A 64165-nucleotide genomic window follows, 5' to 3' on the forward strand; every position below is an offset into this window, starting at 1 on the left:
ATGGTGGAAACCAGATGGCGTGTACCTCCTGATGGAGTGCCATATGAAACACACAACAGCACCCAAAATGTATTCTAGACAAAATTTATTAACGTGAATTGACCAAGCTCTCTGATGTAACTTCCAATTTATAAGAAATACAGGGGACAGAGGAGCAAGCTAAGTGACCACATGAGGAAGCGATCAGACAAACATTGAGAAGGAAAATTAGTAGATGAAAAAACTGACTGTTTTAGATTAAAAATACCTAAGGGACATAAAACCATTAAAAATGCATGGCCCCCCAAAAAAATGCATGGCCCAGACCTAAATCCTGATTTGGACAAACCAGCTTTGGGGGAATAGCTGGGGAACAATTAGGGTAATTTCAATATGATTGCAGTATTAGATGCTATGAAAATTTATTGACAGGGAAAGAGAAAGATTATTATTAAAGGAAAACAAACTCTTTACAGCATCATGATCTTGTTTTAGTTTAAAAAATACATATGTGTGTATAAAAAGATCTAGAAATATATATAATAAAATATCAACACTTAACAGTTTCTGGTTGGTGGGTGTATTAGTTTTCTATTGTTGCACACGAATTACCAAAAATTTGGTGGATTAAACTTCTTCTTACTAAGTTACAAGTCCAACATGGTCTCACTGAGCTAAATCAAGGTGTTGGCAGGGCTGCATTCCTTTTTGGAGGCTCTAGGGGAGAATCCATTTCCTTGCTTTTTCCAGGTTCTAGAGGATGCCCACATTCCCTGACTCATGGTCCTTCCTTCATCTTCAAAGCCAGCAACAGCAGGTCAAGTCCTTCTCGTATTGCATCGCCCTGAACTTCTCTTCTGCATCCCTCTTCCACTTTTAAGGACCTTCGTGATAATCGCGTTCCATGAAGGTAATCCAGGATACTCTCCCATCTCAAGGTCAGCTGATTAGCAACCTTAATTCCACCTGCAACCTTACTTCCCCTTTGCCATGTAACTTAACATGTTCACAAGTTCTGGGGATCAGGACATAGATATCTTTGAAGGGCCATTATCCAGCCTACCACAGTGGGAACATGATATATATTTATCTTCTTATTGTTGCCCTCTGTATTTTCTGGTTTTCTACAACGCATATATACTGCTTCTGTAATAACAAAAGGCTATTCTTCATTGAAAAATAAGTATAGTGATGGGGGAGGAAACAATATCATTAAGTGGTAGTATTTTGGAGATCATGGCTATATACCTATAGTAGGAATAAAGAAAACATGTGACCTAATTGTATGTGAATAAGTATTGGTGGCTTGGAAAATTTCCACTGACAGAATCATATTAAAAAATTCTATAGTTCAAACAACGTGTATGAAATGGCAGATGACATTCTGGAAAATGCTGTGTATCTGAAAAATGACTCTAGTGATGACAAGGACACTGTGATCAAAGATTCATGTGAAAAGTGTGAATGACAATTTTCATAAAATGTGAGTTCAAGTCTCAGCTCTATCACTTACTACCTGTGCGACCTTGTGCCAGTTATTTAACCTCTTCTTGCTTCCATTACATTGTCTATAAAATGAAGGTAATAACTGTACTTTCCTCATGGCGTTATTGAAGGATTAAATGATTTAAAGCCTGTGGAGGGCTTAGAACCGTGCCCGGCACATGACACTCTGTAAATGCTGGTCATTTTTGTTTATTTTTCTGGCAGGTGTTTGTAGCCACCTGTCTCGGATGGAAAATCACTCTGGATTAGTTAAACTGGTACTTATAATCTATCACCTCTAAAAATCATGAGAGTCATGCACTGATTATCAATAGCGTTCTTACACCCACAGGAGACTAGAGTAATTACCCTGAGGGTTTCACTATTGGGAGTTTTTCCCAAATGGCTGGGTTCCCAGGAAACACCCCACCAGTGCCAGTACAGTGGCTAAATAATTTTGAAGCATCAACAATTACTTAGCCCAGAATCATCAATACGACGAATGGCACTTACCACTATGGGACTCTAACACCTGTAACCTGTTAGAAAGAGAAGTCTAATAATTTGCTAGTTTGACAACTTGGGGGCAAAGAAAACAAATTTTCCAGGAGGATGAGAGACTGGAGACAACTTCAGTATATATCTTCCTGCTCATTGTGAATTGATATTAAACCAATTGGATACTGTGAGTTGTTGAGATCAGTCAAGCACAAATAAAACACCACATTTGAAGAACTTTATCATTAACAAACTCTAGTGATACTGAATAACGTTCCACGGAAGAAATGCAACAGATTCTTTAATGTTTAAAGCTGGAAGGGATCTTAGTGATCATTTTAATTCAGCGTGTCTCAGACTAGATTCATGGTCCTACCTGCCACCTCCCATTTCTTTTTTCTTTTGTTTTCTGCAGGATTTTTTTTTTCCAAGCCTTGAACATGCTCTTGTACACTGTGACTCTCCAAGACCAAGACCCGGTATATGACCTACCCTGACCACAGAAGCTCCTCCTTTTTGCCCTTATAATTTTTTAACTTCACAAGGGCCGTTACTGGTGATAAGAACCCTCCGGGCAAACAACGAGGTATTATAGCCATTTCATAGAGCACGATGCCCAGAGCAGCCAAATGATTCACTTGGTGAACTAAATGATCACAGAGCTGGCTCAGAATCTAGGCCTGTTTGTAGAGCTCTCTGGAGAGAAGCTGTGTGCTGAAGACTTTGTGCCCTGGGCCTGAGCAGCCTGGAGTAGAGCAAAGGAACAATGAAAAGATGGAAACAGAACCTACAAGGAAAGGGAGAAGAAACAGTCACCTGAGAATGTGCCTCCCTCCTCTTTGCCTTTCTGCTCAGCCTAACATTTATTAAAGACCTACAATTTAAGAAAGGTATTGTTGTGTGTTACAGAGGATGACAAAAAGCTGTGCATAAGACTTAAGGTCTTGCTCTGGAGGACCTCAGATTCTCATTGAGAAGGCACACAGGAAGTTGAAATGTTAGCAACAATCCTATTTTCCTAACACTTATAGTTTGTAAGAGCTTTCACATATATTTCCCAAAACTCATATATTGGGCAAGTATTATTTGTCCCTTTTTATACATGAGAAAATGAACCACTGATCAGAGAGAGTGTGACACGGTTCAAGGTCAGAGACCCAGCAAGTGGACTCCATCTTCTGATCACCCCTTCCATATCACATGGGCAGTTTATGACAAATGTTTGGCTTTTTGATGACAACTGCAAATGCTTTGGGGGTTTTTACACTGCATATAGTAAATTGTTTGACTGTATCCAAGATGATTTACGTTATTAAGACTGATTTTTTAAAAGGTTTATAAGAAAAGCAATTTGTAGCAAGGGAAGGAAGACATGGCAGGGCAATGGAGAAAGCAAAAGTGAATATGGTATCATGTACGTTTTTACCAAAGATTTTTAACTGCAAAAACAAATGTTCAGGGACTTTTCTGGTGGCACAGTGGTTAAGAATCCACATGCCAATGCAGGGAACACGGGTTCAAGCCCTGGTCCAGGAAGATCCCACGTACCACGCAGCAACTAAGCCCGTGCGCCACAACTACTGAGCCTGCGCTCTAGAGCCCGAGTGCCACAACTACTGAAGCCCGTGCACCTGGAGCCTGTGTGCTCTGCAACAAGAGAAGCCACCACAGTGAGAAGGCTGTGCACCGCAACGAAGAGTAGCCCCCGCTCGCTGCAACTAGAGAAAGCCCATGCGCAGCAATGAAGACCCAACGCAGCCAAAAAATAAATGAATAAATTTATTTAAAAAAAAATGTTCATCGCAGAAAAGTTTGATTGCAGAGAAAAGTAGAATGGAAAAAAAAATACTGTTCTCTCATCAACCAAAGCAAAGCAGGGTTCAGCCATCCCTCACTCCCCCGTTTTTAAAGTCATACACACTATAAAACTTGACAATTTACATTAAGCTTTTGAAAATTCTTTAGTTCTAAATATCTTTAAATGATAACAACCACTTTTTTTTCAACCTACAATGTATCATAGCAGACAATAAAAAAGCATTCAAGTTTGAGGTATACCAATTACATTTTGGAAATTAAATAGGGATGCATAGAAGCTGAAGGAGTGTCCTTACAGATACATTAGCATTCTACCGACAGTAATGTTTGATCCTGCCTACAGCAAGGCTCCAGTGCTGTGGCTGGAACCTTTGATCTTGAGTCCCACTCAGGCATATGGTGCTACTAAGCATAATCAAAGTGCAAATCTTTATAGAAATTACAGAGACTGAAAAAGGGACGGATGCTTCCTTCCTCTAATTTCCTTTCCTGCCATGTTCCTGGTCTTAAGTAAAAAGCATTTGGTCTTTTGATGAAATCTGCAAATAGTTTGAGGGTATTTTACACTGTATACAGTCAATTATTTCACTGTCCAAGATTATTTCCATTACTAAGATTGACAGTGTTTCCTGCCAGAACAGAGTCATGGTTTTTGTGCCCAATTACCACACAGGTATGAAACTGCCTCCACTATTTTGGCCCCATACAGTGATGTTAGAATAAGGAGACATCTACAGTTCTGGGGGAGGTTTCTTGGGTGGGGAGTACTTGCCGCTTGTACATTCCAGATTTTGATAAGAAATCACTGAACATTTACAGGATGAGTTGCTAATCCTTGAAGTTGATACTCTTCAAAAGAGGTGTCTTCCCTACAAATATTTTTAAGCCATTAGTTATAACAATTCGGATCAAGTTGTGAGAAAAATAGTATTTTTTTATGAAATTCCCTTCAAATATATCTGTCAGTCCACCAAGACAGTGGGAGACAATTTCTGAATTAAAATATTGAAAACAAAACTCATATTTTGTCAAAGTGGATCATCTGTGCCCTCTCACCAACACCCTGCTGTTAGGTTTGAGTGACTGCAACGCACCAGGCCTCAGGCAAGTTTGCAGTTTGGAAGAAACGTGGACCCAGGAAAACTTTGTGTGTTGCTTCTCATGGTTACTGATTATTGTCCCAAGCCTTACATAAATTGTTTTTAATAATGCAGTTATTAAGAGAAAAAAGAGATGCCTAAAGCACCATTCAAAAAGTTTAGTCAGGGCTTCCCTGGTGGCGCAGTGGTTGAGAGTCTGCCTGCCGATGCAGGGAACACGGGTTCGTTCCCCGGACCGGGAAGATCCCACATGCCGAGGAGCGGCTGGGCCCGTGAGCCATGGCCGCTGAGCCTGCGTGTCCACAGCCTGTGCTCCGCAACAGGAGAGGCCCCAACAGTGAGAGGCCCGCGCACCGCAAATAAAATAAAATTAAATTAAAAAAAGTTTAGTCAAGTGCAGGCGAGTGCACCCTCAGCTGGTGGGCACTGGCCCGGCCTCTGTCTCTCCTGACCAGGCAGTGCCAAACCTGGTTAGCAAACCTTGTTGGCTGGTGCTCTCATTGGACCAGTTGCTAAATATTTTGACTATCACCCCGAACTGGCCTCATTAGTTGTACACATAGGCTTGTATCAACAGGGAGCCCAGCGAGGTCTAACTATAAAATCCTGGGGTCAGAAGTCAACAGTTTAGATTGTGGTCTGAACTCTATCATTACAGTGGTGGATCATTCCAGAAGTTAGCTAATTCCTTTAATTCTTAGCATCCTTGCCTCCAAATTGGGGATATGAATATCCCTCACCTAATTGCCTTATGAGACATGTTGAGGTGAAATCAGATATTAAATATGAAAGCACTTGTTTAAAAAATTTTTATTAATTTCAAAGAAATCCATAGTAATTGTATAGCATTTAGAAAATGCCAAAGCATAGGGTGTAAACAATTATTCATCTTCTCACCGTGTAAAGATAACAACTGTTAACATTTCAAAAATTTTCTTCTAGCTTTTTTTTTGTCAACTGTTAACATTTCAAAAATTTTCTTCTAGCTTCCACCTTGTAAATGGCCTTAGACACATACAATATTAAGTGGACTGATGCTTTCTACAAAGGTTTTAGTTCTTTATTATTTTCTTTCCAAAAGATAATTGCTATGAGCATAGCAAATGGTGCTCATCCTGTTTATGATGGCACCATGCTCCTGGATTTTTATATGCATTTAACTCCCGGGCCATGCTAAGCTCCCAGAAGGCATGGACCTTGTCTACTCTGTCAACCCCTAGGCTCCTAGAAAAGGAGACATTGAAATGTTTGAATAAGCCCGTAAGAATTCTCGTTCAGTCACAATACCTAAGGCGATACCTGGGAATGTGCTAAATAAAGATCGCTAGGCCCTGTTCCAGAGGTTCTGAATCAGATTCTCTGCGGCTGGGCCTAGGATCCTGTATTTTTAATAAGCTCTTCGGTTTCTTCTTCTGTAAAATGGGGATAACGGTAGTTCCTACCTCCCTAGGTAGGTGTGGAAGTGGATGAGTTACTTTATGTAGAGTGTTTAGGCTACTGCCTGGCACTCAGCATTACATCAGTGCCAGCGTTACTACTGTTGTTACTAGAATATGATCAGCCAATCATGAACAGGTGTTCTGGAAATAGTGTCTATTAATTTTCTCAAACTTAAGTGTGCATAAAAATCATCTGGTGAAAAAAAAATCATCTGGTGGCTTATAAATGCAGGTGCTGGGGCCTTGCCCCCTGAGATTCTGATTTAATAAGGCTAATACCTCTCCAGGAATCTGCATTCCTTAAGGGCAAAAATGGAGAATCAGCAGATATACAGTAAACCAGTGATTCTCTCATTCACATTGCTAATCCCCAAGGCAAAGAAACTTGCCTCTCAGACTGGGGCTAAGATGAGGCTCGATTCAGATAAAGAGAGTTTTGGGGGTCATTTGATAGCATGCCAAGGAACCACTGGGACTCTTGGTTTCCTACTTCATCTGTGTCAGGGGCCACACTGCCTGTCTGGGGTTGGCTCACTAGGGATGAGGAAACAGCTGCCGTCTCTGCAGGCTGCCCTGAATAAGCTAAGCACTGCCGCTCCAGCAGGGAGTGGCAGGCCTACCTCTCCCTGCAGCGGGGAGCTAGGCCTGAGCTCTTCTCGCCTAACCTGTCCTGCACCAGGGCAGCCTGGGCCAACTCATGCCAGCTCCAGGGGCTGCTGAAGACATGGCCTGGGATCCTTCCTGCCTCTATATCTGAAGATCAAGGTTACCACAGGTTGCTTGGGAAGGAAGTGTGTACATCCCTGGCAAGCCCAAGATTCCATGCCTGGGCAAGAATAGCTGAAAACCTTTAGGCCACATATATGTATCATGAAACCAGCCCAAAGTTGCTTGTGCTTCTGACCTCTGAAACTACCCCCAGAGTGCTTGAGATTTAAAGGGCAAACTTTCCAAAAGTGAAATGACAAAACTCTTGTTTCTCTTACGAATAGCTTTCCTTCCTGGGCTTCTCTACTTGTGATTATGCAAATTATACATTTAAGCATAATCAATACTTGTCTCTCGTGGAACCTGATCAAGCTGGGATCCATCCATAAACAAAGACATTACATAGTTAAGAGATAGGCATTTAAATGGAGACAACTCTGTCCTTACTCTTACTAAAAATTATTGCTTTTTATAGAAAATTAGGTATAGGCTATATTATAATAAAGTAGAATTTATGTTTTAAAAAATGCTTTCCTTCAAACTCCCGTAATTTTTCTCCTTGTTCTTTAATCCAAGTACATGTACTTTCTTCTCCTAAAATGCTACATATGAACAGACGTCTCCAATGTTTGAGAAGCCTGGGGTTAGAGCACTGGTCTATGGTTCCTCCTCTTAGCTCTGGGTCCTGCGTTACCAGGAGTCTCCTGGAGGTCTCCCAGGCATTAGAGTTGAAATCCCAACCCACACCTCCAGATTCTTTTGACAGCTACCCTTTAGCCTTCTCTTGGCCCTAGGAGTATACACTTGTGATATGATTGGTCTCCAGGAGGACAGATAGGAAAAAGGCCTGCACAGACTTAGGCAATTAAGTAAGGAATTCCAGGGTCCCAGGAACCCTGAGCAGGAGTGGGGATGTGGACAGTGGGTGGTTACATATCTCTGGAAGCCTGAAATCAAAATCCTGCTCTTATGGCCCTCTAAAGTGTAGGGTCCAGGGTAGGGACCTAGGTTGCCCTGGTCCAAGAGTGTACTGTATCTATAGTATCTATATAATGCCTGCGTGTATGTTACATAAGGGAATACCTTGGTCTGGACGTTCTGTCAACACGTGTCCCACACAAATCTGTCAGAGATTTCAAGGTTCGAGGCGGCAAGAACTAGAGAGAGAACATTTTCTTTGTGTGGCACCTACTTTATTTAGGCAGAGATACCTCTTGATGTTGCAGTGCAAATGTGATCATGTCAACTCCCTGCTGAAAGCCTTAAAGGGGAATGAGGGACTATTTATTTGGAAGTCACTGTATGAACAGGTTGTGTGATACTATTAAAAAAAACACATGTCAAAAGAATCTCACCAACAAAGATTCAGACAGAAGATTTGGAGGTTTCTAAGTCAGTCTCTTGCACTTTTCCCCAGGCTCCCCGTCTTCCTGCCCTGCTCACCATCACATAGGTAGTACTCAGCACTTCCCTCCTCTGGAAGCCTTCCTCAAGCTCTCAGTCCAGCCAGGTGCACCTCCTCAGGGCTCCCACGGCCCTGAGTCATCAGACTCCGCACTAAGTTGTTGCACCCTAAGGTCAGGCCCTGTGTCTTATCAGCACTGCCTTCCCAGGGCTCATCCTGGGATTTGGCACATGCTAAATTCTCACTAAATGCTTCTTGCCTGATCACCAGCAGCAATACGGAGTTACTTTTATAGCTCTTCCCTACCAGGGGCTCTAAGACTACAGAATTCAAGCAAACTTTTAACTCCTGAAGAGAGGCATGGTCTGAGATTAAATCAAACACCTGAACACATAGCACCACAGACATGGAGACCATTGGGGGCACATATGGATGTCACATATGCGTACTCTGAAGTTTTTTAATGTCATTCATTTGTAAAGTTGACCTCAGGTTATATGCCTTTAAAAAGGGAAGCATTTCTTAAAAAGATGGCAATCACGCTTTTTCAGAAAGAACGTATACGCACCCATACACACACGTACTTTACCTGCAGATCTCAAAATTTTACCCTAACTGAAACTAGATTGAGGGTGCTAGCGACACCTATCAGAAACTGTTTCTACTTATTTGAAATCTGGCATACTATTATCTATTTTAAGCAAGGCTAACTACATGGGGCAAGAAAACTGAACGTTATGGGAAACCAATCGTCTTTTGACATGAAACCATGGAAGATGTTATTTTTACCTGCAATCCAGGACTACTGGTAGAAATATTAAGCACTGGACAATAATACCCAAGACATTAAAAATAATACTGAACAACTGCAGGGGCCTGATAACTTTGTTAATCTTACTTAGAGGCATCTACAAAGGAACAACACCCTCAGTGGAGTAAGTGATTAGTCCAAACTGTAGTGACCTCTGAGGGAATGCCCCTCCCGGCCTCGTTTACTCTGAAGATTTTCTTGGAAGAGTCAGGAAAAGAGGAAGCTTATGCAAAGGAGGAGGGTCTGATTTCTGCTTCCACTTCCACGTCACACCTCTCGGTTTCCGACCTCCTTCCCGCTCAGAAGGCCGTTTGTGTGTCCCAGGGCTAGGGCCTCAAAAGCAGACACTGCTACAGCTGCATCCCAGGTAGATCTAGTGGCTCAATTTGAAAGCCAGCAGCTTCTTAGTGTTCTTTCCTCTGAACAATCGAATGACCTCTGTTGCCACCAAGGACTGAGGTCCTCCTCGCAGCTTCTGGGGCCCAGATCAGAAATTGTGCTACATGGTACAAGCTTGGGCCTCACCCTCTAGGGCAGCCAGACCTTCATAAGGAGGACTGGAGTCAAGAACTAAAGGATTTCAGAGGTTTCTCACAAGGAGAACTAAAACCCAAACTACAAAACTGCCTGGGCAACTTCATCTTTCATCTTGTTCAGAAAGATACTTGGTTCCCCAAGTTCATCCTTTATTAGAAATCTCAAAACAAATCACAAGCAAACTTGCTCTGTGCACTGTGCCCTGAATGGACATTTCACTACCTACCTACCTTCCATTCTCCAGCCCCATCTCCCTGGACCCAAGGTCCCTGCTCATCCATAAGTGTTCACTGACTATGCTGCCAACGGTCTCATTTTTCTTTAAATTCACTTGCCTATATGAATCGTTAAAGGAGGCAATTAATCACCATTGAACATTGGAATTATTCAAAATCATTTGCATCTCAGCAGCTTTCTCATACTACAGCCTTACACTGTTATTTGACCTTTCCTGTCTTGCCCTCCCCACTAGATTGTCAGCCTCCTGAGGTGAGGATATGTCTCTCTCCTTTAATTTTCCACACAGTAGGTCCTTAAAATTACATTTTCTGAACACCCTGGGATGAGGGTAGGGGGTAGCTTGCAGGAACAAACAGTAATTAACAGCTCTTCCTTGCCCATTCTCCTTCTCAGCTGGGGCTGCCCTGAACGGAGCCATTAATAAATGTTCCACTCCCTATTGATAATAAGTGTTAAGACTCCCCCAACTAAACCAGGTCTGAAAAATTGTGGGCAAAATTTTTGAAGATCACTGCAAGTCCAGGCATAAAGGGGGAGGGCCCAGGAGGTAGCAGTTACCAGAGGGTCTGTGAAGGTTATTATATATACATGCACACGTGCAGAGCCTGCCCCAAAGGCTCTAAGACTGGAGGAGGATTAATGGGACTAAATCACCTAAATCTGACAGACTTTCACGGTGGCAGAACCAGTTCTGAGCTTTCTCCATGCTCTTGCCTACAGCAGGGCCAAGCAACTACTCAGTTTAGATCCCTAAGAAGGGGCGGTGCCTCTCCTCGGCTATTGGCCACCAGTACAACGATGTCAAAAACCCAAGCACGCAACAGCCAGGATGGCTTGATTTAGCCTCTTCTGACAGTAGCCCACCGACAGCTCTTGGCAGCCAGCCTTGTTGCTGCCCGAAACTTCCCGTAGAACGCTGGCAGGTTCCGTGCTGCCCCAACTTCTTGCAGGGGGCCACCTGGAAAAGCAAGTGTCTTAAAAACGAATAAAACGACTCGCGATCCCATTGCTTCGAAGCGACTGGTGTGCTCGTCTAAAATAAAAAGGTTTCTGTCTGCAAATCCCGTTTGCTCGCCCGGTAATCCACCCCCGTCCCCAGCCCGGCGTGTCCGACTCGTACAGCTGTTTTTAATCCCTACTTTTCTCACTTGGCGTCCCGGGCTCCGGTTGACCAGACGCGGAGCCACTTAGTGTTTCCTCCTCCCCCTACCGGGGTCTGTCCTCCCTCCGCCATCTCCTTCCCCCCACCCCACCCCCCGCCTGCATCCCCGGGGGGCAGAGTGTGGGAAGAACGAATTTCCGCCCGGTTTGCTCGCCACTCGCAGACTTGGGTCCCTTCCGGACGCAGCCTGCACACCCCCGGCTCCTCCCGGGGCTGTTCCACCCAGGCCGCGCTACCGGTCCCGGACTGGGAGCGAGGAGGCGCGGGCTGCGGGGGCCGAGCCGCCCCGGCGCAGCAGCCAAGCCGCGCCCGGAGGAGCTCTTGGAAGGGCTCCCGCCTGCAGCTGGGGAATCCGCTGGCGGGGAGAATCCGTGCCAGGGAATCCAGCTCTCCGGACTCAAGCTGCAAACAAAAAGCTCAGGTCTTGCTCCCTCCCTCCACGGCCCCCCCGCCCCCGACGCGCACCCGGAGAAAGTTCTGCAAAAATGCAACAAGTAGCACCCGGAGCTCGCGGAGCGCCCTGCGCCGCCTGACTTGGCCAGGCAAAGCCCGCCTGCAGAGACCCGGGCCAGCCACCGGACAAAGGGCGGAGGAGGGGCTGGACGGCGCTGCTAAGTCCGAAAGAGGCCATTTAGCGACTCTGGCCAGGCCAAGGGGAATGCAGAGGAGACACAGAGCCGGCGGGCCAAGAGGACGATCCGGCCGCAGAACGCAGGGCGGGCGGCGATGGAGGCTGCCCGCGCCTTGCGCTTCCTGCTCGTGGTGTGCGGCTGCCTTGCGCTCCCGCCGCGGGCCCAGCCGGTGTGTCCGGAGCGCTGCGACTGCCAGCACCCCCAGCACCTCCTGTGCACCAACAGGGGGCTCCGCGCCGTGCCCAAGACCAGCTCGCTGCCGAGCCCGCAGGACGTGCTCACCTACAGCCTCGGCGGCAACTTCATAACCAACATCACGGCCTTCGACTTCCACCGCCTGGGGCAGCTCAGACGGCTGGACCTGCAGTACAACCAGATCCGTTCTCTGCACCCCAAGACCTTCGAGAAGCTCTCGCGGCTGGAGGAGCTCTACCTGGGCAACAACCTCCTGCAGGCGCTCGCCCCGGGCACGCTGGCGCCGCTGCGCAAGCTGCGCATCCTCTATGCCAACGGGAACGAGATCAGCCGCCTCAGCCGAGGCTCCTTCGAGGGCCTGGAGAGCCTGGTCAAGCTGCGGCTGGACGGGAACGCCCTGGGGGCGCTGCCGGACGCCGTCTTTGCCCCCTTGGGTAACTTGCTCTACCTACATCTGGAGTCCAACCGGATCCGTTTTCTGGGCAAGAACGCCTTCGCCCATCTGGGGAAGCTGCGCTTCCTCAACCTCTCTGCCAACGAGCTGCAGCCCTCCCTACGCCACGCGGCCACCTTCGCACCGCTGCGCTCTCTCTCCACCCTCATCCTCTCGGCCAACAGCCTGCAGCACCTCGGGCCGCGCGTCTTCCAGCACCTGCCGCGCCTTGGCCTACTCTCGCTCAGGGACAACCAGCTCACGCACCTCGCGCCCGAGGCTTTTTGGGGGTTGGAGGCCTTGCGCGAGCTGCGCCTGGAGGGCAATCGGCTGAGCCAGCTGCCCGTGGCGCTGCTGGAGCCTCTGCACAGCCTGGAGGCGCTGGACCTGAGCGGCAATGAGCTGTCCGCTCTGCACCCCACTATCTTTGGCCACCTGGGCCGGCTGCGCGAGCTCAGCTTGCGCGACAATGCGCTCAGTGCCCTCTCCGGGGACATCTTCGCCTCCAGCCCAGCCCTCTATCGGTTGGATCTAGACGGCAACGGCTGGACCTGCGACTGCCGGCTGAGGGACCTGAAGCGCTGGATGGGTGACTGGCACTCGCAGGGCCGGCTTCTCACCGTCTTCGTGCAGTGTCGCCACCCTCCGGCCCTGCGGGGCAAGTACCTGGATTACCTGGATGACCAGCAACTGCAGAACGGGTCTTGCACAGATCCCTCACCTTCGGTTTCCCCGACTGCCGACAGCAAGCGGCATGCCCTACCCACAGCCCCGGGGGAGGAGGTGGCGCCCCCTGCAGGTGCCCTCGCGGAGGAGCCGCCGCCGCCGCCACAGCCACAGCAAAGGGGTCGATTTCTGCCAGGGGTGGCCTGGGATGGGGCCGCCAGGGAGCTTTTGAGTAACCGCAGCGCCCTAAGGCTGAGCCGGCGGGGCCCGGGCCTCCAGCAGCCGAGCTCCAACGCCGCTGCTGCCGCGGGCCCGGCGCCACACCCCCTGGACCTCCTCGAGAAGCCTGAGCGGAGACGTCCGACTCCGTCGGATCCAGCCCACACGGAGCCCACCCCGACGGCCACGCTGGGCTCTGCGCCAGCCGGCGACCCCTGGCAGCGCGCGGCGAAGCAGCACCTGGCTGCGCAGCAGCAGGAGAGCACCGCCCAGTCCGACGGCGGGGTCGGCCTGCCGCCGCTGGTATCCGACCCGTGTGACTTCAACAAGTTCATCCTGTGCAACCTGACCGTAGAAGCAGTGGGCGCCAACAGCGCCGCGGTGCGCTGGGCGGTGCGCGAGCACCGCAGTCCCCGGACGCTGGGCGGCGCGCGCTTCCGCCTACTCTTCGACCGCTTTGGCCAGCAGCCTAAATTCCACCGCTTCGTCTACCTGCCTGAGCGCAGCGACTCGGCCACGCTTCGCGAGCTGCGGGCAGACACCCCCTACCTGGTGTGCGTGGAGGGCGTGCTAGGCGGCCGGGTCTGCCCGGTGGCTCCCCGGGACCACTGCGCGGGGCTGGTCACCCTGCCGGAGCCTGGGAGCCGGAGCAGCGTCGACTACCAGCTGCTGACCTTGGCCCTGCTGGCCGTCAACGCACTGCTGGTACTCCTGGCCTTGGCGGCCTGGGCGTCGCGCTGGCTGCGTAGAAAGCTGCGGGCCAGGCGGAAGGGCGGGGCCCCCGTCCACGTTCGCCACATGTACTCTACCCGACGGCCCCTGCGCTCCATGGGCACCGGCGTGTCTGCCGACTTCTCTGGCTTCCAGTCGCACCGGCCGCGCACCACCGTGTGCGCGCTCAGCGAGGCGGACCTCATCGAGTTCCCGTGCGACCGCTTCATGGACAGCGGGGGCGGCGGCGCGGGCGGCAGCCTGAGGCGGGAGGACCATCTCCTGCAGCGATTTGCCGACTAGGTAGATCCGGGCCTCCAGGGGTGTGGAGACCATCTCACTGGCCTTGAGGAGGGGAGCCACCTCTCCGCGGGCCCCCGCAGCCCACCTCAGGGGAAGATCTCATTTTATCCGACCTCCTCTTTTCCCCCTTTTGTGCGCTTGCCAGAGAGGCCAAAGGGGACAGATGGCTAATTCTGCACCACCTTCCAATCCCAGTGCTCACTTGTGAAGTAAATGGATGGTATTGGTGGTCAAGAGCAAGAGTAGGGGACAAATGGATGGTGGGGTCCAGAGGTAGGAGGCCTTAACGTGCAGACATTGGTGCAGCTATGAGAATGGATGTTTTTGGGGGTTTTTTTGGCATTGTAATGCAGTAGGCTGGCCCCCTTTGGGATAGAAAAGGGTGCTCCTTGCTCCCTACGTGACCAGAAAGAGATTTGGATGCATGCTTTTTTTGTTTGTTCAGTGTCAAACAGAGGAGTTTTGTTTCTATTTAAGGAAAAAAGAACTTATTACCATTACAAAGGAGGCTTGGCAACTGACTCCACTGGCCTGGTGATCTCTGCCAAGAAGGGTGATGTTGTAAACAGGTGGTAAAGTTTAACACACTCGCAGAGGAACTCTTTGTTGGTTGATAGAACATTCAGGAAAACTTAATGTTTAAATAATTAGAGACGCTATTTTTTTTTTCAACAATGTGAAGAGCTCTAACATTTAACACACTGACCAATAAACTCAAGGACTATTTTAGTTGAGCCGGGCAGTTCAACTATTTTCCTTTTGACATTAACACCACAAAAACTTTTGCTGACCTTGGGGTTAACTAAGATTACATAGTTTCTCAGGAGAAGGCTGCATGCAAGACTTCTCTGTCAGGGTTGCTCCTGTGGCTTTTTAATTTTATGTTTTTAAACCTATATGTGGAAAAGGAAATGTCAATGCCAGACTCGATAGAAGAATGTAACGTGTACATAACCGATGACCCCATAGGGAATGGCAGTGTTCTAGTTCACTTACCACATCTCTGACAACCTGTCCAGATTGGAATAAATGTGATGTGGTACCTCTCACGTTTTCATCAGTGACACGCAGTCGACTGTGCCCTACTTCTCTTGAGTTGCACAGTTAAGTGATCAAGGTAATTTCCTAACAGGAAGTGAGCAAAAGGTGACTTGCAATTGACAGTATAATATTTAATCATGTTATTGTCTTTATATGAAAGAGTAGAGGGGGAAAATGTGAAAAAATGTACATCGGTGGTTGTATGTTTCTACTAAAACCAGAAGATTATGAGTACTTAAACCTCACTGTGAAATAATTATATATTTTGCAAATGAATCCCTCCATTACCCAGTGTTTTTTTCCATGTTATTAAATCTTTTAGTTAATAATTGCAGTATTTCTTTTAAATGTTTTTGTTTTAAACTTAGGGTTAGGTGCCTTTATTTGTTCAGTTGTTTTCAGCTGTTTGGGTTACTTTCATTCCCTGATATTTATGAAGTAGATGTTTATCACTAAATGTAGTGCTTTGGTTTACATTAATAATTTTGTGTGTGGTCAAAAAACGCAGTCACTTGGAAGATGTACAGGATGGTTGTATTCACCGTGGTTATAGATTCATTGGCAGTGGGGTGCCGGGGAGGCCACTGCAAAGGTGCTAAGGCTAACAGTGAATCTTCTGTTTAGGGCCTTAAGCCCCCGAGGGTCCTGAAGACTCAGGGAATCTATCATAGTCCAGGGATCCTTCAACCCCATTCCACTCCTTTCATGTTTGGCCTCCATTGAGCCAGGCCTGCCGTTGTCCCAACAGCTGAGTCGGGACACAGGGATTTAAATGAGCTGATCTTTGTTTATGTTCAGATGAGTAAATGTCCAGACCACTTAAAGTACAGCTGTTTTTCTGGCAGTCTTATCTGTGGGGTCCAAACTTAATAAGCCACAGGAAATAGACTGTTATTCTTAGTTTGCTGCCAGGGCTTGCTTCAGATTCCAAGCGTATTGGTACTTGGGAGAAGTGTAGTTGTTTGCTCTTATGTGCAACCTTTTGGTTATCTTGCACCTTTTGTGCTCCTAGCTTTTTCATTCAGAGAGCAATTGCATTTCTTAGCTCTTGCTTTTACACAGTAGTGTAATAAAGTGAGTCCCATTGAAAGTCTGAACAAGACCTCTGGTTCTTCCCACCACCTACCCTTTCAACTGCAAAAATCACTGAAAATGCTTAATGCCTAAATCCATGTAAAAACACTTTCACTGGAAAGTCTTTCAGTGGGAAATGAATAAATGTTATACATTGTTATGTTCAGTTATGTCAATAAACCCACTTACTAATGGAGATGTTTTCTTGTTGGAGTTTCCAAATATCTTATACCCTTTGTAATGGTACACTGCATTTTTCTACAGCAGTTTTCATCAATGAAAATGAAACATAAGCTGCAAGTCTTCCCTCTTTCACTCTTTTAATTTCCATTTCCACAGTAGAGTGTGGACTTAATTTTTAAGAAATGCTGTGTGACCTTCTAGCCAAAGAAACAGTGAGATGACTCTAAAAGCAGGTGGTCAGCTGTGGTGTGAAAATGCTGTTAAAACACCAGTGACAGCAAAATGATGGGTCTCAGCAGGATTCAGCTGTTTAAAGGACACTGAATTAGAAGTCAAGCCCTTTGACTCTCATGGTCAATGAGAAGGAATTACCTTGAACTGGAGGCCATCTTTGCCATTACGAAGTACATGAAAAATAAAATTCCTAAAGAAAAAAAGAATAAACTTTGTAAGAGGTAGGAGTGTTCAATTAAAGAGCCATTGACACAGTCTGGAATGTGTTGGGGTCCTCGGCTCAGCCAGTAAGATTATTGCTTTCATGAGGGCAGATCATTTTGTGATGCTGCCAGGTAATAATTAGCGTGTGATCAGACCACCTTCACTGATTTGCCGAACACCTGGTTTTCACCAGAAGTACAGTAACATGGGCAGCTACTGTATATTAAGAAACTATTACAGTAGACACTGGATTACCCGGTGTTTGTACTTAACCACTCCCCCCTTTGCCTCTGAAAGTTGGGGATAAGTGATAATGAAGCATTCTCATGTCAGAAATGTATTCAAAATTCCAGACCATGACCCGGGATGAAGACAGATTCCTACCCAGCCTCATATCTTCACCATCTCAGAGAATTATAACATCACTAAAGTTCAGAATGATTTTAAAGTGGTGAAAGAATTTTAAGTCGTCTGAGATTGCATTCTTTCCATTTACTTAATCTCTTTGTGCCTTAGCTTCTGCAGCAGTAAAATGGGAATCCTGGGTCCTGACTCCATAGTGCAATTTTAAGGAATAAATGGGTAAAAAGTGTTAGCACCGGTTACAGGGCAAGTGTTCAATAAATATTAGATGTATTATTGGTAGCATGACAATTGTATGCTACATCTTAGAAGTTTCACGGCCAAGGCATTCTGCCGTAACCAATTAGAAGATTCATGTAATGAGATTAAGGTGCCTCTCCCGTCCCCTTGTTTTGTTTAATTGAGGCTCTTCTATAATTTAGTGTGGAAGGATAGCTCTTGAAATACTTTCTCATTACTTAAAAAAATGAAGTGAATATGCTACTACTTGAGCAAACTTTCCTATGTTTAGTAAACTGTTGGCGTAAGTTAATTCATCCTTTAGATAGGAACTAAGGCTGCGTAAATGGTCTTGCTTACCTAGGGCCCCTCTTCCTGTTAACTTAGTGATAACATTTCCAAGTGTCCTTTTACTCTTAGTTTACTCAGAAGGATACTTTGCACACACAAGTGCTTTTATCCTAGGGATTTCAGGTCACTTCGTCCTTCTCTATCATGTGGCAGATAGTGTTCTTTTCATTTTGCACGAGAGACTGAAGTATTTGGAGATTATACTTACTTATATTGACTACTGAAATAATTAGGAAAAAATGTAGCTTCCTGAAACCTGGTTGCTTTAACTTGAGGCAGACTACCAAAATATCCCATTACATATGTTTGAGAGATTTTAAGCTCCAGGCAATGTGATTCCGTATGGACACAGAAACGTGGCTTTGTAATTTGGCTGTGAACTGGCATCGGACACTAGAGAAATAAATTGTCATGTGCCAACATTGCAAGCAACAGCATCTCCTGGCTGTGTAACTTCATAACATTTCTTTCAAACTCACCAAAGTTTCATAAATGCTAGCTCTGTGCCATAGTTAATGCTGAGACAGGCAGCACTGTTGTATGTTTAGACCAGCTGTAGCCAAGTAGCAATTATTCACCTTTCCAAGTTACAGTTTTTGATGAAGTAATGCTTACAGCTGACTGTATACTTAACTCTTAGTATATGTACACTGTAGCATGTGCAGACATACTTTTAATGGTGCCCACCCTCTTACTCCTTTCTTTCTCAATTGTGGTGTCTTTCTAAGGATTTTTATTTTAGGAAATTAAACCGAGTGCAAATAATAACAAACACCCATATTAGCACCACTCAATGACAGTTAACATTTTGCAATGTTTGTTTTCAGCCTTAATAAATGTCTTTATTGACAAAACCCCTGATTTCCTTCCCCACACTCTGTCTTCTAAAGTAACTACCACTGTGAGTTGGATATGTGTCCTTCTAACAGTCAGTTCTCCTTATTCACAGAAGTTATGTTGTATAAGGTCACAGCAAACATTGAATTAGCAAATACTGAACCAGTGATCCCAGGAGAAATTCAGGGTTAGTTTCCTGTGAGCCTCTGGTCACAACATTTTCATCAGCCTATCAATATATACCCTTATTTTATGTGTGTTTCTGTTTAAAGACACCTTATTTAATATATATAATTAATTTATTAACATTGAACTCATGCCCAACAGCACCATAACTTGTGCCTGAAGGAAGTGTATCTAACTTGTGTGTTTTCCCCCTAAGACACGTCACAGCCTTTCTGCACTTAGGGACATTAGCCTGCACTTCTGCACTGCGCTTGGGAGCCCTTTTAAACAGCAAACTTACCAACAAAAAGCAGGAAAATGCAAAAAATGTGGCACTAAGAAGATCCCCTTCTTTTTATGGCTAAGTAATATTCCATTATATATATATATATACATATATATATATATGTATATATATATATATATATACCACACCTTCTTTATCCATTAATCTGTTGATGGAGACTTAGGTTGTTTCCATGTCTTGGCTACTGTAAATAATGCTGCCATGAATATTGGGGGTGCAGGTATCTTTTCAAGTTAGTGTTTTTGTTTTCTTTGAATAAATACCCAGAAGTGGGTAGCTGGATCATATAGTAGTTTTATTTTTAGCAATCTTTTGTCTTTTAAATGGTAACCACATCATGTGGTTGTATTGTTGATGATGGTGGCTTTGGGTGTGTGTGTTGAGGCTGGAAGTGGGAAGGGTTTCTTTTAAAACAATTTTAGTTTGATATTTTCTGGTTATTCTCTCTGAAGTGTTTTGCTCCCTTGCTACATGTGCAGTATCTGTATATTTCTTCTTTAGGACTGCTTATCATACATTTAAACTGTACCTATTTGTGTGTCTTTTCTTACCTTTGCACACTTACTACTTCCCCAATTCTCAGGAAGGGCTCCACAAAGAAAAAAGGGCTAAGTACATCCCTGGGCTAAGTATATCCCTGACCCCACCTGCTCTGGAACCACTTTTCAGAAGGTGTTGACCTCTGCTTCCCATCTCTTTTGAAAGACTTTCTGACACTCTTTGTGCCAAGGAAAAGGGTGACTTGCTCTGAGAAGAATATAGTTTGCTTCTTGGAACATCTCATTTACGTGCTCTTAGTGCTTTCACACACCTTGTTTGGTTGTATGCTTTTTCTATTTCTGTTGTGATTGCTGGACACACACACACACACACACACACCAATTTCTGTTTGTTTTTGCCTTGTGCTTAATTCTGCTTAGGCTGTTCTTTCTTATACCTTGTTGGTGTCTCTCATTATAACCATAGTACAATTATCAAGATCAGAAAAGTTAATGCTCATAAAATGCTATTGTCAAATCTACATTCCATATTCAAAATTTGTCAATTGTCATAATAATGCCCTTCTTAGCTATTATGCCCTTGGATCAATGTAGAATCATGCATTGCATTTAGTTGTCATGTTATTCTCTTTTTTTCTTTCTTTCCCTCTCTTTCCATTTTTCAGTTTTGTTTTCTTTTTTTTTAAAGTAAGGTTTATTGAGGTATAATTTACGTAGAGTTCAATTTACCCTTGAGTACAGTTCCATTCGTTTTCACAAATGCATACAGTCATGTAGCTACTATCCCAATCAAGATATAAAGCATTTCCATCGACACAAAAAGTTCCTTTTTAGTCAATCCCCTTCCCCCTGACTCCAGCCATGGGCAATTACAGATCTGATTTCTGTCCCTGTAGTTTTGCCTGTTCTATAATTGCCTATATATGCAATCATACAGTATGTTGCATTTTGTGTCTGCCTTTTCCCCTCATCATAATGCTTTAAGATACATCCATTTTATTGTGTGAATCAGAAGTTCATTCCTTTCCGCTGCTAAGTAGTATTCCATTGTGTGGATGTACCACACTTTGTTTATCTGTTTGCCAATTAATGGATATTTGAGTTGTTTTCATTTGGTGCTGTTATGAACAAAGCAGCTAAAACGTTTGCATACAAGCCTTGGTATGGAAATGTGTTTCATTTCTCTTTAGTAGATTCTAGGAGTGGGATTGCTAGGATGTTTGGTAAGTGTGTGTTTAACTTTATAAGAAACTACCAAACTGTTTTCCAAAGTTGCCCTGCCATTTTGCATTCCCACCAGCAATGTATGAAATTTCACGTTGTTTTACACACTTGTCAGCACTTGGTTTTTCCCTGTTTCAATAAAGCCATTCTATTAGGTGTGTAGTATTCTTTTATTTGGTTTAATTTGTATTTCCCTAATGACTGATGATATTGAGAATCTTTTCATGTAAGTATTTGCCACTTGTGTATCTTTGGGGAAGTGTTTGTTCAGATCTTTTGTTTTTTATTGGGTTCTTTGTATTCTTATGAGGTTAAAAGAATATGTGTTTTGGATACAAGTCCCTTGTCAAATATATGTTATGCAAATATTTTCTCCCAGTTTGTGGTTTACCTTTTCATTTTCCTAGTGGTGTTTTTCTTTACATTTAGGACTATAATCCATTTCAAATTGATTTTTATATGGTGTGAGGTATGAATCCAGCAAAGTTAACTTTTTTTGTGTGTGTGTGGTAGGCGGGCCTCTCACTGTTGGGGCCTCTCCCGTTGCGGAGCACGGGCTCCGGATGCGCAGGCTCAGCGGCCATGGCTCACGGGCCCAGCCGCTCCGCGGCACGTGGGATCCTCCCGGACTGGGGCACGAACCTGTGTCCCCTGCATCGGCAGGTGGACTCTCAACCACCACGCCACCAGGGAAGCCCATAACTTTTTTTTTTTTTTTTGCATAGGTATATCTACTGGTCCAGCAACTTTTGTTGAAGAAACAATACTTTCTCTATTGAAAAATCTGTGCAACTTTGTTGAAAACAATCTGTTGGCCCTATGTGTGGGTCTGTTTCTTGACACTCTATTCTGATCCATTGAGCTATATGTCTGTCTTTGTGCCAATACCAAATTTTCTCGAAATCAAGTTGTGTGAATCATCCAAATTTTCTTCTTTATCAAAGTTGATTTTGGCTGTTTAGCTTTTTTAATTTTCCATAAAAATTTTAGAATCAGCTTGTTATTGCAACCAAAAAAAGTTAAAAAGCCTGGTGGGATTTTGATTTGGATTGCCTTAAATTTATAGATCAGCTGGTGATAATTGACATCTTAATACTGACTCTTGATCTGTGAATACAGTATATCTCTCAATTCAGTTCGTTCTTTTAAATTCCTCTAACAAATGTTTTATAATTTCAGCCTGCAAACCTTGCACCTATATTGTCAGCTCTATCTCTAAGTATTTCACATTTTTGATACTTTTGTAAATGGTACTTTTTAAAAACTTCAATTCCCAGGTGTCCATTTCTAGCATATAGAAATCAAATTGGTTTTTAGGGCTTCCCTGGTGGCACAGTGGTTGAGAGCCTGCCTGCCGATGCAGGGGACACGGGTTCGTGCCCCGGTCCGGGAGGATCCCACATGCTGCAGAGCGGCTGGGCCCATGAGCCATGGCCGCTGAGCCTGTGCGTCCGGAGCCTGTGCTCCGCAACTGGAGAGGCCCCAACAGTGAGAGGCCTGCGTAACGCAAAAAAAAAAAAAAAGGAAACAGCAACCCAATGTTGAATAGAGGTGGTGAGATAAGGTTTTCTTGACTCATTGCTAATCTTAGGGAGAAAACAGTCAATCATTGACATTAAGCATGAGGTCAGCTCAAGATTAGTTAACAGATTCCCTTTATCAGAATGAGGAAGTTAGTTTGCTGAGTTTTTATCATGAAAGTATGTTGAGTTTTGTCAGTTGCTTTTTCTCCATTATTGAAATGATCATATATTTTCCTTTTTAGTTTGTGGATATGGTGAATTAACATTGATTATATTTGAGTTGAACCAATCACAAATTTCTAGGATGAATCCCACTTAGTCATGATATGTTATCATTTATATGTATTGCTAGTTTCAACTTCTCCATATTTTGTGAAGAAGAATTTTTTCATTTATGTTCATAATGAGTATTTGTTTCTAGTTTTCTTGTAATGTCTGTGTCTGGTTTTGGTGCTATGCTAGCTCCATAAAGTGAGCACTGTTTCTTCCATTTCTATTTTCTGAAAGAGCTTGTGTAGAATATGCATTATTTCTTCCTTAAATGTTGGTGGTTCACTTCTTTGCCTGAAGTTTTCTTTGTGGGAAGGTTTTTAACTACGAATTAAATTTCCTAAATAGATATAGGACTCTTCAGATTATCTAATATTATTGAATAAGCTTTGGTCATTTATGTCTTTCAAGGAATTTGCCCATCTCATCAAAGTTATCAAATTTATTGGCATAAAGCTGTTTAGACTATTCTCCTATTATTCATTTAATATCAGTATAATCTATAGTGATGTCCCCTATTTCATTTTGGATATTGGAAATTTGTGTCTTCTCCTTTTCGGTTTGGCTAAAGGTTTGTCAATTTTATTGATCTTTACAAAGAGTCAGCTTTTGATGTCATTGACTATTGTTTTTCAGTTTTATTGATTTATGCTCTTATCATCATCATCATTCTCAACTTTCTCCTTGCTTTGGATCTCTTCTTTTTCTAGTTGCTTAATGTAAAAGCTTTAGATCATTGTGACCTTTTTTGTTCTACTAATATAGTCATTTAGCACTATAAAGGCTGTCAGTTTCCCCACAAATTTTGTTATGTTGTATTTCAATTTTGATTCAACTGAAAATATTCTCTGATTTCCATTATGGTTTCTCCTGAGAAGTGTGTTGTTTAATTTCCAAATATTTGGAGATCTTCCAGATATCATTCTGTTGTTGATTTCTAGTTTGATTCCTTTGTGGTCAGAGATTTCAATTCTTTTACACTTGTCGAAATTTGTTTTATGGCCCAGGATATTTTCTATATTGATAAACGTTCCATGTGCACATGAAAAGAATATATATTCTGCTATTTTATGTAAAGTATCTAATAAATGTAAAGTAAAAACGGCTGGTTGATAGTATTGTTCAGCTCTTCTATTTCGTTGCTGATTTCTTTTGTCTATCTGCTCTATTACTGAGAAGGAAATGTTGAAGTCTCCAATATAATGTGGATTTGTCTGTTCCTTTCAGTTATCTCAATTGTTTTTGTGTATTTTGAAGCTCTATTTTGGATTGTTTTTTCTTATTATCTAACAAACCCTTTGCATTATGTAATGTCTCTCTTTATCCTTGCTAAAAATATAGCCAGTTCAGTTTTCTTTGGGGGAAATTATATAAATGTTTATATAAAATAATATATGTACTTATATATAACATTATATGTTTTATAATACATACATATATTCTTATTTAAAAAAATCATTTCTGGTACTCTATAATTATGAGAGTAAGTCCCAGTTTCCTTCTACCTGAAGAACTTCCTTTAACATTTCTTGTAGTTCTGTTGGCAATGAATTATCTTGTCTTTTGTTTTCAGAAAATGTCTTTATTTTCTGAGATATTTCTTTGGGGGTGTAGAGATTTCTTCATTGACATTTTTTTCTTTCAGTACTTTAGAAATGTTTCTCTATTGTCTTCTAGCTTGCTTAGCTTTTGGCGAGGGGTCTGCTCTAATTACATTGGTTTCTCTATATAATGTCTGTCTTTGTTCTAGCTGCATTCAAGATTTTTCTCTTTAAGTTGTCTTTCAGCAGTGTGCTTGTGATGTGTCCATGTGTTTTAAACATTGTTCAAACTGCTTAGGTCTCTTTGAGCTTTTTGCATCTGTGGTTGTCTTTCAATAGTTTTAGGAAATTCTTAGCCATTTGAAATAGTTTTTCAAATATTTCTTCTGCTATGGTTTCCTTCTCCCTTTTACCTGGAAATCTAATTACGTGTATGTTAGACCACTTGTTATTGTGCTATGTACCTCTTGGATATTCTCTACTCCTTTTTCTTTTACACGTTTAAAATCTTTGTAATTCAGTTTAGATAATCTCTATTGGCCTATCCTTAAGTTTACTAGTCTTTTTCCAACTGGCTCTAGTCTGCTAATTAGCCCTTCAAGGAATTACTCATCCCTGATACCTTTTTTTCCCCCTAGCATTTTCTTTGGTTTCTTTTTCTTTTTTAATAAATGCTTTTTAAATTTAATTAATTAATTAATGTATGTATGTATGTATTTTTGTCTGCACTGGGTCTTCATTGCTGCACACGGGCTTTCTCTAGTTACGGCGAGCAGGGCTACTCTTCACTGTGGTGTGCAGACTTCTCATTGTGGTGGCTTCTCTTGTTGCGGAGCACGGGCTCTAGGGCATGCGGGCTTCAGTAGTTGTGGCACATGGGCCTAGTTGCTCCATGGCATGTGGGATCTTCCTGGACCAGGGCTCGAACCCGTGTCTCCTGCATTGGCAGGCGGATTCTTAACCACTGCGCCACCAGGGAAGCCCTGGTTTCTTTTTAAAAATGTTCCTCTCTGTTGAAATTCCGTATCTGTTCATTCGTGTCATGTAACTTTCCACTAGATCTTTTAATATGTTAATTCTTAGTTGTAGTAAAGTCTCTGTCTAATAGTTTAAACATCTAGGCATCTGAGTCTAGTTTTATTGATTGCTTTATATTTAAACAGTAGGCTGTTTTATCATGCTTTTTTCTTCTGAGCTTTATAAGTCTTATAAATGAATGCTAGACATCATGTCAGAAGAATATGCAAGATGAAGACAGATAGTATTTATGCCCAGAAGTGGATACAACTCTTCTTCTGTTAGGCTATACCAGTGAAGAATTGAATCAACTAAGTCAGTATTTGAGCTGAGTTTGGATTTTCTTGTTGCTGTTAGTGTACCACAGACTTCAAATTTATTCAGTCATATGCAGATTTATTTGTCAAACAGCATGTTTAACCTTGATTTTTAAAATTGTTTATTTTCAGAAGCATTTATTATGTGTAGTAAATAAGAAATTTCCTTGATTTGACAGACTGTGTTTTTGGAGATTTTATACACCTGGATGTTTTTAAGTTAAGTTTGTTTAATAATTTATGTTAATATAATGCAAATTAGCACCCAGGAATATTTTTTACTTAACTCTTAACCCCCCAACATTATATAAAACATGGAGACTCCTTTCTAAATAAGATTAATGTGAGATTTCTTTTGAAATGAACAGCTCTATGAATTGGATTACATGCAGGTAGCATCGGAAAGAGTTCAAGTGAAGGAGAGTGAAGAGTTGTGTACTTTTTAAAGCCCTATGTTTGGGGCTTTCAGTGTCAACTTGAGAACATCATCAATCATGGTATCATGAATTCTCAATTAGACATTTTACTATATACTTCATTTGCTTAGGAAGAAGCCCTGTCTTGTAAAAGCCAATGCCTTTCTATTGTTCACATTGAACTCTAAACAAATACTTTAACCTGAAACCAAACTGATAGAGGAGGAACACAAAGAATTATATACAGTAGGATTCTTGTTTAGTGGAATAATCCACAGATGCCCCACTCCTGGCAAGGATTGTGCAAACCTGATACTGTGTAATAATCACCAGATCTCAAAATTTTAGATAGAAAAAAAATAGCTCATTGTCACAGAGAAAATAAAAAAGCTTAGTTTTAATATTGCCTATTATTAACTGACAACGTGGAATATCTTACAGAAGGGAGATGCTCTATTTGAGATTTTTATCTTTGTTTTTTTTTACGTTGCCAAAACTTTATTTATTTAGTAAATTTTCACAATATTTTTCTTCCAAAGTGCTACACAGTAACAGCAACTAGGCAAGATCCAAAAGGCACTTAGTCTTCCGTCTTCAGTTATTTTCACTGAGCTCTTTTCTAAGAGCTAACTCCAGTATCCAGCAGCTGTCTGGTTTAAGATGCAATGCACTCTCCGTTTTTGCCTTACAGACCCTCCTGTCTAAATCTTTTTTGTTGTTGTTGACATCTTTATTGGAGTATAATTGCTTTACAATGGTGTGTTAGTTTCTGCTTTATAACAAAGTGAATCAGCTATACATATACATATATCCCCGTATCCCCTCCCTCTTGCGTCTCCCTCCCACCCTCCCTATCCCACCCCTCTAGGTGGTCACAAAGCACCAAGCTGATCTCCCTGTGCTATATGGTTTTATATCTGTATCTTTTCCTGTATGTAAAGATTTAAAGTGAGTGTTGCATAAAGTGAGTATGTAAGACTCAAGTATTGACTATTTGGGGACAGAGGGCATTTAGTTTTGTTTCAGGCACTATTTTAAGAGCTTTCCCTACACTGATTCATTCAGTCCTCACAGTAACTCTCTGAGGTAGGTACCATTACTATCCTCACATTAGAGATGAAGAGATGGAGGCACAGAGAAGTTATACATTCAGACCAAGATCCCTGAGTGGGGAGGTGTTTGAGTCTTGATTGGAAGCCAGGCTGGCTCGAGTCCTAGCTGTCAATCCTGACACTCTGGGGCCTTGCATGCACACAGGACAACTGATAAAACATCAGGGGATTGTTCTCAAGGTTCACTGCAAACATTTCTTTTTTTCCGTAATACAACACTTTAAAAATCATCTGTAAATAGTTTGGCCTTTATTGATGCCTGTTTTTCTTAACCTGTACTATACGTCAAGGACAATACCCAGAGTTACATTATTCATCTGTAAATATTTAATGAGAGACATGTAGTCCATCTCACAGCCACAAACGCTTCCTTCTGTCTTGACATGGATGGGTCACTGTCTTATGCTGTGAGGTTAGTTCTTTCCACTGGTTTGTGAGCTCCCTTAGGACAAAAGTCCCATCTTGCATTTCTCTTTGTGTCTCCACAGAGCCTGGCGAGCTTAAAGTAGAGTTCCTGGATACCTGCTTATTAATGAGTGCTGCAAGGCAGCTATTCAACCTTTCCCACTGAGACACACATGCCAGACTGTTCACGTAAGTCATATACACTCGGTGTATCAGGGCAAGTCATTTAATAGCTGTAATTCCATCCAAATGTCCATTTATATGGCAATGGTTGAAAACTGATGGGTGCTCTAAGATGGTATATTTGACTCAGGGTACCATATGATTCTACTTTTTCTACCTTTAATATAGGAACATAGTTCTCAAACAGTGAACATTTGGGAAATTTAACATACATTTCTTCCCTTTGTGTACTATGTACAGATTTCATGTTGCTTAGAATAAATCTGGAATTGTGTCTTATTTATGTTGGTATTCCTATCATCTAATGTGGTGCATTTCACATAGTAGTTTCTCAATAAAAGCCGGTGGATTTTTTTTTTTTTTTTTAATTTTAAACATTAGTCCTATTAGAAGAGAGTTAGGCTAGGAGGAGTTTTCCATCGAAGATCTTTTGGATCTACTGAAGCCTGAGTTTTTGCTTTCTAGGATGTGGAACAGAATATTTTTGTCAACACACTGATGTTATTTTCCACCTAGTCCCCATTTTCTGGTAACTTCCTCCCCCACAAAATCATGACTAAGACTTTTAAAAAAAATCCAAAGCAAAACAATCATTATGAATTTCTTTGCGCACCAGAAAGACACAATAAGACAAGTGTTTTTGTGAGATAAGGGACATTTCAGTGATATGGTGAAGCATGAATTGTCATATAGGCAACCAGTCTCACCAGGTAAATGATTATCTGCAGTTCCCAGAGCGAGCAGCTTCCATGGCTGATGGAGCTGCTGACCTCGGCATATTTATCATCATTACCCCAGGGGACAGAAACCAGTATCTGTATTCTTGTGAATACACATCCATAAAAGGAGACACAAGCTAGTGGAAAAGAATTTGTGTGTATAGGTGGCGTGTGTGTGTGTGTGTGTGTGTGTGTGTGTGTGTGTGTGTGTTGATAAGGGGGGGGGAGCTAGAGATGGTTTCTTGCATTTTCTTTCCTCTTTTAACTTTTTTCTATTTTTACTGAAAAGAGAGGATGACATCAGTCTCTCATCTGCAAGCTCAGATTTATAATAGCTACTCCAGTTTGCAAGAGTTCTAGGGGCATAGTTTTCCCTTATAAGGGAGCTGAATAAGGCTGCAAAACATGGATAATCTATGTTATCATCTCTCAGGCTATGATAGCCATCTAATGAGGGGAGGCCAGGGGTGAGGGATGTGACCTTGGATGGTGTTGGTGCTGTCTCCCCCCAGCCCCCTACACCAGCATGGTACTAACTGCTTCCTGGCCTGGAGTTTAGAGGCAAACTTTGGGACCTGAGTTCACAGACACCACCAAGCCTGTTCCATGAAGGTGTTGTGGAGAAGGGGGTGTGGGTAGCAGGGCGCTAGGTGCTCAGGTCACAGTGGTCCTGGAACAAGGTTGAGGAGGTAAAAGAGGCTTTATTTCCGTAACAAAGGGGTTGCCATGTGTTTTGGTTTGCTGGGGCTGCTGTAACAAAGTACCATGGACTGGCTGGCTTAAACAACAGAGATGTCTTTTCTCATAGTTCTGGAGACTATAAGTCCAAGATCAGGGTGTCAGCAGGGTTGATTCCTTCTGAGGGCTGTGGGGAAAGTCAGCTCCACACCTATCTCCTAGCTGCTCGTGGTTTTCGGGCAATCTTGGGTTTTCCTTGGCTTGTAGATGCATCAGCCTGATCTCTGACTTAATCCTCGTGTGACATTCTGCCTGTGTCTAAATTTCCCCCTTTTATGAGGACACCAGTCATATTGAAGTAAAAGCCTACCCTACTTCCATATGACCTCATCTTAACAGTAATGACAACTGCGATGACCCAATTTCCAGATGACGTCTCGTTCTAAGGTACTGGGGGTTAGGAGTTCAACATCTGAATTTTGGGGTCAAGGGGGAAAACACAACTCTGCCCCTAACAGAATTCAACGTGTTGATGGTTGATTTAGTTGGGAGTATTTTTCTTGATTATTACTTAAAGGATATAGGGAAGGGGCATGGAAACAGGGGAGGAGATGGTGGAGCAGTTGCTTTTTCTCTTCTGACAAAAAATCAGGACTTGGGAGACTGAAGCCTGTGGGGAGGAGTAGTAGGATTCCCTAACTGTGCATCAGGATAGTCATGTTTTTGAGGACACAGGCGGTATCTGAGTTGAAATATGATCTGTGGGTCAGAGCACCTAAGTCCCCATAGCTTTTGCAAACTCCCAGTGGTGTGTATTTCAGCCACCCAGACAAAATTACCCAAAATCTTTGCCTGATGCCTTCATAAATTTGGTGATGCTCACCTGAGGGGCCTTTCTCCTTTCCTGGGCTCTCAAATATAGTGGGAGCTATTCGAGAAGGATCAGGTCCATCAAAACAGTCCTATCCTTTCAGCCACTTATTTTCCTAGTAGTACAATGTTTTCAAGATAAGTGACCTCTTTCCTTAACAAATGCCAAGGTAGAATGATGTTTCACTAAGACTGGGCGCCGGATGCTTTGTGAGATATCTTGTATGCATTATGTCCGTACTCAGAGAAGCCAATAATATGATTATTCCCATTTTCCAGATGAAGGAATCAAGCCTTAGAGCTCAGTGACTTGCCCGGGGGCTTATAGGCATCAAGTAGCAGTTGATTTCTGTCTGTATTCATTGCACTCCGCCTCCGTGCTGCCCTAAGGTTTTTTGTTGTTGTTTTTAATAAATTATTTATTTATTTTTGGCTGCGTTGGTGTTTGTTGCTGCATGCAGGCTTTTTCTAGTTGCGGTGCATGGGCTTCTCATTGCGGTGGCTTCTCTTGCGGCAGAGCACAGGCTCTAAGGCTCTAGGGCGCCCAGGCTTCAGTAGTTGTGGCACATGGGCTCAGTAGCTGTGGCACACGGGCTTAGTTGCTCCATGACATGTGGGATCTTCCTGGACCAGGGTTCGAACCCATGTCCCCTGCATTCGCAGGTGGGTTCTTAACCACTGCGCCACCAGGGAAGTCCTGCCCTAAGTTTTTGAAGGTAAATCTTTGAAAGACGTGGATTTTTAAAAAACAAATCTTAAATATCACACTGAGATAAGAATTCTTTTTTTTTTTTGCCCTATGAGCATCCTGTGTAAAATGAGGAGACTGGATTTATTTAGATGATCACCATGTGTCCATGTAGCCCTAAAATGCATCTAAATTTATGATTTTTATTTTCCTGTTTTGGATGTAAAAAGGAGAGGGTGTAGGCTGTCGATCTGCTTTTTTTTTTTAAGATGGAATTTCAACATCTCCTTGTGGAATTTCCTGGTTCTCAACCAAGTATGTTGATCCCGCCTCTCAGAGCTCGTCTATTTTGGACTGCAGTGGGATAATAACCTGGTTATTTGGGGGGTCTGGTCTTTGGAGCCTCCTATTTTTCTTTTCTTCTGCTCCTACTTCTCCCGCAGATGTTCAGAGCTGACTATGTGCAGCCTCCCTGGCACCCAGCAGTAACCAGTCTCCCTGGCCAGAGAAACATGCCCGCCTTTCTATGCTGAGATCAGCTCCCACTCTGGGCACATCTCCTGTGGGTCAGCCAACAGGCTTTGACTGATTTAGTTCAGGAAGACTCTCTTGTTTGTGGATATGGTAATGACGCCAGTAAAATTCAATTACTGGATCCCAGAGGACTGTAGCAAGCGATAATAAATTAGGAAACATGAGCTTTGGAGTATCTGAACTGAAATTATAATGGGGCTATTGAAAAACAAACAAACAAAAATTCTAAGCATTCATTTAATAATAGATGCTGCTGCTTCCCCCACCAAAAATTAGTTCATCAACTAACCCTTTGTTCTTGTCACAAGGAATATGCCTGAGACACAGCCAAGAACATTTTGTCTTAATTACTTGGTATTATTGTCACCCCCCCAGAGCACACCTGGCTTGGGGGGTAATTGGTACACAGGGAGGAAGCAGCCGCCTGGAGGGGCCTCCCAAGGCCACGGCACTAATCCATGCCGGGCTCACAGATGCTCGCTGCCCATGGCCTTGGGTTTCAGGTTGCCATCCTGGGCTGAGGTTTGAATGGAGGTTGTAACCTCAGAAGGTCCGGCTAGCACTTAACCACTGACATCCATCAAGAATGTCAAGGCTCGCATTGTCTCATTAATTTGAACCAGCTTTCCTGCCCTCAGATCCTTTTTCATTCTTATCCTTTCCACTCTGTCTTTCTTCCTTTGTGAGCAGTTTATAGCCTCCTGTGTTTGTGCCTTCCGCCTGTGAGTTGTGGCCTGGAAGGCCAACTCCTGGGGAAAAGGCACCTTTTCCCCCCTCCATGCCATAAGTGGAACTTGCAGAACTGACCGCTGTTTCTGCTCCAATATGAATTTCAAGCGCGTGAAGTGAGAAAAAACATTGCAGGCGGTCTGGATATCTCTGTTTCGCAGATAATCTTTAAGTTAAAATGGTCTGTCATTGCTATCTTCCTTCACTTTATTTCCTTTCTCGTCCAGATGCCAACATCCTAGTGTGCAGCACAGAACTGATGAACAGAGGAGATATGAAAAAGAGGGCAAAGGTGCTAGAAGAAATTTCTGACTTTAGCAGCACAACATTTTCACCTGCAGTAAATGTCTTTTGAGGTATCTACTGAGACCAAGCCCCTTTCTTGGAGAGTTGGTCCTGACCTCCCATAGCACAGGAAGGACTGTGCGTGTGGATCATGCTTAGTTTACGAGACCCCACAAGGCTGGTCGACTCATGGCCCAAGCTGGGCACAGTAGACTCTTGCTCCCGGAACCGGAAAGTGGGCTGGTTGGTTGGTTGGGCCGGAGCTTGGAGAAGGCAGAGCTCTGGAGTTTGGGGACACCATTTTCAGCCATGTGTCCAGAGAGGTAGAAAGCGAGGGGGTGGGGGAATTCTGCCGTGAATCAGAGACGGTGAGGGAAGCAGATACCAGAGACTGCCCATCCCTGGAGAGCCAGGCGAGGCACTTCCTTGATTCGGAGTGACTATCCATTTCCTATTTTCAGACCCTTGTGAAGCCTGATTGCCCTTCATTGGGAACCCTTAGGGTCTCCCAGTAAAGTCTCCCTTTTTACTTTGGTTGCTCTCAGTAGGTTAGTGTGTGTGTGTGTGTGTGTGTGTGTGTGTGTGTGTGTGTGTGAACTACAACATTACCATCTAACATTTCCTTGGGCTTGGATGGTATCTGAGAACAGTGTCATGATTGGCTATCTATCATGAGACTTGGAATACGTAGGCCCCATTACATATGTGTCGAAAGGATGGTTAGAATAGCCCCGGCATCGAGGGTGGTCTTACTGTAGAAGGGGAAACCTTCTATAAAGGATGACCCTCCATTTCCTTTTTGGTCTCCCCCCAGATCTTGCATGTGTCCTCTCTATAAGACCTTGTGCCAGGCGCTGCCTCTTTTTTAAAAAACATTTTTAATTTAAAAAACATTTTTGTTGAAGTCTAGTTGATTTACAATGTTGTATTAATTTCTGCTGTACAGCAAAGTGATTCAGATATATATATATATATTTAATATTCTTTTACATTGTGGTTTATCTCAGGATATTGTGCTATATAGTAGGACCTTGTTGTTTATGGATGTTACCTCTTAAGCTTCAAATCTTCATTACCTCTTCATCTCATTTGCTTCTTGGCCAATGCCGGCGACATGTCCCTCTTCTCAGCACCATGAAGGAGTTTTTTCTAAGATGTGCAGACATGATACAAATTTAATGTATTATTTTATCAGGGGTGAGAGAACCAGCATTTTGTGACACACTATCTTAGGGCTTGTCTCAGTTAGGGGGCAGTTCTTTCCATCATAAAGAGACCAGAAACTTCAGGACATCCGGAGACAAAAGGCAGCCAAAGGATTTTACTGTCTTTTTATTTCCCATGAAATAAGCGCTAAGCAGTGTTCATATTTTACCCACACTGCTTCTTGGCCTCTGTCAAAGGAGGGATTTCCTCCAGTGCCCCAGCTGTGCTGGGGCCTGCACTGGGGTGGCCGGTGGGGAAGGAGGACACAGAGAGGGTTCTGCTCCTGCCACAGCTGTGCTTGTGCAAGTGACCTTCCCTCAGGGCAGAAGCCTGTGGACATGTCCAGTCTGACTCTCTTGTCATTTGGCATGATGAAGGGCAGCTGTCTCTCTATTGTCTACCAGAAAATGAACGAGCAAGCCAATCTCTAAATAAAGGGACACTTGAAGAAGAGATTATACCCCCTATTTTCTTGGTGTTAAGTTATCTTCTGGAAAAAAGGCATGCGTCTTGGTGTAACGTGTTTAAAGAACTATGGTCACAGTTCATTAACCTCACGTTCTCCTTAGAAGGAGAAATCAGAATACAAGGTGTTTGTGCCAATTATAACACATGGCGTGTCAAGCCCTGTGCTAGGTATTTTTGTAGGTACTTCATTTAAATGTTACTATGGTAAGGCCCTATTACTACTAATTTTCTAAGAAGTTAAGTCAGTGCTTAAAAGTTACATAGCTGGTAAGTAAAAAAATCTGGTAAGAAAAGGCCACACAGCTGGAGTGTGGCCCCAAGTTTGCCTGACTCTTAAAACTATACTAGTTCCACTGCACTCTCACGCCATATTTCCCGAATTTGTCGCTAAGACTTCTCAGCGTGAGGGCTTGTTGGAAATCCCATCCTGATATACATGTATGTATAAGTGATTCACCTTGATGTACAGCAGAAAGTAACAACATTGTAAATCAACTATACTCCAATAAAAATTTTAAAAAAATCCGATCCTGGGACCTGCTACAGATTGAATAAATCAGAATCTTCTAGGAAGAACCTTCTAGGTATAGGAATTCATCCCAGGTGAAGCTTATCAGGCAAGTTAGATAAATGCTGCTGTCATGCCTTAAATGCTTTTTTTTTTCCTTTTTAACCCAGTAATTCTTGACAAGGTGTGTGCTGCAAAAGTCTTTTCTCTTTTTGATAAGCTTTTTACCTTGGAATAATTTTAGATTTACATATAAGTTGCAAAGGTAATACAGAGAGGTCCCATATACGTTCTCTAACCTATTTCCCTCTGATGTTATGATCTTACACAACCATGATACATCTGTCAAAACTAAGAAACTAACACTGATCAGTTATTATGAACTATATGAGGCTACTACTTACCCTGGACACAATAACAGAGAAGGAAAGGGAAAGACAGGACAGCCTGTATTTCCTTTTTCTTTCCTTAATTCTCAGTAAGCAAAAGGCAGAGAGCATTGGTAGAAAGCCTGTGATCAAGAAGCGATTTGAGTTCATTTTGTGCAACATTTCCGCCATTCTGGTAAGAATGAAACACATATGCATGCATGAGCTATGAAACGGAAGCTGTGTAATTTTGATGGTTTCATGTATGAGTTAAATGCACTTCTATTTGCCTTTAAAACTAGCATTGCATTGTGTGAAGATGAACAGTGAAATTCACATGAACACTTTAAATTTTAAAGTTTTCTTTACTTAGCATGGCATTAAAGAGCAAGTTAATAATACCATAACAAGTTGAGGTAGAGACTAGAGAAGAACGAAAAAAAATTATACTTTAGTTCAACTGCACTTTTTCCCTACCTTTTGGACAAAAGGGCCCCGTATTTTCCCTTTGCACTGGGTCCAACAACAAAAAAAATATGTAGCCAGTCCTGTTGCCCCCTAGTCAAGAGCCATTGCCTTAACTTAATGAAGTCACCAGTGGTGGTGGTGCTGGTGGTAACCAGGCAGATGTGTGGAAAGATGTCAGGGACAGAGAACTTTCTGCCATCCTACGCGATTACAGCCATGGAGGGGGCTTACATTAACCAGCCCTGCCTGCCCAGATGGCTACAGGCCTCTCAGGGTGATTCCTACGCTCTGAGCACTCCTGCATATGGCCCAGGGGCAGGAAGATTCCTGCTGCATCTTCTCAGTGGCCAAGTGCTTTTTGATGCAGAAAGCGTAACAGCAAATGCCACATCAGGAAGCAGTTAGACCTTTGACCTGCCCCAGACATGTGGCTTTTGTGTGGACCACTCGCTATTATACTGCATCATTATTTCTGTGCTCCAGTGGGCGGTTTTTCTTGTTTAGCTTGAATATTAAATCAAAGAAGTATCGTCTGCCTCTACCAAACCTGCTAACTCATTCACCAGGGAATGGGGTGTTTGTGTGAAGAGGCAGCACAGTGGGTTCGGGACATCAGCTCTAATTTATATCTGAAAACAAGTTAGCCTAATGGAGCAGAACTGTACAGCAGCCTGCCGCAGCAAACAAAACGTGGCTCTGGTAGTTAACAGACACAGTGGCATTCTCCTCTCCTTGGAAATTTTCATTACAATGTTCCTCTTAGGATAGGGTGTTCCTTTCAAAATAAGCAAGATTTCCAGCTGGTGGTGTGGCTGCATCCTTCCCCAGGGACTGAGGCCATGCTGTGTGACGTGGAGAGATGCTGACCACAGGCAGGAAGAGTAACCCTTCATGTGCTAGGGTGGCTGCTGGCAGCCCTGGGTGTGGACTGGCCCTTCTTGTTCTGGTGAGAGCTGTGTCCCTGCTGGTAAGACATGTGACCAAGGATCGGGCAAGGTTAGTAGGTGGCCAACTCAAACACGCCCCATAGACCTCCCCTCTGTGAGAATCAGAACAGGGGTCATCGGAACCTCCATCCTCCCTCCTCCTTCCCAGCCAGTGTCACACGGATCCTACCAACTTGGAGCTCTTCTCTGTATGTTCTTGCACTTCACCCCCCTTCCCCAACTCCTTCTAATTTATACCCTTAGAGTGTCTTTTCTGGAATTGTTTCCCAATTGGTCTCCCAGCCTCCTTCTACCTACCTGCTGTATAGAACTATGAAAGTGGTCCTTTACAGACTGAAATTTGATGGTTTGGATCCTTGGATTAAAATCCATTGTTTCCATAGCTGTGAGGACAAAGGTTTCCCTCTTAGTATGCGAGGTCCTAAAAGCTCTTTCCAGAATGTTTTTCCCCCAGCTACCAGCAAAGCTCATTCCTCTCTTCCTTCAGAACACGTTTCAAATATTCAAACTGAAAGCAAACACCCTTGACACTCCTTATCTGTCTCCCCACCCCTCATTCCGCCCCCGCCCCCCGCCACTGGTGTGTTTCGATACCGCACAGCACTTGTCAGTTTGTTGGTTGATAGACTCTTATCTTCATTTGCCTCCTTTATGGTCTCTTTCCTCACCTGCGCCAAGATAATTTCTGCCAAGTTGGGTATTTTTCTCTAACTTATTCGCTGCTGTATCCCATCCCTGGCACACTGCCTGGTACACAGTAAGAACTCAATAGTTATGTGCTGAGTGAATTGTCATATGGATCTGAGCCTCACCTACTTCTCTAGCTGTGTCCCCTGGCACCTCCCTAAAACACCCTGCGCTCCAGCCGTGTAAGATCCGTGAAGATCTGTATCACGCTTCCATAAATTTGTTCATGCGGTTCCTTCCCCCTGCAGTACCCTGTCTCCCCTTTTTACACATGCCACTCTCTTCTTCATCCTTCTGCATTCCCCTGGGGCCTCAACAACCCCATCATGCCTTCCATAGTGCACGTTCCGCACTGGACCACTCTAAATGGGGCCTGGTTAGTCAGCATCCTCTCCCAGAAATGCTGAGCAACCCAGGACTAGATGGTGCCATTTGGGTCTTTCTCCCCACCTTGATGTTTCAGATGTTTGATGAATAAATACACAAATGAGATGCCCAAAGACAGACAACAAGTTAATGGTAAGGACCAGAGTAGTGCCCAGGCATGCCGGTCTTCCATCCATGGTACTTTATTTCCATCAGAGAACTCCTTTGAGAAGACATTCTGCCAACTTCCTGAAACCCACAATGTAGTTTCTGCACTTTACATCCTCCTTTACCAGCTTCCTGGTACCCAGCCTCTATTTTTTCTTTGAAAAAGACATTTTCCTTCATTTGTCATTCTCCTAATTCCCTACATTAATAACAAGATCACCTGATTAATCAATTTTCACGAAGTGCCTGTTAAAGCACAGAGATTTTAGGCATGAAGTTTTTCTTGAAATTTGTTTCAGATGTTTTGAAGTTACTCAAACCAAAGGAATATATCCTGGGCACATTGGCAAGTTTTTTTGGTGTCTGTTCCATGAATACGTTTTATTTTTCACGATGAATTTCAAACACACATAAAAGTAGTAGGGATAGTACAATAGTAGGAATAGTACAAGCCTCAAAGATTCATTACTCGGATAAACAATTATCAATGATTTGCAACATTTCCTTTTTCTTTTTTATTCTTTGTTGAATTACTTTAAAGCTTATCCCAGACATCACATCGTCTTATCCTACTTCAAAATGTCTCTTTTTAAAAAGAAAAACATAAACACAGTATCTTTATCACCCTTTACAAAATTAAGAATAATTCCTTGGAAATATAATACAATTTTCATGGAGGTGTTTGAGGTGCAGCTTCTCTGCATCTCTCTAATTGTGTAACAGAACAGAAATAACCCACACTAAGGAGGGATAGGGGTATCCATTTTACCTCCTCACACATTTTAGTTGGAAGTTTGAAACGGCCCATACTTTTTTCCCGGATGGATGGGCCTTTCTTGGGGCTTTCTTACTAATCTGGAGTTTTCTCCTGTCAAGGGTCGCAGTAGACTTTGGCTTTGGACAGTTGCGTTCTCTCTCTGGCCCATCCTCAGGCCATGCTTCCACAGTCTAGTCCCTTTGAGGGCTGGCACCTCTGCTCACCATCTACAGGCCACCTATATGCCGAGGTTAAGTTGAACTTAGATGACCAGGGATTTCTGTTTTCTGCCTTCCTTTTTGGCCCTGGCACCTCATAAGCATAGTGACCAGTTGAGAAGAATAAGGAGAAAGTGTTCAGATTGGTTAAGTGAATAGCATTCAACTTAAAATGTTCAAGATGCCAGTATCACCTATACCATCCATAAGGCCAGGGAGAGAGCACCAAAGAGACATAGGGTCTGGATGTCAAAACAGATGGCTCTGTTAGCCTTGTCATCCTCCAAGGCCAGCAGGGCCTTTTTTGCTTTACAGGAAAGCCCTTGGCAGTGGGCGTGACCTCCCCACAGGATCCTCTCCTCGCTTGCAAGGGCCGAAGCCCACAGTGCCCATCCCGCTCACAACCTCCCAGATTTGGGGGGGTCCAGCCCCTCCCCCCGCCTGCCCTCTTTCCTCCACCCACCCCTGAGGCTCATTTCCCTTCCTTCTGGAGTACCCCTTGTTTTCCCCGTTGCTAAGTAGCGTGGTGCACTCTGGCAGTGCTGCCTGTCCACCCCTGCCTGATTCAGATTATTCAGATTAACCCTGTGAAGCCAGACTTAGTTGAAAAATCTGGGGCTGTGTCACAGTCCAAAGAGCCACATCGAAGCGTCAGTAACAACCCACACCTTGCCTTCCCTAGCAGTCTGTCCTTTCCGGGAGGAGGGAAGCGTGGTGGCTGCGGGCTCCATGCCCACATGCACTTGACTTTGAGTTCCGACCCCCCACTTAGTGACCGAGTGACTCCAGTAACTTCTAGGAAGTCACTCACCCTCTCCAGCTAAGTCTTGGTTTTCTCATCAGTGTTAAGGGGATAATCACACAACGGTTTCTGCATTTGTGTGCTCTGAGGATGAAATGAGTTCACGTGTGGAGAGTGTGCAGGATCGTGTCTGCTGTGTCCTCAGATGTTTCCACCCGCATCTCACAGGTAAACGTCAGTCACATGGTCCCTCCTGACTGCAGAGGGAAGGGGAGCAGAGTTTTGTGGGATATTTGCCAAGCACAGCTGCTTCTGCCACAAGGATGGAAAATGGAAAACCGATGTTGTCACTTGCTGTGAATAAGGGATGGTCATAAACAGATGTAATGAGGACAGTGTATTAAATTCTTGGTAGATATTTTTGCCTGCTAAACATTCTGATTCTTAGGTTTATTTAGTTTGTCTGAGATGTTGGCGGTGGGGGGAGGGGAGAGAAAGAAGAGTTGAAGACATCCTAAAACATATTAGCACAAATGGAAACTTTCCCCCTGAAGGAATCAGAAAGATAGAAGGATGATTGAAAGAGGAATAACTTTCTCATTATATAATTCCGTGTTGTTTAATACCTTGTCCATGTCCTATCTAAAATCATCTCTCTTTCTCTCTACTTAAAATCTGAGGGAGAGCAGTGGTCCACATGCCACACTCCGGGAAATGCTGTCCTCCTGGGCCTGGGTCCACATTACCCTCCAAGACAGCAGCAAATATTTGTAAGATTTGCTGTGTGCTTGACACTGTGCTCGGGCTGCTATGGGCACAGAGTTCATGGTGACAGTCCCTGCCCTTAAATTTCATAGACTGGAGAGAGAAATAAGCCAGCAGTATACGAAATGCATTTGGGAAGTACAGGTTGTTATTGGAGTGACCCTTGAAGGACAGCAGAGTTCTTTTTGTTTTGTTTTGTTTTTTTGCAGTATGCGGGCCTCTCACTGTTGTGGCCTCTCCCGTTGCGGAGCACAGGCTCCGGACGCGCAGGCTCAGCGGCCATGGCTCACAGGCCCAGCCGCTCCGCGGCATGTGGGATCTTCCCGGACCGGGGCACGAACCCGTGTCCCCTGCATCGGCAGGCGGACTCTCAACCACTGCGCCACCAGGGAAGCCCAGGACAGCAGAGTTTTAAAGAACAATTCCATAATGTCCTTCTTGTGGTGTGTTTACTGATTTTATTTCCTTTTAATTTCTCTTTCTGTGGTATTAATGGTATTCTATTTGAGGTGAAACCCACTGATAGAAGAAAAAAAAAGCAGCTGTTATTTTCTAGATACTTTGAATTTTGTGCCCCTGAGACATCAAACGTCCTTGGAGGGCCACGTGGTAAGAAACATAAAGCTGCTTCAGGCTGTGGGGAAGCTGGGTTGCAAGTCACGGAGAAGGTTCATAACAGTGTCAGATCAATACTACAGTTATGGAACTCACTAAATGGAGGGAGAAGGGCAGCCAACTGCGGGTCTAGCCCAGGTCCTGGTCTTCCTCCCTCTGAACAAGGCAGCACTGACTACATTGTACTCAATTTGTCTTCTTGGTAAAATTAGAGGATTGGACCAAATGTGCATTTCCTGCACGCAAATGTTCGTAGATGGAAAGGAAGCTTTCCCCTCAAGCCCCCGCCCCCCCCACAGAGAATGGATGACCCTAGAGTTCTTGCCCTCTAAGTTTAGCCTCAGCCATTCCATCATTTGTTATTCTGGCACATTTGGGTTCTGTTTTTAGGTACTGGGGAAATAGTATTAACCTCATCACTGTTGTTTTCACTTACATATATCTTATTTAGTACTTACTATGTGCCAGGCACTGCACCAGGTACTTTAACAATATTAATTTAATCTTATAATAATGGGTACTGTTATCACACCCATTTTAAAGATGGGAAAACTGAGGCATAAGGAGGTTAAGTAACTTGTTCAATATCAGAAATCTAGAGACAGGCAGAGAGAGATTCAGTCTCAGGCATTCTGGGGCTAGAGTTTGCAATCACTGCTCTGCACTGTCTCTGGGCAAAATAGTTGAAAGTGCTAATAATAAGGTGAAACATATAGTAATGACATATAAAATAAGTATTTTTTAAACAATTAAATGATGAGACAATGACAGAAGTTGCACATGCACTTGGGCGAAGCCCTGGGAGAGAAGAAACAAAAAGTGGATCGTGCACTATGGGTGAGAGAAGGGAAATGCCCGTCATGTTTACAGACCTACCGGGCTTTCCATATATTAGCTCATCTGCTCCTCACAGCACCCTTATGGGGCTGGTGCTGTTATCATCCCCATTTTACAGGTGAGGCTAAGTGACTTGTTTAAGGTCACGCAGATGACAAGTGGTGGAAACCCAGACCAGAGTGCCTTGGGGTAGAGTTGATCTCCTGCCCACTGGCTTGGCCACCTGCGGGGACAGGGCCAGGGGATCCACTGCTGTCAGTCCAGGACCCAGGAGTCCGGGTGTGGTGAGGGGGCAGCTGGTGACAGCTTTTCTGGGGACACGGAGGGCTCCCCGAGCGCTTCATCACTCCTGAGATGAAGGAGTGAAGTGCAGTGGAGGGGTCTCGCGGGTCTGGCAGGGATCTGAAAAACCAGCTTATCTGCTCAATACATTTCAGTCAGACTGACAGGTCTACTTAGGGAACAGATGAACAGTGCATAGGAGATGCATATAGACAACAAGAAGAGTGTGCCTGGTTTAAAATGCTGCAGGACTAGATTACATCCCTGGGTAGAAATGCATCTAAAAGCTGTGCTGTCGCCTTGGACCAGGATTCCTCAACCTCTGTGCTATCGACATTTTGAGAAGCAGAACCCCCCTGGTTGAGTTCCACTTCTTTGATCGTGTAATTTGGGTTTATGAGCAGAGAACGCTTCCAGAAATTAGACTGTTTTGAGGTTGAGGAGTTGAGATTTTCTCTAAATTTCCTTCTAATTCTCAGAACCTAGGAGAATAAATGATGGATTAGCATCCACAGTACTTTATCACTCATTTAATTTTTGATATTTTGGGGAGTGTATGGAGAAGAAGCATTGGAAAGCATACTCAGCACACTTTTTTACAATACCTGTCTGTTTTATTTTGTTTATCTATATGGCTATAATTTCACCTCGGGGTGAGACCAAGCTCTTGTCTTGCACCATATTGCCCTCTAGCGGCCACTTCGTTTTGTAGCGCACAGAAGAAAGGCGCTCCTGAAATTGCTTTTAAGAATGAAGCCAAGGAGGGGACTGGGGAAGTAGGCGGGTGCAAAGAACACTGTAGCTTCTGGCTCAGCCTCGTTGTGATATGTGGACGCCTTGGTCCAGCCGTGCCCGTTCCTCCCCGAGCCCCACCCGGCCTTCCTGCGACCCCACTCCTGCGCATCCCAGCAGCCCATGACCCCTTGCTCCTTCCCGCCGGCGTTCTGGGGCCTCTTCTTTGCGGAGAGAATTCAAAGCTGCTTCCATTTTAACTAAAAAGAGCATCCTGTAGCTAGAAATATCCGACGAGAAGCGTTTTATGAATGCCCTGAAGAGAGTTGCTACGTGAAAAGATATGATTCAGCTGAAAAAATATAGATAATTTGTTGTTTGTTTTTTTTTTAAGCTGGACATCCCCAGGATGTCTTTACTCCCCAGGGGAGAGCGCTGCTTTGCAAGGGCCCCTGTATCCTCACCCACCTCCAGATCATTTAGTTAATCCCGTGGGACAGGAGCAGCCCAACAAATGCATGTATTTGTCATCTTAAGAGCTTTGGCAAGCCAACTTGAATTTCAGGTAACTAGAGACCATTCTAATGGCTTTCTTCTGTCAATAGGTGACACTGGGTAATTAGTAATCCTATAAAGCTTTTGAGGGTAGCTTTATTAAAAAAAAAAAAGATGAAAACCAAGAGAATGGAGACAAAGAAAGCTACTCTACAGAGTTAAACCTCGTCTTCAAGGAGGATATTTTTAAAAGTAACTTTATATCTACATTTGGGCTTCAATTATATATTTACCTGTCTCAAAATATAATGCTCAAACATCAACCCACCCAAGCTTGGATGGTGAATCCATGATAGATAATTACTTTTTTTGCAAAGGGTGTTTTCTATTTCCATAAAATAAAATTTTATTCAAGACTATGGGAACTAGACTTTCTCTTAACAATTAGGTAAAACAAATGACCCAGAAGTTTAATTGTAGACTAGAGCTATTAATGTAGTTCTGAGTTTAGGCCATATAAACAAAGAACAACAAATAACAAAGAACCTGGAAGGTCAGACATTATGAACAGGAAATTTGCAGCAGCCTTGGGGATGGACCGCAGCTGGGTTTCCTTAAGATTTATAGGCTTAATAGAATAAACATGCACTTGTTTATTTCTACTTTATATGAACATACAGCAGATGAAGACACTCCACTACTTCCTTTAAATGCCCCATATTTGAAAAAAATCTCCCCTTGTCTTTTCTTGTCTCTTAATGTGAATGACTTGATTAAACAGCAGCTTGTGTTTTAAGACCATAAAACAAGCGTAGATGTTTTACTTAAAAAATGGAAAGAATAAGCATTTCCTGTGTGTTTGTTTACATTTCTGAAGCTTGTTTAACCATTTTTCCCTTGTCATTTTACTTAGTATGACTCTGACACCCCAAGTTGACATGAGCCTGAGCCCCAATACTCTGGAGATAGATGCTACCTAAAAGAAAAGATGACATCTATGGAGGTATAAAAGAAGGGTTATCATCAATGAATTTGTCAGCATGATCAGCATAGATGGTGAACCCAGGTAGCGTGGGCCAGTGAAGTTGCTATAGCAGTTACATTACCCATCCTCAGATCCAAGGATCTAAATGACAGTTAAAGCTCTGTAAACACAGCACCCCAGATGACTGGGGGCAGCTACTGTGTGACAAAGGAGACAGGGCTGCTGCGAACTTCCAGAACAAGTGGCTGAGTTGTTTAAGGAATTTCAAGACCCTCCAACTGGGCGGGGGCCAAATAATGCATGATTGATCCTTAGTGGTTAACATAATCGGGTAATTCTAGTTAACAAAATGTCAAAAAAAAAATCACAGGAATAAAGTCTAGATCTTGTCTCTAGCCATACAGAGGCCCTGATAAAGTGAGTCTTTTGGCTTATTATTGGATAGTCTATTGAAGCTGTCCTAAGTGTGCTAGAATTATCAGAAGAGCAGAGATCCAGTTTATTTAGAAGGTTGCTTTTTTAAAAAAATGCTGTTAACGGTGCTGACTCTCCCTCCACGGATCAAACCGACTTCCAACTACATATAATCCTGTCCATTTCCTTCTTCTCTCCATTCCTTTTTTCTTTCCTTCCCTCTCCTTTTCCAGGACAGCTGTGTTTCAGGCACTCTGTTGAGCCATGACAGCCTGAAGATTTGTGAGAAATTGTTTCAGCCTCTTAGGAGATGAGAGGCAAAATATTTAACAAAGGCACAGGCAGGGGCAGATCACGACTTTGTGAAGCCTGAAGCTTATACAATTTGGGGAACTCTCTCTTTAAAAAAACAAACAAAAAAAAAGCTATACAATGACAAGTACAAAATTAGGCATGATAGAGAATATTTACTGAGAATGAAAAAATAAATCGCAACAAATTACTAGAAACTTGGAGGCTTCGGTCCTTCCTCTTGAAGACCTCTTTAGGCAGTGTACCAAAGATGCTTAATTAGAAATGCTTTCTGATTGCAACCTGGCTTCCTCTGCTGCTCTGGAGTCCTCAGTGACTCCTAGAACTCACAGTGGCCTGAGCTAAAGAAGCCTTCAGCTTCATTCACTTCTTCAAATTCTACATCTAGTCTCAGGAGCCATCACTCAGAATGGTCAGCAGCTGAAAGCAGCCTGTGGCCATGCAGGAAGGTCCTGAACGGCATCCGAGGGTGCGTCCCGGAAACATGCTGAGAGGCAGTGTAGTTCGTGGTCAAGAATATCGGTCTGGGGGCTTCCCTGGTGGTACAGTGGTTGAGAGTCTGCCTGCCGATGCAGGGGACACGGGTTCATGCCCTGGTCTGGGAAGATCCCACATGCCGCAGAGCGGCTGGGTCCGTGAGCCATGGCCGCTGGGCCTGAGCGTCCGGAGCCTGTGCTCTGCAATGGGAGGGGCCACAACAGTGAGAGGCCCGCATACCGCAAAAAAAAAAAAAAAAAAAAAAAGAATATCGGTCTGGATGTGCTCGGCAAGATGGGTTCCAAGTCCTGTTTGTGCACTTCACTTCTTGGAACCTCTTTTTTTCGTGTCTGTAAAACAAGGGTGATTAAAAGAGGTAAAGTATATAAAGCACACAACCAGGTGCCTGGCATGGAGCAAACAGCCTTTGCCTGATGGAGGGATTTATTTGAAAGTTTGATATGGAAAGTTATTTGTGTGTCTCTTTGCGTTTGTCTCACCCCCCCCCCCTTTGCATTTGTCTCCCTTCACTGCTGACTACAGGAGACATTGAATATCAGTGAAAAATCCATTCCCTAGTTAATATTCTCTGGCTTGCCTTTTATACTGTCTGTCGGATCCAATCCATCATGTATGTAATCAGATTATACATTGCCTTCTCTATGAATAAGAAATGAGGGGATGGTATTTTGTTTTCTGCAGTCCCCTGTCATGAGACTAGACACAGGATGCAGATTTCTGCTCCATGGCTAAAGGGAGGGTGCAGATAATAAATCATTTCACATTTCTGGGATGGAAGACAGGCTCCTTGGGGATTCTGTGATCGTGGAAGCTGTGGTCTTCTTCATGATCAGCACTGTGGATGTAGCCTGTGCTGGCCGATGGGGAATGGATGGAAACTTTAGGATACAACCAGTTCCGCCTGGGTGGGGTGTGGGGAGCACTTGAGAGCCAGAGTGCCCAAGTGGCTTAGGTGAAGCGCCAGTGGAATTTATACTCCCTCTCAGACATCAGTAAGGTGTTAGGACCCCAAATGCTCCTCAGCACTGCAGAAGGTTTTGCAATTTTTGAATGCCAGGAGCTATCACTTAACTTCTTAATGTTTCAGTTTCCTTAGCTGTAAAATGGGGACAAAAGCCCCCTTGCCTGCTTCACTGGAAGAACAAAATATAACAATGCAAGTGGAAATTCCTTGTACATCTAGAGAGAGCGATAAGATATTGCTATTAAAAGCAATAGTATAAGTTAGCATCGTGGAGCCGTTATGTGTAATTTCTTAACTCACTTTTCAACAATGAGATTTCCTCATACTCCTTACATTTGCACTTTGGTGCTGCTTTATTGTTTAGATAGGTTATAGAAATTAATTGAAAACATTAAACTCTACTGGATTCTTTCCTCCTAATTGGGGTAATACTATGAAGGCAATTCATTTGCATATAGTCATGGTCTTCCTGTTTTCACCAGGATTGTTTCTAGCATTTCTCAAGTTTGTGAAATAGCGCCACCGTGTGGTCTCATGGCTTACTGTCTTCACTACTCATTTAAATCTTCGAATTTCTAATTATAAATATTGGCAGATAAGTATCAAAAGTCTATTTTCTGTTTAAATTAAAACACATTTGCCTATATTTACATATAAAATATATGGACGTAATGGAAATTTAAAAAAATTCAGTGGAACCCCCCTTCAGCTGCATTTGTGAACCACTTGTTAGTGAAAGGAAGTTTCCATTTGTCCTTGGCATGAAAGTGATTGAATAATGTTTGTGAGTGATAACAAGCTTAATTTCGGCCACAATTCTGCCTTTGTGATGATGGTAACTAAGAAAATGCACTTTTAAAAGGATATCTCCCCCAATATGCCGATGAAAAAGTACATATGATGTGTATATTCCACAAAATATATTTTATTGGGCAGGGAGTACATAAGGTAATACATCTTTAACAAGAAATAAGAATCAAAACAAAGTTTTAAAGTGTACTTAGCTAGACTCACTCATCTATACGTGAATTAATCAAACAGTTCAAGGCAGAAGCACTTTTGGAAATGACGCAATAACCCTGCATTTGACCGATATTAAATGGAAGATCATGACAAGGATATATTTGTTAGGGAGACTATCACAGCAAGGGATGGTTCTCTGTTTTTTACCATGGGATAAGAGAGAAAATAATAACTAAAAGTTTATTTAGTAATGCACCGTGTAAAGCACTTTACCTGCATTGTTGCACTCAGTAATTGGGGAGGGGGAGGTCAGTCATGTCCCTTTAAAATGTTATAAGGGAATTAAAAAAAAAAACAAAAAACTAGCCAATGTGAGCAGAAGCACACATTCAAGCTAGGAGCTAAACATCGGCCTGGCAGTGCTAGGGGCTCAATAGCTTTGAATGCTCTGGGTGGTTGTTGCCCTCTGGTGGCCATTTTGGGAAGTTACTAATTTAACACAAATTTAAGGCAGCAATGATCTCTAGCACCCAGGAAGGCTGTCGGTGAGTGCCAAGTCCTGTCCAGGGAACCTGAAGCCACTGACATGTGACCAGTGAAGTACGACCATGTTTGTTCTCATTAAATTCCTGCTGTAGATGAAAGAGATCATCAGCAAGTGAATTCAGCTCCACCGATGTGTTAGGATTCAATGGGGAATGCCTCCAATGACCATGGGCTGACATGGCCACTGTCTGTTTTCCCATTTTAGCTGTTAAATCAAATGAGAGCAAACATTGAAAACGTTAAATAGATCACCCAGAGGATAAACAAACTGTGGTATATTAATATGATCCATTTACAATGGAAAGCTTCTTTTTGTAATGTATCAGTAACATCACAAATCTGTGCATTTGTGTGTGTGGACACATAGGAAATTCAAGAATGACAGACATGAAATGGTTAATAATCCTAACCTCTGGAGATGAAGATGAGGGCAAGAGAATGAAGACTTTTACTTTATCTTTCATTCATGTATTGACACAAATTTGTATATCTTTCATAATAAAACAATCTTAAAATATACAAATAAAAAAATGAAGATCCAAACATATGCCCATCTGAAACATAACATGCCCTGAAAATAAGGTAAACAGGTTAGGGAAATATTTTATTTTATTTTATTATTTAAAACTTTAAAGTATATATTAGTTTTGGTGGAATTTGTATTAATTCCCTGGTATTTTCCTTGCTTCTTAAGATGAAATGGAGGAGCTTATCTGACCACAGATCTAAAATAGTTTCATTACCTTTTGAGGAGTGTGACCCAGCAAGGCAAGAAATGTGGATTCCTTCTCCCAAGTTCCAGTTTCGCCATTTCCGTATTTGTTGATCTTGTTTAAAAATGTCCTTTTTAAGGCAAATACTATTTTATAGAGCACAATTACGAAAAGTCACCCTGGTGCCATTTATTTTTACCAGAACTTCGTGTCAAAATATTTAAGATGTTTTTTGAGATCTAGATAGAATACAAAATAACATAAAATAAAAATAGGCACAAGGCATAAGGAAAAAGGAGAAAAGGAAAGGGACATAAAACAGAGCCAGACTGGAGACAGCCCACAAAGCTCCTAAGGAAAATGAAGTTCTGTGAAACTTTTGGCGAATCATAGGTTTAGTTTGGAGTTTGCTAGCAATTGAAACAAAGAAGAAACATGGTAAGTTCCAGGAGTCCCAGGTCCTTAAGACACAAACTAATCAGCAGTGAAGGAGAAACAACAGCTTCTGGGCTGTTAAGACAAGAAAAAATTGTCCCTGCTTGACTGACTTCTAGATCAACTTAAGATGTTATTCACCCCTTGCAGAGGAAGACAGGGTACAAGTGCTGAAACACTCCTTTATCCTGGGGTTGAGGCACGGCAGCTACTGTTAGTTAATCCTCCAGAAGTTCTCATCATCTGTTTTTAGTTGTCTCCATTTTCTGTCTGCCCAGATCTGGACCCCAACCTCCCCCTCTGCTCCCAGGGCTCTGACATTTCCTCCATTTCTTCTGGGTCAGACCGTGCTCAGTGGAATGGCTCTATAAGACTCTTGCATGTTCCTACTCTAGTGATCAGTAATACAGTTGCGCCCCCTCCCCACTTAGGGTATGTGCATTTATATTTTGTTCTCTTAAAGTGGCAGCTGGGAAGATGGGTGTCATTATTCATTTTTTATAACAATTGTTCCATTTAACTCGGTTAGCATCTCCTCTGACTTTTCACAGTATTTACAAATTCTCCTTTGGCCACGCAGATCACAAGTGAACCCCGGGTGATTAAATGTGTCAACTTTATTTAATGCGTGCTAGTGCTATCTTCCACATATTTTATTCTAGACTTGTTTATTTTCTTACAGCCGTCGCCCACTGATATTCAGGGTAGGGTCTACTACGACCCCATCATCTTTTAAATCAATCTTGAAACGAGTCCATTCATTCCCACCAGCTGTCATCCCCCTACTGCCTCCCCCACTTTAAGGGTTCATATAGCATCCAAGTTCACACATAAAAACACATGGCGCAATGACAGACTGTGATGTCCTAACCCAGGGCAATAAATGGACTATTCATCTCATCAACATCTTGGCCTCCGAAGGAGTCTTGAAAGGAAAATAAACAAAGTTGTGAGTTGGTGTAGGTGGAACCCTCCACATTTCCTTTCCCAGACAGCATTAGAAAATTAGGCCAAATGCCCAAAGTGTAGGCACTGACATTTTTTTTTGCTTCTAGGGTTTTCCTGTACATAAGACAGGAAAGTGGTACTGGGTCCATCAAGTTTCACACACCAGGTAATGGATGGGCCAGTTCAAAGTCCAGAGATTCTCTTGAAGATCAGCGTTCCCTCTAGTTATTTTTGGTCATGAGTGCACGATAAAGGTCTAAAAGCAACAAACTTTACAAAGTGTGCACACATGGACCAAAATCAGTGATGGCCTTGGGGAGGAATCAATGCTACCAGTTGCCCTAAAACTTTCTCGTCCCACTCTGGCCCACCTGATACAGCCTCATCTCTTCTGTGTCACCACCTGTCCCAGATGTACAGTGCACAGTGAGGACAAATTGCCACCTGTCCTCTAGAGAGGGTCCGTATACGTTGGATCTGACATCAAGTAGCTGGTTGGTCCTCACGAGGAACAGAATGTATTAGGTTACAGGTTTTCTGACCAAGGAGGTGACAGTCGTGCGATTAGCCTTAGTGAGAGGAAGTTCAAGTTGTAGACCCTGCCTCTGCCATCATTAATTATTATGTACATGTTTATAAATGGGAATCTACGTGGTATACCTAACAATATTGTTTTGGTAAATTTCTTTTCCAAAGATTTTACTTAATATGATTTGATTCTAGTTCGTCTGATGCATAGAGGTTTGCAACTGATTACCTTGATGGTGGATTGATCCAGCAGATAGAAAATGATGTTCTTTGATGCATGTAATACTGCATGCCATGAAATGGCCTTTTCTGATATCATGACTGCGACTTCTGCTTACTTTTAGTTTGTATTTGCTTGAAAAACCTGCCTATAATTTGCATTTAACACTTAAAAAAATTTATGTTGAAGTATAACGTATATACAGAAATGAGGATGTGTAACTGGATGAATTTGCCACGGTGAACTGCCTGGTGTAGCCAGTTCCCAGATCAAGAAAATGGAATATCACCAGCATCCCAAAAGGTTCCGTCAAGCTCCCTCCCTGTCACAACCCCACGCCAAAGATAAACAGTAATCTGACTCCTAACAGCAAAAATTAGGTTCACCTGTTTTTGTACCTTTTATAAATGAAATCATACAGTTGTACTGTTTTGTGTTTGACTTCTCCCACTCATCATTATGCTTCTGATATCCATTCACTTGTTGGCATGGAGAAAGAGCACCGTCATTGTCATTGCTGAGTAGAATCCATTCTATGACTATACCACCATTTACCCACTTTAGAGTAAGGTACATCTGGGTTGTTTCCAGTTTGGGGCAATTGCATCGTTCTGCTGTGAACATTCTTGTACCCATCTTTGGTGTGCACGCACATGCATTTCACTTTGCTATAAAACTGGATGGGCCTGCTGGGTGATTGGATATGCTGGTGTTCTGACTGAGTGGACAGTGTCAAATCATTTTCTAAAGTAGCTGTGCCAACTTCACTCCCACTAGTAGTGGGTCAGGGCTTTGGTTGCTCTGCATCACTTGGTATTGTCAGGCTTTTGACTTTCAGTCATTCTAGTGGGTATGCCGTTGTATCTCATTATGGTTTCCACTTGAAGTTCCCTGATGTCTGATGATATTAAACACCTTTTCTATGCTTATTTGCCAGTTGAATATTCTCTATGTGAAGTGCCTGTTTGAGACTCTTGCCCATTTTTCTATTGGGTCGTCTTTTAATTTGTAGAAATTCTTTATATATTCTCCATATGTCTTTTGTAAATATACAGATTGCAAATATCTTCTCCCACTCTGTGATTTGCCTTTTCACTCTCATAATGGTGTCTTCTAATGAGCAGATATTCTTCGTTTTAATGATATACACTTATTTGTCCCTTTGTGGTTAGTACTTTTTTGTAACATGTTTAAGAAACCTTTACCTACCCCCAGGTCATGAAGATATTTTCCAAAGTTTTTTTTTTTTCCATAGTACTTATTTTTTTTTTTATCTTTCACACATTTATCAGTTATCTGAAATTATCTTGGTGTATGGTGTGAGGTAATGGGTGAGGTTTTTCCCCCGTATGGTTATCCAGTTAACCCAGCACCATTGATTTAAAAGTCTGTGCTTCCCCCACTGCACTGTAGTGTCACATTGTCATGAATGAAGCAACTATATAAGTGTGTTTCTGGATTCTCTGTTCTGTTCCCTGGTCTATTTGTTTATCCTCCTGCTGGTAGCACACTCTCTTAATTGCCTATAATTTAACTTTTTAGTGTCTTTTTGGTTTAGGCATATCCCTTATTAGCAGCATATAACTGGATTTAGGTTTTCTAAACCCATCTTTTAAAAAGAGGTTTTACTAAGCCATTTATAGTTATTGTTATAGTTGATATGTTTGGCCTAGTTTCATGTCTCTGTTTTTATTTATTTCATGTTTACCTTCTTTTTGTTGTTTTATCTTATTTCTAAAACACCCCAAAGCTAAATAATTATAACTATTAAAATCAGTAAGTTCATAAGTATTAACTTCTTTTCAGTCATATCTTTGGTATCAAGTCTGTTGCAGCTTTCCTTGAGCTTTTCTGCACTTTGTAGGTTGGAATCCCTGTGCTTTATAGGTTGAGTCTTGCTTGTGCCTCCATAACTATCACTTCCCTTCATCAGTTTGCCCTTTCTCCTGATCCTTCAAGGGATTTTTTCATCTCAGTGATTTGTTGTCCTAAAGCAACATTTTTACTCTTCATCATTTTACTGTTAACTATATTTTTGCTATCATAATTATAGTTTTTGAATGTTTTGGTTAGTCTCTTCCTCTGAGCCAGGAATCAGACCACGAGGGAGGAAATAAAGCCTATTTCTACCATTTTTTCATCTGGCAGGTTGGTTCCGTGTTGCTAGCAAACTCTCTGGGCTTAAAGGGCTGGTGTTTTCAGTCCAGCTTCATGCTCTTCATAAGTTAATGGAAAACCTTCCCTGGTTATGTCTGTGAGATTTCATATTATCTGTTAAGTAGGACAGGTGCTAATAAAACATTGAGAGAGATTTCCTCATCAGAACCTCTCCCTCCAATACTGTACATACTACATCTTTCTAAGGTGCTTCCTCACAAATATATTTTTAAATAGTAACAAAAACTGTAAGTTTAGAGGTTTCATGTTTCGGCCATCTTTCAACTTTGGATCCTCATTAATTCCTTATAAGTTATTCAGTGTCATTCACTCACCCTTATAATAGCCTCCTTTATGAGCCAGAGTCTCGAATCTTCCACTAGACGTATGTTCTTGTTTAAGTCACTCACCTACTGATGGGTCTTGGATTCCTCAATTCCGACAATGAGGTGATAGAATTAAACTGATCTCTAAGATGTCTTACAACTAGAAATCTCATGCTTATGTGAAATGTCATACAGTCATTATTTTTTAAACTACACTAAAAAGTCACAAAACAAAACCAGCTTGCAGAAATCACAGTTCTTGGAATTAGTGACCTTTCCTTCATAACAACTTCTTTTATCTGACTTTTGCCCAGAAACACCTGGCACTGTGGCAGTGAAGTGCTTGCTCATACCCAAAATATACCTGCTTTGCATCTTTTCATTGGTTAGGATGGTAGAGTTAATGCATCGGCTCTAGGTACACTTATTTATAAGATTTTTGAAATTGCCACCTCACAAGGCCTCTGTGGAAACTGTGTGGTTAACATATTAAGCCATACTTTGGGGACAAGTAGGATCCTGCAGTGGGGGTTAAGAGGAAGCGTTTAAATTCTCTGGAAATATAAAGGATATTAAGGAAACATCAGTGATTCTAGAAAACATGAAGTTATAACCTATAACCTTTTTCATGTACACAAATTTCATATTGTTTTTCCTACTCTTCTACCCGAGAAAGGAGACATTTCTATGTAGTGTTTTTGTTTACTTATTTAAACCAAAAGCAGTCCCTTTTGTAGAATACCATCATAAGAATAATCAGTGAGTCATCACACAAAGCCAGAATATCCATATACAAATACAAATAAAATAAGCCCCAAGCCTGAGTATTTTATCTCCATACCGCTGAGCCCAGGCACTTTGCGACAGAGGCATAATTGGTTTTCCTCTTTCTATTTGGCTGTCTGGAGCTGCATATGTGGAACTTGTGTATGGGTACACGTGCAAGATGGCGCTGGGATGGTAGCATTTTTCTTTCACTGTTTAAATAACTCCCTAAAAAATAAATAATTTCTTTAAATGTTCAAATAAGTTTTGGTAAAGATTTTAAAGTGTCGCCTCCAAAAAGATTTTTGGAGTTCACCATGGGAATGATTTTAACATCAAAGACATTGTTTCCAGCCTGTAAAACACCATTTTTACCCACAATGAAGCAAAGTTTAGTCCTCAGGAAAGCAGGGTCAGCACAGACCTGTGGTATTTTAGTACCAGAGATTCTTGGAAATGACCTGGAAAATTTATAAAAAGGTTCTACCATGAATTCAGAGAAAGGTGAAATGAAATGTGTCCAACACTCTGGCCAGGCTGCAATCGCCTTGCAACCTAAATGAGAGGCAGGTGTTGCTCTGGAGCCAGGTGAGACAGTGATCATAAAACACACCCGTATCTGCTCAAAAGTTGCAGGGTGCATGACCATTTACATCAAAGATTTGCAGTGATCCTCAACTATGCAGATGTGCACAGGTCAGAATATTTTTAAAACAAAAAAACTTGGTGAGGCAACCTTTCAAACAAGAAGCCTCTGTTTTGAGGTTCTTTTTAAAAGCACATCAAAATTGAAGGCAATATAAAAATACCGAAAAATGTAGCATTAAAGGAGAAGTAGTACAACACATATTTTAAAATCTGTCAGCAAGAGCTGTCCCTTTCTAAACAATACGTTGTCAAGTGTTTGCATTAGGGGGAGTTTTAGAGATTAACTAGTCCACCTCTGTGTCACATTCATTTAGGCCACGAATATTTATATATTCGGCCTTACTCTGCACAAAGTGGAAGAGAAAACTGAGGCCTAGAGGTGTTAAGTGGTTTTTACCAACATCACACAGAATCTAATCGTTATCGGTGTAGGTTACAAATTACCCCCCAATTTAGCAGCCTAAAACAGCTTATTATCTTGCAGTTTCTGTGCATCCAGGATCTGGCACTGTTTAGCTGGGCCCTCCGCTTCAGGGACTCCTCACAAGGCTGCAATCAAGGTATCAGCCAGAGCTGGGGTCTCGTGTGAAAACTTGCATGGGGAAGAGCCCCCAAGCTCATCTGTGTAGTTTTGGCAGAATCCAGATCCTTGAGGCTGTTGGGCTGAGGACTTCAGTTTCTGTTTGTTGGCGGGAAGCTTCCCCTAATCTTTTGCCGCAGGAGCCTCTTAAAGGTGCAGTTTTCTTCATCAAAACCAGCAAAACAGTATGTGTGCTAACGAGAGCCAAGTCTTATCTCTTGACCCTCCCTCCACCACAACCTTTCTCATATTCGATTGATTAGAAGTAAATCACTTGGTCCAGCTAAGGAGAGGGGATTTTATGAGAATGCTCAAGCGATGGGGATTATATAGGGCATAATTCGAGGACGTGGAATTTCACATACTACGATGTGTTTCCACCCTATGGACAACATACTTTAGGCAAATAACAGAGAAGAATCGTTTTCTCTTTTCTGAGCCATGTGGAGTGGTATCTGCAGAGAAATTCAGTTGATTTCCAAGAATATTTTTTTTAATATCCCATCAATTGCTTAGCTTTTAAGAAGTTGGTCAAAAAATGTTTTCAGCATAGCAGTCATAATCCAAGGGGCCCTGTTCCTCATTCCCCACTTTAATCCATTTATATTAGGGTGACTATATAATTTATCATCTGAACTAGGGCAGCTTTGATAGTGAAAGGGGAGGGTATGATATTAGAAACTACAGGAATGAACCAGGACCATCCCTGGTAAACCTGGCCATGGAGCCACCCTCCTTATATCCACAATGGAAGAATAACCGCCCTCCAATTTGGAAGCTCAGAGGAAGGAAAGAAAAACATGGAATCAACCTTGACCATCCATGGGGTTGCAAATCTGCAGCCAAACAACCCTTCCATCCTGTATCTGAGTTGGCTTCTTTGGGAATCTTTTCATGAAATCAGGGGCCTCTAGAAGAGATTCTTGATGCTCATCTGTTACCTCCCCTTATTGTCACTTCTCATTCCTTTCTCTGTTCAATGAACAAACATGAGATGCACCTTGCATTTTTCATGGTTTTGTGATAGCTCTGTTGTTCTTCAGCCCTTTTATTTCATTTTTAGTATTCCCAAATGAAGTTGATGTAGGATAGGTGGCCAAGTTCGCTGATGACTGGTGTTTGGATGAACAGGTCATTTCTTCATATAACACTGACAATAGATTTTCAATGGAAAATGATAGTCCAGTGTTTCATCAAATGCTTTCTTAAAAATGAAAATCTGTAACACCACTGTCTATTAGTTGTCAATTCCTCTTCCTTTTTTAACACTTACACCATATACTTCCACATTAAATTCATAGAACTTAAGTTGATTAATTAAAGACAACAAGTATTTGCAAATATTTGTTGACACTCATGGAAATTCTGCCTGAAAAGCAAGCATTTCTTTGGTAAAAATCTCTGTCGAAAGGCGTACTTTCATTGAGAAACAAAAGCTGGTAAAACATTTACTTTGTTTGAATTGATGTACTTACCACTTTAAACAGAGTTCTAAACATGGAAATCATTTCTTTATGCTCAGGGCATCAATTAAAAGTGAGGTCAGACAGAGAAAGACAAATATATGATCTCACTTATATGTGGCATCTAAAAAAAAAAAAAAAACCCGTGCTTATAGATACAGAGAACAGATTGGTTTTGCCAGGGCGGGGTGGGTGGGTGGGTAGGGGTGGGGGTAAAGGTGGTCAAAGGGGCAAACTTCCAGTTATAAGATAAAAAAGTCCTGGGGATGTAATGTACAGCATGGTTGGTGACTGTAGTTTTTTTTAAAAAAAAGGAGGTCTAGGACAATTTCTCCTATGAAAGAATCCAGGAGTATAATATATGCATGATTGAACTTGTCCTCTGGTGGCTTCTTAGAGGACAACACTCTCTCCGTGTCTAGGTTGTCCATCAGGGGTACCGTATTGTTTTCCAGCCACTTAAACAAGAGAACCAGGGCAATGTGCAAGAGAACCAGGGCAATTCCACCTCATCCCAATTTGAGCATCTCTGCACTTTTTCTTGATTATATATATATATATATATATATGTATATATATATATGTGTGTGTATATATATATGTGTGTATATATATATATATATATATATATATATATATAAAATGATACGATAAAATGTTTCCAACTCTACAAAAAACATACAATCAAACACACATTACAATCCCATTCCCTGGGGCAACCATTATTAATGATTTCTTATGTATCCTTCCAGATTTTTTCTATGTATATGCACGTATGTAAACATTTGCATATACGTTTCTTTTTTCTTTCTTTTTTTATTACACAAAGGGGAGAGTATTATCACACTTACAAAAAAACCCCACAAAGTTCACACTATACTTTGAAGTTCTTTCCAAGTCAGTATTTATTTGTTGATCTGCCTCATTACATTTAGCAATGCCCCAAGTATTTCACGAATGGATGCACTGTATTTAATGTAGCCAGTCCTAAACATTTAGATTGTTTTCTATTACTAAAAACTTGCTGTATATCTATTTGTAAACCCTTAGAAGTAGAGTTGCTGGAGCAAAGGATATATACATTTTTTGTTCTGCTAAATATTGCCAAACTGATTGTCTATTTCCGTTCATACTATCTCCAAATACACAGCCAACTCATAGAGAGTAAACATGCCATTTCCCTACGTCTTTAACTTGTGTGTCACCAAACTGGTTCATCATTGCTTATCTCATGGTGAAAAACATACTTTTTTTTCTGATTTGATTTTCTTTCATTATAATTATGGTCAAGGACTTTTCAAATATTTGTATTCTACTTATTTTCTGGGAACAGCATGCTTTCAGATTACTTGCCCATTTTTTTTTTTTTATCAGATTGTTGGTTTTCCCCACTCTGAAATTTGAAAAGTCCCACTAGCTTTGGGTGGAGTTTTCATATAGATATATTCCAAATTTATATAATATATACCAAATCCTGGATCAAGCATTCTTTGGAACAATCTAACCACCATAATGTTCTTATATGCAATTTTTATTACCCTTTAGCTGCTATGGCTTTGGGCTTTAAAAAATACACAAGGCCTGTCTTTCACGGAATGGATGTCAATTTTTAATGTCAGCTCTTAAGAAGGCCTCACTCCTATCTTTCCCTTAATGATGTGCTGGCACTCAGTGTCAGCAAAGGGCATTTTTTTTCCATGAAAGCATTTAACTCTCTCTGGTCCTGGTTTTCATTGGCCTTCTCTGGATTGCTGTCAAATACTGTGGCAACAATAAAAGTAATTCAGTGCATCTCTTTGAAGTGTTAAAGTTGAGGGTCACTAGGAGAGGCTGATTTGATTTGGTCAATGTGGAAAGGGTTTTTGAAACCGGGGCACAAAGGTTTGTCTTGATCTAGCTAATGCAACTCTTCAGAGCGGCTATGCAAATAGAATATATTTATCCATTCTTTTGATTTATATATTTTCTTAAAGCTTATGATTTACTTTCTGGTTCCCTAGCTCTCCTAATGTTGCTTTCAGAGAAATGCAAAACCTGTGGGGAGAAAGAACTGTATTCCAGGATCTGGCTTTTGAGAGATTTTCAAATGTAACTCCCATTAGTATCACTGGAGGCGGGGCTCCCCCCACCCCCTTACCCCAGCCAAATGCCTGGAGGGTAATGGATTATCTTCCTCTCTGCAGACTCTATGGAAGATATTCTCAATGGTTTATGCATTCTGGCCGGAAAATACTCCCTGCAGACATGCGGGGAGATTTCTTCCTGTGTTCTCCAGCAGAGGTCCGCTGGGATTGAATCTGGCTCACAAAGTGTAAACCCCATGTACTGTAAAAAGAAGATCAAGGGCAGTGTTGGCACTAAGTAGTTGTTCAAAATTTCCAACTGTTCTAACTTTTCAAAAACAGAGAGTGAGTTCTTGTTGCTTTAGCCTTAGGGAATACTTGAAGAAGGTGTCTTTAAACACCCACTCCAAAATGCCCAGATTTTAGGAGGAGGAAAGAAAACTATAATGGGAACAAAGCTATTGGTTTCACATTTGGATAAGAAAACAGAAAGGCAGGGAAAAAAAATGCAAAATCTTCCAGAGCAGACTTTTATATGTCTGTTGCAAAAGGCATTTTCAAATTGAAAGCCAAACAATGGGTAACCAAAAAATTATGTGGTAGCTCCAAAATATTTCCTTGACGTGTAATTGTATTGAGTTAGAGTTTAGGTATCTATAACATCTTTTGTGATGAAGCAAGGGGTAAGTTTACTAAATGAATAATGCGCTTTTGGAAATCAGCAAGAAAATCTTTGAGTGTAATCCAAAGAAACAAAAGAGCTTTCTAAAAAAAATCTTCGGGGTGGAGTTGTTTCTGTATTTCAAATCCTGGATCGGGAATATTCGAAGATTGATGCCATTACCCAGTGCACATTCAACCAGCGCAACTTCATCACGCAATGTTTTTCTGGTTCCACGGAGCTTAAAGGACAAAAGGTTAGCAAACACTTAAATTACCAGTCACATTAAGCTTTTGTTTTGTGATTCTTAGGCTCCAGGGAGGCCTACAATTTTGGACTTGAGCTGGTAAAAGGCAGATTCAGGGAATTATTTATTTTGCTCTTTTTTCCGTCTGAGCTTCCACATTAATTGAATAGATTCATTTGGTGCCATTTTCATTCCCTTTAGAATTTTGGTCATGAAAATTAAGAATCATAACTCTAATATCTTACACAGTCTGTGAGTAATGGCAGGATGCTTTATTGCTCTGACCTTTCCAGTTTTCTAAGTTTTGATTTGCTGAGTTCTTTCCTCCTCTTTATTTGCAGTTTACTTATTATGATTATTAATGAGGAAGCAGAAAAATGACCATTCAGTCAAACTTTAGGGAATGGGACGTAATAAATAGTCTCTGTCTAAGATCTAACATTTGCCCCTAAATATGGTAATTATTAGGTTGCCTGATGATGTGCTGAATTTTACAAGGCTCTTATTAGGGAAAGAAAAAGAACATAATAAATCCACTAATGTGGGTAATGACTGGTATGGAAATTGAAAATTGTTCAAAATTAACCCACTCCTTTTTTTCCATCTTCTAAATGCCCCCTGGGTTCTAATATTATTCATCATATAAGTACACTTGCTTTTCTCTCATTTCAAGTAGCTCTGCATTGCCAAGAAGCTCCAGAATTATTTGCAATTAAGTGCTATCTGTCCTTACCCAAGTACTGCCAACATATTAAACAGAATCTAAGGAAAATTATAACAAACCTGCATTAGCAGTTTGATTCCAAAACTGGACTGTAAGCCCTTTGTGTCTTACTCATTGTTAGTTCCCTGGCACTCTGAAAAACACTGGAAGTGAGAGGCACCCAATGAGTGGAAACTTAGCATTAGCACTGGGTACTCAGTAACAACTGCTAAAGGGTTGAACAGCATAGTTTTCTCTTTGGGCTTTCCTACTTCAATGTGTAAAGATAATCTTATATCAGCTGTAAGACTTTCTATTTGTCTTTTAGAGAAGCCAAAAGACAAAGGTGAATGGAGGGCATGGTGAAGATTTAGGCAGGAAGAGTATAAAGGAATGTTTTCTAATTCATGGTTTAAAGAATATTTGAGGTCTGATCTTCACCCTTTGCAGTGCTATTGTCTAGCTTTCAGGTTGTATGAAACACTGCATTTATAAAATACATTTTTGGAATAAATCCCATGTCATTCACAGACATAATTATTTGTTGAGGATAAAACTGAAAAAAATAGTGAGATTGAAAACAGATCTTAATGTCACTGCAAATCTCTCTTCCATGTACCTCTTACTGGTGGTTGAAATTCTTTAAATGTTTAATTGAAATCAGGGTGGGGTAGGGGGGAAAAGTCAAACAGCTACGATCAAATAGCTCTACATAAATAAATAAATAAATAAAAACAACAAAAGAAACAACAACCAACCAGCCAAACAAAACCCTACGAAACCTTTAGTAAGCTATAAGAGAAGGAAGTTACTCAACCTAATAAAGATTATCTACTAGAGAACAAGAGCAAACATCACACTGAACATTGAAACCTGGGAAGTATTCCTATTAAAATTAGAAAAAAGAAAAAGATGTCCATTATTACCATAGAATTCAACACTATATTTGGGAGTTAGATAATGTAGTAAGACAAGAAAAAGAAATTAGAAGTATGACTAGAACAAGAAGAAGAAATAAAATTGTCACTATTTGCAGATATAATTGTTATTATGGACTGAATTTTTGTCATTCCCCTCCTCCCCCACTAAATTTGTATGTTGAAGTCCTAATCCTCAGAATGTAATTATATTTAGAGATAAGGTCTTTAGAGAGCTGAGTAAGTTAAAATGAGTTTTTTAGGGTGAGCCCTAATCTAATATGACCGGTGTCCTTATAAGAACAGGAAATTTGGACACATAGAGACACCAAAACATGTGCAGATGAAGGTGTGACCATATGCGAACACAGAAAGCAGCCATCTGCAAGTCAAGGAGAGGGGCCTCAAAAAACCCAAACCCGTCAAGCATCTTGATCTCAGACTTCTGGCCTCCAGAACTGTGAGAAAATTAATCTCTGTTGTTTAAGCTACCCATTCTGTGGTAGTTGTTATTATGGTAGTCTTAACAAACTAATACAAATATCTACTTAAAAATGCAAGTGAGGACTTCCCTCGTGGCACAGTGGTTAAGAATCCACCTGCCAATGCAGGGGACACGGGTTCGAGCCCTGGTCCAGGAAGATCCCACATGACGTGGAGCAACTAAGGCTGTGCGCCACAACTACTGAACCCACGTTCCACAACTACTGAAGCCCGCGTGCCTAGAGCCCATGCTCCGCAACAAGAGGAGCCACTGCAATGAGAAGCCCGCGCACTGCAACGAAGAGTAGCCCCCCGCTTGCCGCAACTAGAGAAAGCCCGCCGCAGCAACAAAGACCCAATGCTGCCAAAAATAAATAAATTTATAAAAAAATAAACTCTCTGGTCATGGAGAGGAAGCATTGTTTTTAAAAAAAAAATGCAAGTGAATCAAATAAGGTCAATAAATGGCCAGATAGTGATCAACATATAAAAATCAACTGTGCTTTTATACACTATTTTATTGGGGAAAAATATATCCAATTCAAAATACCAACTTGAAACATAAAATAAATACCTAAGTACAAATGAAACCAAAAATATGCAAGACTTTAAAAAAGAAAATGATAAAATTTTACTGAAAGACATTAAAAAGACTTAAATAAACAAAAATGTACCATGTTCCTGAATAGGAAAAAATCAGTTGTAAAAGTGACAATCTTATCCCCAAATTAATCTAAAAGTTCAGTTTAATTTCAATGAAATTTCCATCAAGATGTTTTTATAAGGCTTAGCAGGATGGACTTTATGTGTTGCTCTGTATATATTTTTCTATTTACTTTAATAATTTATAATAGGAATGAATTTTAAAATTACTTAATAAATTACTAAATTACTTAATAACTTAATAGAATGACACATACACATACACAAAAGGAAATTTTGAGTTCTGGGTTGAACAAAACAGAATTTATAACTATTTAACACTGTAGGATGTTTTCAAAATTCTACCCTCTAACAGAGTCCAAAGCAGCCCTAACAATTTCTTTGCTCTCTGCTGTTTGCTTTCACAGGGAATGTGAATTGATGCTCTGATCAACTGGCAGAGTTATGTAAAATTAAGAGGAGGAGCTAGAGAAGCACCTCCCAGCTTTTTCTAAAGAGACCGTTGTTAGTGGGGGAATTGCTGTCTTTCTGGTTACTCCCCACCAACCACTGTTCTGTGATCCCAGGAGCTGTCAGTGAGTAGACTGGGGCAGCAGCTGGCCCTGAGGCTTAAATTAAGCCCCACTTGTCTGGAAGCTCTGAACTGGCAGAGCTTGGCAGGAAATTAAGCTGGTGATCTGGGAACCCTAGCCTGGCAAAACTTCAATCCCTATCCACCACAGCCTGAATATGTGTGGTCGCCCTCAAAAAACTTAGATTGCAATATAACATTGTCATTATCAGACATGCTGTAGTTTAATGCCACCCTTATCATATCAAGAGTAAAAATAAATGATTGGTTTGTTCAATCTAGTATGGTTTTTAAGGCCACCACTTATTCAGCTAAGATTTATGTTTTTCTAATTCCAAACAGTTTTCTTCCCATAGAAACTGCCACAGGGAGGAGTATAGTTGGGAAAGAAAGCCATGAAAACTTCATGTCAACATAACATGAAGATTCTCGGGAGATAAATCAATTTGCAAACAACATTTAAAAAATGTGTCATGGCTGATAAAAGGGTCAGGATTGTGGAGCTCTCCAAAGGAGGTGGGATTTGAACTGTAATTTCTGGGACGTGGTTGCATGGCCAGGAGTTGAAGTGAAATAATCAGAAAGGGGAGGTTGTTCCTGGTATAAGGAAAACAGAAACAAAGACTTGGGGTTTGAGAGTGTATGCCCAATGAGAAGGATATGCACAGAGAGGAGTGTTAGCTGGGGAGTAGGGCTGCTGATACTTTAGTCTTTTGTGTGACTTAGGCTGATTTTCTAATATTTCTGCCCCTTTTTCTCCATCTGAAAGTATCACATATAATACTAGCCACCCACCTTAAAAGCATTGTGAGAATTAATGAATTCAATCTGTAATGCATTGTGAAATATCAATACTTTTATTTACACATTTTAAGTATTTTTTATATTTTGGGGAAACAATTTCTCCCAGCTTGTCAGTTGTCTTTTGGCTTTTTAAAATTGTATTTTGTTGTTTTTGTCATGCAAAAACCTTTTAATTATTATTAGTCAAGTTTATTTTCTGCCTCTTCTTGTAATACCTCTGGATTTTGAGTCATAGTTAGGAAGCCTTTCCTACATTAACGCTAAAGAAGAATTGACCCATATAAACTTCTAGTACTTTATAGTTTCATTTCTTTTTCTTTATATCCCCAGACCATTTGGAGTTTATTCTCATGTATAATGTGAGATATGGATTTAATTTTATCTTTTTTCCAAAGGGCCACTCAGTTGTCCAACATCATTTATTTAAAAGTCCATCTTTACTCCAGTGGTTTCAAATGCCACCCTTATCATATATTAAATTTTCGTATGTTTTTGAGTTTATTTCTTGATTTTCTATTCTATTCTACTGGCCTTGTGCCAGTACCACACTCTTTTAATTATAGAGACTTTATAGTATGTTTTAGTGTCTGCTAGTTCCCCCTCATAAATATTTATTTTCAATGTTTCCT

The 64165-nt window shown here is 41.9% G+C and overlaps 1 protein-coding gene across 1 annotated transcript; it reads left to right on the forward strand.

Moving 5' to 3' along the window:
• Window positions 1-11265: 11265 nt before the first annotated feature.
• On the forward strand, window positions 11266-27696 carry TRIL (TLR4 interactor with leucine rich repeats). The gene has a single exon (XM_089917581.1). The coding sequence runs from the start codon at window positions 11909-11911 to the stop codon at window positions 14339-14341; it is 2433 nt and encodes an 810-aa protein (XP_089773707.1). The 5' UTR covers window positions 11266-11908; the 3' UTR covers window positions 14342-27696.
• The last annotated feature ends 36469 nt before the right edge of the window (window positions 27697-64165 follow it).

This window comes from Delphinapterus leucas, chromosome 9 (genome assembly GCF_059928025.1).
Source record: "Delphinapterus leucas isolate spDelLeu-1000000601 "Yukka" chromosome 9, BTC_Dleu_Yukka2, whole genome shotgun sequence".
Taxonomy (NCBI): domain Eukaryota; kingdom Metazoa; phylum Chordata; class Mammalia; order Artiodactyla; family Monodontidae; genus Delphinapterus; species Delphinapterus leucas.

Excerpts from the sequence above, each read along its gene's own strand:
- TRIL (XM_089917581.1), top strand. The coding sequence starts at position 11,909 with ATGGAGGCTGCCCGCGCCTTGCGCTTCCTGCTCGTGGTGTGCGGCTGC.